Here is a 72,089-nt window from a genome sequence, read left to right as displayed (position 1 = left end):
ACATGCTCACTTCACTCCTTGGGGGGTGGGCTACATATAGATCTCCACTTCCCTTAAGCTTTCACTTTAAAGGAAGCTATGGAGCCTCACTCTCCTATATATGTATATCAAAAGATCAAGGTCGGGGTCGAGGTCGATTGGGGGTTTTTTCTTTTCAAAAATTTTCTCCAAATAAAAAATATCTTCTCCACACGTTTGTTTTTTCTAAAAAAAATTATTTATTTTTTCCAAATTTAATTTCGTCTTTCTTTCTTTCTTTTTTTTCCGGGATAAGTTTTCTAGGGTTTCTTTCTAGGGTTCGGACTTTTTGGCCGTGACGTTGCTCGCACACAGGCGCCGCCCCGCAGGCCCAGGGATTCAGAAATCGCCCTGGTCTGTGTCGCAACGCAAAAAACCAAAAAACAGAGCAGGGAGCAAGAAAATAACCAGAAAAACCAGAATTACAGTAACAAATTACAGAACACGCAACAACGTTAACAACATACACACAATCGCCTTCTCTACAGTATAAATTTCACTTCACGCAGCAGACCGAGCTACAAACTGGAGCTTGGTGCAGGGCATTTCCCCGACGCAGCGGCGCCAAAAATGTGCGCTTTTACCACACGAGTCGGAGCTGGGGACTTGCCGAACACCATATGTGAGCCACAAATGGCTCTGCAAAGCATACAACCAGAAACCTAGAAAGCTCAAACAGGTGTGTCACTCACCGCTCAAACCGCCGCGTGGGAGAAACCTCATAGTGGAGGTTTACAGGTTTACGAAGGCAAAGAACTTGCAATGACTAATGGAGGTTGATTTGGACTCATGGAGGGCCATACCAATGGCTTATGAAACCTCATAATAGGGGTTTTTGAAGAGGAAAATGTAGACAAAGAATCGGGAAAGGAGGTAGCGCAGTCAACATGTGGAAGAAGTGAGCAGCGCGAATTGGTGGCAAAAAGGAAGAGTCCTAAAGAGGACAAGCAGTTATGGCGAGCTCAAAGGAGATGAGCTCAAAGAAGATGACCTACACGGTGGGCCCTATAGCTGCATATTTTGGCAGCGCAGACGTTTGGTCAAGGCCACCAAGGAATCCGTAGAGAAAGAAAAGCATCAGTCATGGCATAGGAACTCCAAGCATCAAAGCTCCTCAAGCATTTGGCTATGGCGGACTACTGTGTGCAATAGAGTAATAAGCAAAAGAGCAAAGAGAAGATCGATCAAACATACGGTGCAGAGAAGCAAACTAGAGTAAGAAAGAGGACGACGCTGAAGATGGAAGCACAAGCTGAGAGTACAGCCGAGAGTGGAGGCTCCATTGGCTGAGGGTGTTGTGAGAGATGCAATTGAGGTAGCCAGCCGCCGCCGGCAACAAGCAGTAGGGTAACCATCAATGAAGATAAGAAGGACTGGCGGTGCAGTTGAGGTGGCATAAACGCTGCATAAGAGGAGGCAGGTCCCAGCGCTGAAAAAAAAGTCCGCAAAGATTCGCCAAAGGTATAGCAGCAGACTCACAGAGATTCGCCAACAAAATGCAAAACAAAGAATTTTTTTTTTTAAAAAAAAAGAGAAGTTCATTCACCACACATTTTGGTGATAAAATTAAAATGATCATAGGGTCCAAAATCTAAAAGGGTCACTTCACATAGGTTATGTGATTTTGATGCTCTCACACATTTATTCTTGGGAATTTTGGTGGTTATTGCATTGTATTTTTTCACCCAAATATGATGATGGACAATCATCCACGAGCATGCGTGCTCAAAATGAAACAAAAAATTTGTATTCACCCATGGTATGAGGGTAACCATGCCCGAGCTCACCGAGAAGCTCAAAATTGTTGTTGTGATGTGTGCAAGAGCGATGCACGTGTGAGGTGCATGCGCATGGGTTGGATCCCTCTCGAACTTCCATGTTCAAATCGGACTCAGTGGTTCCACTGTGAGCGATGAGTCGACTCAAAATGGACACGCGCACACAGTGTTGGATGATGGACACTCCAATGTATCATTGAGGGGGAGTGTTGAGAGGTAGCGATTGCGGTTGTGCAATGCTACATTGATATGGGATGGATGATGGGTGAGTTGTGGAACACCTCGATTAAGAGGGGGTGTTGAGAGATATAATCGCGGTGTATGTGTGTATGTGGGAAAGCACACTAGAGGTGCAAGATATTGTGGTGAGATAGGAATGCCACATGTAATATTGCATGGTGTGTGAGAGTTGACCAAAAGAAGTGGAAAAGGAGTTGCCACATGGATGATGATGTGTAAAGTGGGATAAGGCTAGAGAGCCTATATCATTGTATGGTTCATTGTGATATGCAATACAAGGGAATAGTGTTGAGTGTGCAATCTCTCTCTCTAGTCATGGAGTTTTTAGTGTGGTTTAATCCACCTTAATTCTTATGCTTAATCTATGTCCTTCATCATGATCAATCCCATTTCTAGAATCTTAACAACATTGAAGAATAGCCCAAGGATAGGATCGAGTCGGCCAACCCCATCTTTACCCAAAGAGGGAGTTAGTAACCATACTAGCACGGAGTGTCCACATTTGAGACCCCGTCCCACTCTCTATTATGCTTATTGCAAAATATGGGGCAATCATGAAACCACAAATTGTTACATTCAAAGAGCTTCTCAAGCTTGAGCCCTATCCTTGCTAGCAAACCCTACCACTAGCCTTGCCAGCAACAGCACTGCATAATGCACCTCAACTAGGCCATGAAGTGGCTCAGAGAGGAATTCTTATGGTACCCGAAGTGACCTTACCACCCACCACGGCCCCCACTACCTTAAATCACCCATGTTCATCCATTAACCTTGACTGAAATATTTGAAGAGGGTGATGAGGGGTGAAGCCGCAGCAGCAGGTAGAAGGGATAACTTTCGAGCCCTTTAAATCAAACAGTCCACCCTCCTAGATCCTAAGTCACTATGTGATAAAGGGAGACCATATGTACCCCATGTACTAGCAACCCCGACTCCGCGCGGGCATGGGACTTGAATAACATGGCCAAATGACCACCCATGCAATGCTATCACTATGCAAGACCTCACCAAGTAGCTGAGTGTCCGATCAAAAAAGGGATGGCTAGTACTCTTGTGAGTACCTCCACCTTAACTCCCTTATGCACAAGGTGTGGAATAGATCATATTTACAAGGATTGTCCACCACTAAGAAATAGCACAATGGGTAAAACACATGAAGCTAATCCCAGCACAAGCATTAATTTGCTAAGTGTATGAGATGGCTTTATCCATACGGTACCTCTTAATGCAGTTACCAGACTGCAAAGTAGAAGAAGGGTTGTAGCTCATGCTGCTACTATAGCTGAGGTGTCAACCTCACAAAATCAGGTGGCCTTCTTCTTTTGCATGCCTTGTCACACGTGCATATTCTGGGACAAGCTTATGGGATAGAAATTTTACGTGTTCGGGGTATCCTAAAGATAGGCAAGGGGGATAGCCATGTGGTCATAAAGAGTGGGTCCAAAGATGAAACAACCACTAATGAGCTGACCTCCTCGTCTAAAGGGGAGAAAAAGTACTACCTTCAACACCTTTGGTTAGAGAATAGATAGACCCCAAAAATCTGCCCCGAAAGTTAGCCAAATATCCTAACCCCATTGAAGAAAAGGAAAGGCTAAAGGTGGCTCAAGAGTTGGTCAGGGATTGTCAAGTTCAATTGGAGGATGAGCCTTAAACGACATACCTTATAGCATGTCCCTTGATCTCTACAACTAAGGAAGCTCAAGAACATAACAGGGGTTTCCATGACCAAGTACCCTCTGAGAGACCTCCTCGAGTGGTAGCAACAATAGTTGTAGATACCCCCACCACTAGGGAACGGTTGGAATATCTCAAAAACCTAGGAGATTTTTAAGTGTTGTCGAAGACTTCTATGGCACCGTGGCGGTCGGCCACCACATATTTTTCACATTCATTGGCCTAGGCACTACAGAATTCATATTTCTATTGTAATTGATTATTTTACATGTGCGATCGTTTTGTATATGAAAGGCATGGGTAAAATTTTAACTTTAAATCTGGATTCTTATATGCACTCTTGTATGCTCTCAAGTGAAGATAGTGCTCTATTCTTTTCTCAAACCTTGCCTATCTCTTTATATGCACTCTTGTATGCTCTCAAGTGAAGATAGTGCTCTATTCTTTTCTCAAACCTTGCCTATCTCTTTACTTCAATGCTTGCGTGAGTGTGTTTGTGAGAGAGAGGGAGTGAGAGAGGGAGTGAGAGAGAGTAGCGGCAGCTACACTTGAGGTGTGGTGGTGGCGGCTTTGTTGAGCTACTTTGGCATACTTCCATATTAACGTAGCTACCACGAGAAGTCCCTTATTTAAGCAAACGAGATAGAGGTAAGTGAGAGTTGCCTCACTAATGCATTTCATGTTTCCCATGGTATATTGGGTTTGGGTTGGAGTTTAGGCTTCCCGAGGCATGAGAGAAGAGTCCCATTGAGTGGCCAAATGGCCCGACAGAGATGACCGCCCAAAAAGAACTGACACATGGAAGTCTAGGTTCTGATACCCTACACCTGCCAACAAGAACTTAAACATAAACAAGGGTGATCCAGCTTAGGAAACTACATACGTTCCTAGAGACATTGCAGATCTCTTCTCCTTCCTATCTTCTCAAATCCAAATCTCCATTGGCACCTTACTCCAAGAAATGATTTTAAGGATTGGATGGAAGGACACCTAGGAGCAAGAATGCATAGAGCCCTATGGAATCATGGAATCACTGGTGCCACCACTGTTTGAGTCAATAAACTAGGGAAATACTTTGAAGGAGATGAATTCAACGCATCACTACCCATAACCTTTGATGGCCTTCAAGTCACCGCCATCCTAGATGGATGAGCGGGAGTGAGTAGCATTGTTACTAAACAATCCTGGGAGAAATGGAGAGCACTTGGCCCCATGGATGACACGGATTTATTTGTGGAACTTGATGATGGAGCCACCACAAGGCCCATAGGCCTCCTCATGGATTTAAAGATCAAGATCCTTGGGACCAACTTCCAACACACCTTTGTGGTGATGAACTTCGGCCCAGCAGCCTGTTTTGTATGATTGCATCCTAGGATGTCCCTTCATGAGAAAAACCAAAATGGTCCATGACTAGGACACGGATCATATCTATATTTGGAAGAAAGACCAAATGATAAAGGTCAACCTGTGCACTTGGAAAGTTCATCCCATGAGTGGCTGACTCTTTGCAGAGGATTCAGTAACAGCAACCCGATCCACTTCGTAGTCCATTTATGCCAAAAATGCCATAAGACGATCAATGAGAGAGGGATAGCGTGGAATTTGCACCTCTCCTAGAGCCAGAAGACTCTGAGAATTGGATACATATCCTTAATACCTTGGACATACTTTCAAGATGTACAGGAACCTAGTTCACTCTACAGCTGATGGTCGGGCGGCAAGAAATCATGCCCCTCTACATGTTAAGTGCTACATGTATGTCCAAAGTCACAAGTCATGAGCCTGGGAAACGACAATAGGGAGGAACCACTATGGGGGAACCATCCACACAAAACTTGCAAATCCAATGGTTTTTCTGGAAAAGAGACATATGTCTTCCCTACTGACTCGAAAACACATTGGCTAAAATATGTAGGGGCTCTCGATGCACACACATACTTCAGCTAAGTTTGGCAAAAGGAGCTCGCCAATGTCTCCATTCCAGTCAATACGGTCACCTCTAAACTAAAGGAACCCATGGATTCCCAACATGAACCCTAAAAGCTCTGTCACTTTGCATGCAAAAAACGCAACAAAAATTTAGCACTCATAGAAAAGGAAGCCAAAAATTTGATAGAAGAAGAAAGCACTAAAGCTGAGGAGAGAAAAAAAGTCCCCAAGCACTTGAGGACCTTTGAGATAGCTGATCATTTTGTACAATATGACTCGGCCCAAAGAACCCATGATGGAGAGCCAAGGACCTCTTATATGATGGTCCAACCAAAGTTAAAGAAGTTTGGCAGGCCTAGGTGAGGATCCAATACCCACCTACATAGGGGAAGACCTATTAGCTGAAGAAGAAAAAGACCCAGTCGCTCTTCTCATAGAATTTTAGGATTGCTTCTCATGGAAGTACATGGACATGAAGGGTGTACCTCCACCATAAGTGGTCAAACATACCATCCCCATGGTAGAGGGAGTGAGACCATTAAAGCAAAGGGCGTACCCTATGAACCCCAAATACTCCAAGATGCCAGGTTCATCTACAAGATAGAGCACAAAGAATGGGTTTCACCCCCATAGTGATAGTGCCCAAAAAGAACAAAAAAGTGGAAGTGTGCATAGACCTTAAAAAGGTCAATGCTGCTACAATGCGGGATCACTATCCATTACCCTTCATGGAGAATGTGCTCAAGAGAGTTGTACTAAAGGAAGTCTATAGTTTCCTTGATGGATTCTCTTGATACAATCAAGTGTCAACTGATCGACCCAAAGGATTAACATAAAATAGCCTTTGCGGACTGAATGGGGCACATATGTATACCGTGTTATGCCATTTGGGCTAACCAACGCCTCAGGCACCTTCTAGCACCTAATGTGCATAGCCTATAAAGAATATCTTCAGAAATTCCTTGAAGTCTTCATGGATGACCTCTATGTCAACTCTACTTGGAAAGCACACTTAGAGTGTTTATGAAAAGTGCTAGAGAGATGCCGACTCTATTGTATCTCTCTCAATCCTCTTAAATGCCAATTTTGGGTTCGACACGGAGTAATCTTGGGACACTTATCTCAAAATAAGGAATCTCCACAGACAACAGTAAGGTGCAACTCATTCTTGAGCTGCCACTGTCGACCAATTTCAAAGGAGTCTAACGCTTCATGGGACATGTCGGGTATTATCAACGTTTCATCTTCATGTGTACAGTAACATTAGTCATTCCTTGTATGGACTTCTAATCATTTTTTAATGGATAGAGAACAGGCATATAATACCCTGAAGAAAGCCTTGGTGAGCCCTCCCATCTTGAGTTCCCCCAATTGGGACATCATATTTCATGTTCACATCGATGCCTTCGCCTTTACAGTTGGGTGTGTACTGGCTTAACCCGGTGAAAACAATAGGGATTTCCCTATTAGCTTTTCCAGTCTTGCCAATTAAATAAGACATAATAAAACTACACCACTACTACAGAGAGGGAGGGGTTGGTCTACACGATTAAAAATTTTTGACATTATCTTTTGGCAACTAAGTTAATTTTCTTTGTGGACCATCAAGCTCTCCTTTGTTAATTTTCTTTGTGGACCATCAAGCTCTCCTTTACCTTGTAAATAAACCTTGTACCACTGGTAGAATCACTAGATGGTTGCTAATTTTGCTCGAGTTTGACTTCACTGTCATAGTGCAGAAGCCTTACAACATGTTTTGGCTAACCATATGTCGTGCATCCCCAATGGTGAACCATCTCAGTGGGGGTTGATGATGACTTGCTAGATGCCTTGTTCCAGCTATGCTTAATTCTTGAATGGGGAGACAAATTCCTTGCCAACGGCCTACCCCACTGATCCACTCCTCAACAAAGACCAAGCAAGGTGCCTCATTAAAAAGGTTGCCTCTTACTAGTTGACTGCAAGGCAATCTACAGGCAAGGGAAAGATAGAATCATAAGACGTTGTGTCCATGAAGACGAATATATCTTCCCTCTAGAGCAGGCCCACTCTGCTACTAGTGCTGAGGATATTTAGAAAAGGCCACCTTCCATCCTACTCATTAATGAACTTTTAAACAATGTGGTTGAGGATACAAGGATCCATAAATTTTGAGTCTTGTTCTATATGCAAAGAGTGTATGATTGGCATGCTCACATTAAAAAGTTCCCAAGTTATCCACCTTGTTGAGATTAATGCTCTCTTTGCTTGATCCCTTCGAGAGAGCTACGTCACATAATCCACCAAATTAAGATCGATGGAGTCAATATCATGGCCCTATAGTACTAGATTGATCAAGAATTACTCTCCCTAGATGTGGGATTACTACTCCTAGAGCCATTAAAATCAAAATGATTATGCTTATTTGTACTATCCTTGCTCATTCAACACAAGTTGACTAATGGCTCTTTTTTATTGTGGTCAAATTTTATCTTGTAGTAATCCTAGAGACATTAAAATCAAGGTGATTATGCTTATTTGCACTATCCTTGCTCATTAAACACAAGTTGATTGATGGCTCTTTTTTGGTGCGGCCACTTGGATCCTAGCACTAGATACATGTAATTTCCTTTTTCTTATTTTACATTTGACCTCTCTCTCTCTCTCTCTCTCTCTCTCTCTCTCTCTCTCTCTCTCTCTCTCTCTCTCTCTCTCACACACACACACACACACACACACACACACACGTAGACCCTTTGGGCCTTTCATAAACTTTAAAATTACTCTCTCTCATTAAGCTAAATTTCTAGCAATCTTTTTTTCTCCAAAAAAGAGACTTCTATTAAGCATGAAAAAAATTTACAAGAAGGGATATTTTAGATCAAGCAGGGTCAACCAATCTGGTGCCTTGTGCTACTAGCTAGGTCCCATATGAGAGGTAGTGAAAAAGGTGACATGATCCCACTCTCTCACGTTTTCTCTCTATAGCCCTTAAAGGTCCCTGAATCCTGGCCCAAGTGCCCATGAGCATGTGGATAATATCACACCATATCTTGAAAATGCACTGTGCATCATAAACCAAAGTGCCCTCCATGGCCTCAGTGTATCTGTAACACCCTTTTTTTGGAAAGCGGTGTGATTCAAGAAATCTAATGAGGTGAAGGCCAAAAAAAGAAAAGTTCATTGGCAAGTTTACTCCGTTCCTCCCCTCATTTATTCCCTTGAGAGCTTGCAATCAAGCTCTGGGCTTTAGTCTCTTTTCTCATGCGTGGCTCCCCTACTAATCGAGGACAAGCGATCTAGCTCTTGCACACATGTCAAAGCCCTCAGACTCACTTTGCTCTCCATAGAATCCGCCGAGCATGAATGAGGGTTCCTAGCGACTTGTCGTAACCCTACATCCTTCTTTGGCTTCTAACCTCATGTGTTGGCCCAGTCATGCTCGATCGTCTCGGATGCAATGTTCACTAACCTCCCATATCTAGCTTATCACCTTTCACCTTGGTACAATTACCCTTGTGCTTGCATGAAGTTTTACTGTGAATGTATCACATTCTCCCCCCTTTCTAGAAATCATCATCCTCAATGATAAAGGTAGGAAAGTGCTGACGTAAGGGACTAGCTAGCTCTCAACATAGCATCTATCAATGGGAGGCCCTGCCAAGCGACTAGATACTCTTGGCGAATGCACTTTCTAATCCTTTTCTCCCTACAACCTGGATACGATTTGGTCCATGGTTTGTAGTCTCCTACTCCTACAAAGAAATAATACCATCAATTAAATTGTTGATGTTGTGTAAATATTACTAACATGAAAAACTGGGTAGGCACAACAGTTGGTGGGTAAGTCCAATCTGTAAACTATGTCACCGATCTTTTTTAAGCTTTTCCATGGTCCACAGTATCTTGGTGAGAGCTTTAGACACTTACCTATTCTCAAGAAAGTAGATTTAGGTGGGATGAGTAAAAACACCTCATCTCCCTCCTTAGAAGATGAAAATATCTCTTCTTATTTGCATAGTGTTTGGCTCTATCTGGTGCTCCTCCAAAATTTTTCCTTGAGCTTGTTGTTGTAGCATGTGTTGCATTCTCTCTAAAAATTTCAGCTACACTTGGGCATTTTGTGGGAATACCAATCGTACCTAAACTAATTGGTGTAAACCCATAATTCATCTCAAAAGGAGAGAAACCTATGACCTTATGAGGTCGATGTTGTTGTAGGCAAATTCAAGGAGTGGCAAGAAATTCTCCCAATCCGTTTGCCTCTTTGAAACATAGGGCCTAAGCATATCTGATTAACCCTTTTGGTTTGTTGACCATGAGTCTCTCAATGATCCCCATTACTCATACAAAGAGTAACTCCGAGCTTGTTAAAGACATGTCAAAATGTCTCGGTAAATTTTGAATCTACATCAGATATAATGGACTCTGGTAGTCCATGCAGCCCAAAAGATTATTTTATCCACATTAGCATACAAAGAGTGGCCCTTAAAGCTTGAAAAACTATACAAAGATGATATTCATGTTCCAAAACAGACTTACTATGTACACTAGAATATCATGTATAAATCTACTACAAACCGCCCATGAATGGCCTAAGAATGCCATTCATGAGCATCATAAAAGTAGCAAGAGCATTGGTTAGCCCAAACGTCATCACCAAATACTCATAATGACCAAATCTAGTCCTAAAAGTTGTCTTATATACATCATCATCTCTTACCCTTATTTGATGGACCACTTTTGAAATCTATCTATCTAAATATTATGGCACCATGCAAGGCATCTAAGAGATCATCAATTCTTGGCATTGGGTATTGTAAGCTTGTTCAATGCCCTATAATTGTCGACACACATATGAAAAGTACCATCTTTTTTCTTAACAAGTAAAATCGGGGATGTGAATGGTGAGAAGCTAGGGTGTATCAAGCCCTTCTAAAGATATTCATTAGTATCACCTTCTTTATCTCATTCTCTTCCTTCAAACTCTTGTGTGATAGGGAGGTCTAGTCACAGAGTTTGCTCCCGGAATCAACTCGATTTTGTGCTCCACATTCCCATGTGAAGGAAAAATAGGAGGACGTTTAGATTTAATATCATCGTGAAATTTTGAACGAACTCATTCAACTAAATTGTGAACAACAAAATTGGATTCCCTTATGGCTATCTTGTCCACCTCGGGTTCTACTTCTTCTAAATTAAGTAAATAGCAAAAAGAAATGGACTTACATTCTAGTTTAAGTAGCTTTGTCACATTGACCAATGATTGATCAAGAAGATTTTGGTTCACTCAGACACACATATTATTGAAGTCAGTTATTGGCTTCTTCATTGCATGCCATTGTTTACCTAGTATGATATATGTGTGCTAGTTGAGTAATCTCAAAATCTAACTTGTCAGCATAGCCTTGGATCTCTAGGTTGTTGAGACTGACCACTTGCCTATCCCGTACCTTGGACTTGTACGTTGAGACCGACCACTTGCCTATCCCATACCTTAGTGCCCTTGCCATTTGCTAGCTCCACTGTATATTAATAATCTGATGAGCTAGTGGAGAGCTTAGGCTTCTTGATAAGTTAAGAATTTATGACATTATGGAATTAAAGCTAGTGTCAAACAAGACCCTTACTTGTTTTCCACCATGCCCTTCATGACAATCAAATCTATGTCGGCAAATTGATACCTTGTTTGAGCTTCATGAGATAAAACTTCATCAAGTACACTAGGAACCTTCTTTCTTATTACCGACATAGCAAGAATCCGAGTGGTGCATTTGGAAATTCATTTAAAGACTCCATATTAATAAGTAAATCAATGGATTCATCATCTACATCCCCTGCATCTAATGGATTCACCACAATCTGGGAGGTAGCTTTTTCCTAGGACAATCCTTATATCGGTGGCATCCAAGACAACCATAACATAAGCCTTCTCGCATGGAATTCTCTATTTGTTGTGGTGTTAACACCGATTTAGTGTAGGCGCATCGATGACACCTCGTGCTTTATCCCCGCATAGGCCCTTGCATTTGTACCAATGTTAAGGACTCCTTGCCCTTAGATTGTTTTTTTTTGGGAAGATACACGTGAGTCTGTTGCCTAGGAAATTGACTTCAAGTGGCCTTGCCTTAGATCCATTCTCGCTAGGAAACCTCATACCATCTTATAAGACAAAAGCGAGTTCAATCGCTTCTTGAAAACTAGAACGTTTTTCTTTCCTCAATCATCACTAATGGCCTTAGTGATTCTTTAAGACCACGTGCAAACTTATGCACTTGTAAAAAGTCAAGAAAATGCTTAGGTACTTTCAAATTTGTTTCCCGATACTTGTCTGCATACTCCTAAACTGACATGTGCTTCAAGAAAAACCATGCATCGAGCGCACGACTGCATTCATCGTCAGGAGGTACAAAACTGTTTGTAAAAATAACTTTAAACTCTTCTTGGGTTGCGAGTTCAACTTTGTCGATATTGTGGGATCCCTCTGCCCCCTCCGCGCACCGCGCGGACTCCCGGTAGCTGACAGAAAGCGGAGGCGCGGGGCAGGGTTTCTCACTCCGGGCATGAGACTAGGCTGGTGGTCACTCCGAAAACCGAAACCGGGAAAATTTTCCATGCCCGAAAAGCAGGGACAATTCCACCTTTTTGAATTTTTCTTAACGAGTTTTCTAACGAGATCAAAATCTAAACTATCCTCCACCTGAATAAACCAGATAGAAGGAATCTATTACTGATATAATTTGATCATCTGAGAAATTCAACGCTTTTTTCCTAATCAAGATTAGGCACAGCCCTTGATCCACTCAATCGAGAAATTTATCAGGGCATTAACTATCTACTCGAAGCCTAGCGTAATCCTAAGATTTTTCAGTTTGATTATTAAAACTCCAGGATTCGAGCCTAACCCCATCCGGCCCATGGGTTAGCCACCACCCTACCACTAGAATCGGTGGAACCACACAAGTACTCACCCACCCATAATTAAAATGCCTTTCTTAACTTTAGCTTTAGAAAACAGATACGCACATACTCCTCTTTAAAACTTTAATAAAAACAATCCATTGACAAACAATTTACTTGTTACACATGTCATACTTCAAAATTTCCATTGAGTCTTTGTTTCTCACAAAACAGTATCACGACTCTCCGTTGAGACCAGCAAGTCAACAACGAGATCCAGTGATAGATTACAATAACATTGTTCTGTCATACAATATCTTCCTCGACATACGAATGGGTGTCCTCGGCACCACGAGCTCGTGCATCGCCTGGTCAGAACCCTCCAGGATCCTCCTTAGGTGTCTTGGCACTTCACTCAGGGGCTGCTTCGTCGGCCCTCGTCCATCGTACCGGAAGCGCACCATTTTAACCATACCGACACTGGTCAGACTTTGCCGTGTGAGCTGTCCCTCAAACACTCCTCGCCAGCTGTTGCAACCGAACTTCCCTTAGATAAACATATATGCCAAATGCTCCCTCCAGCATTCTGGCGTAAGACAGTCTTTTAAGAAAATAGGGTTTCTATGCAAGTTTATAGTTTTGATTTTGTTTGAATACCATGAATAAATCCGTAACCCAATACTTCTAGATCCAGGTCTGAATTCCAAACAGAATTTCTTGAATTCTGTTAACTTGATCCTCAGATCAAAATCAAAAGTCTTAACTTAGTTTCAGATTCGTGGGGGATTTGGGTACATTTTTCCTGAACTAGGCACATTGTCATTGGTTGAATTTGATGAAGGAATTAGGTCTTGGTCAATAGTCTAAATCTGAGTTTGGGTCTGGAAAGGTTCTTCTTAAACTATCTCTCTCGAAGGTATTATATCAATTTCTCTTTTTCTAAATTTCGTTCGACGAATATTTGCTTACAGGTTTCTAAAACATGAATTTCTTATGAGGAATAAGATAGTCATTTATTTCGATCTCTGACTTCGATAGTTTTATTGAATTTTTTTCATTACGGTAGTATTTCTTCTCACAGATTATCTACTTTCGCACGCCTCTGGCCTTCTAAAAATTTTTGTGATTTTTTTCCTAAAACTTAAAGGTTTTTATGATTATTAAAACTCAAATCCCTTAAAATCGGTCGTAGATCAAAATTTCAATTAGGATGGAAATATCATGGAATCAAGATGCTTTTATAGGCAACCCAATACATCATGAAGTTGGTCTCCTTAAATGTTATTTTCCCAAAGTGAAGAATGCAAGGGAAGAAAGATGATGTAAATACAGGACATAATTGATTTTGGTCCACATGGGTTTTAACTGTAACATGGTTTTTAATTGTAATCTGTATCATCTCGCAAAGGGCATGGGGTGGGAAAATGCTCTGTGTACAGGGGCCTCGTATATAGGCCATTTTTGTGAGGCTAGAGGGGTGCGAAAGTGCTATGTACGAGGGGGCTCGTACATGCCATTTTCGCACCCCTCTGGCCCTCCTAAAATTTTTTTGTAAATTGTTTAATAAAAGAATATCTTTTATGCATACAAATGAAATATGATAAAAGTAACACTTTTATAATTAAAAAAATATCTTTTATGCATACAAATCAAATATGATAAAAGTAACACTTTTATAATAAAAAAATATCCTTTATGCATACTTTTATGCATGAAATTCAAATATGATAAAAGTAACACTTTTATAATAAAAAAATATCTTCTATGCATACTTTTATGCATACAAATCAAATATGATAAAAGTAACACTTTTATAATAAAAAATATCTTTTATGCATACTTTTATGCATGAAATTAAAATATGATAAAAGTAACACTTTTATAATTAAAAAATAATCTTTTATACATAAAAACCCATTTTGATGAAAGTAACACTTTCATAATAAAAGAAAATTATTCCTTTATGCATAAAATCTATTTTGATGAAAGTAATACTTTCATAATAAAAAGAAAATTATTCCTTTATGCATAAAAATCTATTTTGATGAAAGTAACACTTTCATAATAAAAAGAAAATTATTCCTTTATGCATAAAATCTATTTTGATGAAAGTAATACTTTCATAATAAAAGAAAATTATTCCTTTATGCATAAAAATCTATTTTGATGAAAGTAACACTTTCATAATAAAAGAAAATTATTCCTTTATGCATAAAATAATAATAATCAATATGCATTTTCTATGCATGAAAATGACACTCTTAGAGTATAGAATTGATAGGAATTACTCTTTTAGCATAATAAAAGATAATTCTTATTTCCAAAAATTTTGCCATAACCTCCTTTGTATGGCTGACCATTTTTCAATTTTTCTTACTTGATTTTGTCATAAAAGTTAACTCTAATTGATTTAAAGTAATCTATACTAATCAAAATTCACTTATACAAGAGAAAACATTATAAAAAGTTTAATTCCATCAATTATCACTTAGCTAGGATAAAGAAGGGTTGATTTACTAGAGAAGATAGGGGAATGCCTTTTACAATGAGGCATAACATCATTTGCAAGATAGGGAAGACAAAAATCATAAAAAAAAATCATAAAAAACCATGAATTGAATGAGAAAGAGAAGAATCTCCAACTTACTAATGAATCTGAGAGCTTTCCTTTGGCTTGATGGTTTGAGGGTTCAACTCTTGTTTGAGACAAGAGTGGCCACCAATCTTTTGGAAGAGGGAGGGTCAAAAACTAATGAATTATGAATTAAATTCACTGTTTCTGGCACTTGGGAGAGGCAGGGTAACAATGCATAACACTATTAAGTTTCAACAAAGGGGAGGGCTTCTATTTATAGGAAAAAGTGAGCTTCTAACCAAGCCAACTGATTCTAGAATTTTTCAGGTCATTTTTGGGTCAGTTTTGGTCACTTTTTGGATCTTACTGAAACAAGAGAGAGGAGAGATAAAAATATCCCATTATTTGGGAGTTTAAAACTCATTCAAGCATGTGAAATAGGCGCCTCCTTCATGAGGGGAATTCCCCCATGCAGAGGTGTCAAAAATGCATCATTTCACCTAAATATCTCTCTTTTTTAACTATTAAGCTTGTCCTTAGTCAACTCTTCATCTTATGTGAGTATTTACTCATTTTTGGGGGATTTTTCTTTTATTCTTCTATTTATCTTCTCCCTACATTTGGATGAATCTTATTGGTCCATAGGAACCTTAATTTAAAATTTTGAAAAAATCTTCACCCCCAGGATAATGCCTCTTAAACAAATTATACTTAATTTCTAATGCACCTTCTGAAAATCTTTTTGAACTTCTATTTTAGGGAAACTTATTTTAATAAGATGAGAATTTTTTCTTTCCAAAAATATTTAATATCTGAATATTATCTCTCTAGAATATTTTCTCTCTCTAGGCCAAAACTAGTAGAAACAAAATCTTTTATATTTTTGAAGAGGGATTTGATTACAGGGGAAGATGCTGGACATCTTGAGAGCCTGGGAGGAATCTTACATTCTCTCCCACTTGAAAAACGCGAGATGCCCTCATCTCACAAACTGGGGGTAATCTCGCAATAGATCGGCTTCATTCTCCCAGGTGGCATCTTCAAAAGGATAGAACTTCCATTTTACCAATAATTCTCTGAGAATTCTGTTCCTGAGAATCTTTTCTCGAACATCAAGAATTTCTTCAGGTTGGAGTTCCATCTGCCCTTGGGTTGAAGAGGTTAGGATTTCATCATCAAGCACATGATTTGGGCTTGGCACATATTTCTTTAGAAGGTTTATCACTTAGCTAGGATAAAGAAGGGTTGATTTACTAGAGAAGAGAGGGGAATGCCTTTTATAATAAGGCATAACATCATTTGCAAGATAGGGAAGACAAAAATCTAAAAAAAATCATAAAAAACCATGAATTGAATGAGAAAGAGAAGAATCTCCAACTTACTAATGAATCTGAGAGCTTTCCTTTGGCTTGATGGTTTGAGGGTTCAACTCTTGTTTGAGACAAGAGTGACCACCAATCTTTTGGAAGAGGGAGGGTCAAAAACTAATGAATTATGAATTAAATTCACTGTTTTTGGCACTTGGGAGAGGCAGGGTAACAGTGCATAACACTATTAAGTTTCAACAAAGGGAAGGGCTTCTATTTATAGGAAAAAGTGAGCTTCTAACCAAGCCAACTGATTCTAGAATTTTCCAGATCAGTTTGGTCAATTTTTGACCATTTTTTGTCAGTTTTGGTCACTTTTTGGATCTAACTGAAACAGGAGAGAGGAGAGATAAAAATATCCCATTATTTGGGAGTTTAAAACTCATTCAAGCATGTGAAATAGGCACCTCCTTCATGAGGGGAATTCCCCCATGCAGAAGTGTCAAAATGCATCATTTCACCTAAATATCTCTCTTTTTTAACTATTAACCTTGTCCTTAGTCAACTCTTCATCTTATGTGAGTATTTACTCATTTTGGGGGATTTTTCTTTTATTCTTCTATTTATCTCCTCCCTACATTTGGATGAATCTTATTGGTCCATAGGAACCTTAATTTAAAATTTTGAAAAAATCTTCACCCCCAGGATAATGACTCTTAAACAGATTATACTTAATTTCTAATGCACCTTCTGAAAATGTTTTTGAACTTCTGTTTTAGGGGAACTTATTTTAATAAGATGAGAATTTTTTCTATCCAAAAATATTTAATATCTAAATATTATCTCTCTAGAATATTTTCTCTCTCTAGGCCAAAACTGGTAGAAACAAAATCTTTTATATTTCTGAAGAGGGATTTGATTACATGGAAAGATGCTGGACATCTTGAGAGCCTGGGGAGGAATCTTACAGATATGATTTTTCTCCACCATCGATGTGCCACATTGAGGAGGCTATATAAATCTTGGTAGCATCATCTACAATCCCATAGATTTTAAAGCATTTCTCCCATTTGGTCAACCACTGCTCAATGGCATCAGCTATACGAGTCGTTAATGTTAAAATTAGAGCAATGTGATGAGCTATGGTGGATCAAATACTAGAATCAACATCATTAATAAAGTGATTAGTAAATAATTAAGATATAATTAGTAAATAGCTTAATGTAGGCATGGATAATCAAAAACCAGCAAATTCTCATTAGGTCAATGCCTCAATTTATAGAGTTTACATCCAAGCATCTGATCCCACTGATTTGTCCTTGATTCACTCCACCTCTCCCAGAATATCTCCACCTCTTTTGCTTGATTCTCTCCACCTCTTCACTTTTCCCATAGTATCTCCCAGAATATCTCCACACTTCCTAAATCTTCTCATGCTACCCTTTATTCTCTCCCAGTAGATTCTTCTCACCTTTTCACAGGTTCTTTCACATTTACACATTCTCTTTTATAGCCTCTAACCAAGGGCTTGTTCCCACACACACCCTATTCATTTGTATATTTTAACACCTCTCCTCAAGTGAATACTCTCTAGCACACCTAGACCCTATACCAAGTTTCCCTTTTACTTGATAGTCCGCTACGAGTGTCTAGCACACCTCCCCTCAAGTTAACTTAGCACACCTAGACCCTATACCAAGTTTCTCTCTTACTTGATAGCTCGCGACCAGTGCCTCAAGTCCCTAAACTCATAGTCCTTGACACTCTCTCTCTCTATGTGTCCAAGGCTTACTATAGTTGCCCGCCACGACCTTGACTAAAGTGCTTCACACATACATCTATCTACCACATGGCCTACATCATCGATGGCTCAGAGGTGGTTTTACTTTGTTGGGGCAGGTTACATTGGGTTGTGGGGTCTCTCTCTCTCTCTCTCTCTCTCTCTCTCTCTCTCTCTCTCTCTCTCTCTCTCTCTCTCTCTCTTAGAAAAGATGATCCGACTCCACTTCCTTTGGAGCCTCCATGAAGTTCTGCCGATGTCGTTCCTTCTCCACTGGGTTTGCTATAGCAGTCTCTTGCCATGTGTTCTGGCTTTCCACAGTTGTGGCAAGTGAAGGTCCTTCCTCCTACTTTGCCTCTTCCTCGTCCTCGTCCTCGAGAGAATCCTCCTCGGGTGAAGAATGCTTTTTCTTCTCCTACTGTTGAGTCGAGCCATTTCTTCTCTTTGCCTCTGCTTTCTTGCTCTAGTAGAGCTGCTTCTATCTCGTGTAGCTTCAATTCAGGTACATTCTTTAGTGTTGCTACAATATTTTCATATTCACCTTTGTCCAAATTAGTGAGTAATTAGAAAATAGCTTAATGTAGGCATGGATAATCAAAAACCAGCAAATTCTCATTAGGCCAATGCCTCAATTTATAGAGTTTACATCCAAGCATCTAATCCCACTGATTTCTCCTTGATTCACTCCACCTCTCCCAGAATATCTCCACCTCTTTTGCTTGATTCTCTCCACCTCTTCACTTTTCCCAGAATATCTCCACACTTCCTAAATCTTCTCATGCTACCCTTTATTCTCTCCCAGTAGATTCTTCTCACCCTCCCGCACACACCCTATTCACTTGTATATTTCAACAGTTAACACACTTGAGTATTCAGGAGGCTTAAGGTCTTTAAGTTACTATTTCGTTTGGTTAGTGAATGGTCCATCTAGCATAATCTCGGTTTCACTTGGCCTTGGTCGGTTTACATTAGATGAAATAATCTCTAGACTAGCCTTAGTTGCTAGTAAAGTATGCATCTCTCGCATCAAGTGAGCTAAAGTATATTCTAGCATATTCATGCGATCAATTACAGTCTCCAAAGATGCATTGGCCTCTTGCCTTGATTTTGGTTTTGATTTTCCTCGTTATATCCATAACTCTTTTTTTGGATTTTCTATTTTGTTTGTTTTTTTTTCTTTCTTTTTTTTAAAGGCACTAGTACAAAAGCTTTACATCACACACACTAAGGAAACAAAGCACTAGGGAAACCCTGGCATACATCAAATATACATCAAGCATAAGGTTCCAGTGCATCACATAAGGTGTATTTCCATGCATAGCCTCAAATTTCTTCCAAATTTTTTAGTAACCAGGCATAAAACATGTGTATTTACATCCCATACATCATATATGCATACTCCCAAACATTATTTGCACCAATTCGAGCTTTCCAATCATAGAAACTACAGAAAAAGTAAGAAGTTGCATATTTTGCACCAAAGGAGGGACTATGGAGTCTAGAGATTTATCCCACATGTGCATTCTTGAGGCTATAGGCTAGAGTATAAAGGGAAAATTGTGCCCACCACATTCTAACATGGAGTGGTGAGTAATCTCCTCTCCCCACTATGAGGTGCCTGGGCAGGCTAGCGCGCGTGCACAACCATGCGTGCCTGACTTGCTACATGGGCCTTGCGTTGCCAGGATGTTGGCACAGTTGGTGGGCCTACTGTGTATCTACGCCATGTGTGCATTGCCGAGATATTGGCAACCAGGCCTACTTATGTATCTACGTTGTGCGCACAGTTGGACGTTGACGGCATGCTTTTTGTCATGTGTGCTATCGTGGTTGCTGAGGCGGTGTGACTCCAAAAATCTAGCGAGATGAAGACCAAAAAAGAAAAGTTCACTCGCAAGTTTAATCCATTCCTCCCCTCCTTTATTCCCGTGAGACCTTCCAATTCCAATTAGAGACTAGGCTTTAGCCCCTTTTTGCATGCATGGCTCCCCTACTAATCGAGATAAGTGATTTGGCTCTTGCGCATGCATCAAACCCCTCAAACTCGCTCTCCACAGAATACCCCGAGCACGAATGCGGATTCCTAGCGAATTACCATAATCCTGCATTATCCTTAGGATGTTGGCGGTTGGGCCTACTGCGTATCTACGCCATGTGTGCGTTGCCGAGACAATGGCAACCAGGCCTACTATATATCTATGTTGTGCACGCTGTCAAATCTTGACGCGACGTACTTTTTGTCATGTGTGCTATCGTGGTCGCCATACAATCTAGCGTGGATACCAAATGTAACACCCCTTTTTGGATGGCAGTGTGACTCCAAAAATCTAGCGAGCTAAAGACCAAAAAAGAAAAGTTCATGGCAAGTTTACTCCATTCCTCCCCTCCTTTATTCACGTGAGACCTTCCAATTAGGGACTGGGCGTTAGCATTTTTGCATGGGCGTTAGCCTTTTTGCATGCGTGGCTCCCCTACTAATCGAGAAAGTGATCTGGCTCTTGCGTACGTGTTAAACCCCTCAAACTCGCTCTCCACAAAATACCCCGAGCACAAATGCAGATTCCTGGCTAGTCATGCACTCGGTTGCCTCAGATGTAACATTTGCTAACTTGTCGTATCTATTTTATCACCTTTCACCTGGGTACAATTACCCTTGTGATTGCATGAAGTTTTATCACCTTGTCGTATCTATTTTATCACCTTTCACCTGGGTACAATTACCCTTGTGATTGCATGAAGTTTTAATGTCAGTATCATAGTATCTAGCCTTCCAAATGTGCCAAGCTCTAATGCTAGCAATGATCTGCCATGCAGTGTCCAATGTCTGTGATGGTGATACCTACCATGTCTTAAAGATGCCACCACCAACCCACTCATAATCCTCATGACCGTATCTCTGTCATTCCCTTCAAACTTGAGTTGTGGGCCAAATTGTGTCAACCAAGCATTAGCACCAAAACAAATGCAGGCATCCCTCCTCATCCTTCCAAAAAGGTGTGCTCAAATCCAATGTGCCTCCCTTCACTCCCAAAAGCAATGGTTGACTATCTCTGACGCCCCTACACATCTCAAACAAGCTGGGCTAGCACCAACCAATGATGGAATAAGCTGATGCTCCTACACATCTCGAACAAGCTGGGCTAGCACCAACCAATGACCGATCTCTATTAATGTCAAAACCACCATGTAGAGAAAGCCAAATAAAAGAGAAAAACTTTGTTTCCTTGCATGAGTTCCACAACCTCCACTAAAAAGCTCTCTGAATGTCAAGGGTGCTCCCATAAGCCTCCCAATGAGGCCTAAAAGTAGGGATTCTCTGGATTTGTCCCAAAACAAATTGTCTAGGGTTCAGCATAGTGTAACTAAAGAAGGATATGCTTTCCATGGAGTTAAAAGAATCCTTCCACTCCTAGTCTCACCGAGGTCCGAGTGCAAGTATCCTGCTGATAGGACACCCATCATATAATCAGAGGCTCCAAGTGTCATCCCTTGAGAAGGTTCAATATACAAGTGCTTCCTTGCCCACCACTCTTACCGACCGGACCATTGGACCCTCAATGATATCTTGCCCAAGACTTCTCTCCAAGAACCATCTATCCTGAATGGAGTAAAAAACCAATACATCATCCTCACCCAAAGTGAGAATGCACATGACCTGAAGAGGTATCTCTATCCTTGAAAACATCCTAAACAATAAGTGACGAGACCCTTCAAGGAAGTTCCATGTGATCTAGTGGTTGGGCATGGCTACAATCATCTGCATAATCCTCTAACTAGTTCCTCTCTCAAGTGCTATGTGTGAACCATTCTCATCCTCCATAAGGCTCATGAGCCTCTTCCAATCCAAACTGAAAGGAGAAGAGTCGCCCAAGCAACCCATTGGATATGCATGGCTGTCCCAAGAGGTATACTATATTCATCCAAAATCAAGTCACTCCACACAATGGGATGCATGTTAGCCTCTTCAACTAACCACGGAGGAATATGGCAAGAAGCTCCTCATGCAATCCCAGGCTAGCAGAAGAGATCTCACCAAGGGGGGCAAAGAGGGTGGTCGGTGCCCTGCATCTAAAAAGATATAGCATGGGATGTAGATCCAACCACCTCCTTCATAATCTACTATAGAAGAAAGTCCTTCCAAGGCTTAGTGCCAAGAAGAGACCCTCTCACAACCAGCTTACAAAGTAAGGCCTTGCACTGCACCTCAGGCTCAATAATATTAAATCCTCCCTCTTGCTTAGGCATAATAATGGTATCCCAAGCTACTCTTGCCATGGTGTGTACAGTGCCATCTAATCCTAACCAAAGGAAGTTTCCAATAAGCCGATGAATCTAACCAATGCATCCTTTATGAAAGACCCACCACGACGTGACAAACCCTCTTGCTTAGGCATAATAATGGTATCCCAAGCTACTCTTGCCATGGTGTGTACAGTGCCATCTAATCCTAACCAAAGGAAGTTTCCAATAAGCCGATGAAGCTAACCAATGCATCCTTTATGAAAGACCCACCACGACGTGACAAACCAAGCAGTCGCCACATCACTTGGGTAGCTACCAAGGCTCTAGATGCCAAATCAAGCTTCCTGCTAGGCCAATGCTAAAGTTTCCTTTTAATGCTCATGAGCACAAGAGAAAACTGTTGTGTAGGTGAGATGTCAATGCCAACCTGACAACCAAGGTATTTGGTAGCACATTCTCTCTCAATCTAAGTAAATCCCACATCCACCAAACCCGAATCTGTCTATGGAGAGTCACTAATCCAAAATCCCGATGATTTGTGCCAATTGATGGTGGCATCTGCAACCAAACAAAACATCTCCAAGGTAGTGCGAAAAGCATAGAGGCATGCATGTGAGGCCTCCAAAAACATAGCAGTATCATTTGCTAACTCTGAGTCCAGTAGCTCTTCCTCTATACGTAGAGACAGCCTGACCAAAACCCCTACGGCGGTAACCCTAAGAAACCTGCTCATAGCCTCCACTACTATAAGGTAAAGTAGTGGAGCTAGGAGCATCCTTGCCTCATGGAACGAGAGATTTGAAAGCACTCAACATGTCCCTTGCAAGCCAAAACTATGTTATGGACCTCTATACATGCAAGATACCTCTCTGATCCACTTGTGGGAGAAACCCATTCATGCCATCGTGCCTTCCAAGTATTCCCAGTCCACTCTATCATAAGATTTTTTGAAGTCCACAAGAGAATGGTAGGGGTCGCTGGCTAGATTTAGCCCACTCCATAGCTTCCCATAATGAGAAGATATTATCGAAAATACTCCTTCCTTGAGGAAACCATTCTATGTATCATGAATAACGCTCTAAAGAACAAGCCGAAGCCTCATACTTGTTACCATATTATAGTAGTGATGTGTGTGAACACACTTAGGACCGCCGGGGCACTTTTTCCCTCACTAGGAGGTTTTTTCCCCCGTGCATTGTATATACGCCCATTATCTTCTAGGGCTTGTAATCTTTCATTTTTGGCACTCATAATACACTACTGTGTTGTGCTCAAGCTTCCTCATCTTCTTGAAGTTGTGTGTGCATTCCTGCAACCCTAATTCCAACAATTGGTATCAGAGCAGGCTTCCTCCTCCCGGGCAGCATCACCGGCACCTGCCGCTTCATCTCCTCCGATTGCGACGAGGTTTCACGAGCGTCTGCAGGTTAGTATATGCCGTGGGAGACTCCGTAGGGCTCGGTCGTTTCAGAATTTTGATCTGAAGTCATTTCGCCCTCCGTTTTTGCATTCCAAGTACTGCGCAGGCAAAATCGTCCTACTGTGCAGATTTTCTGTCAAGATTAAAATCTGCAGGACAGGTGCCCATTCGTCTGTTTTGGGCTGTGCTACATAGCACAGGTCGATTTTATACAGGTTTTCCTCTTACAGACAGCATTTACATCTAGTAGTACAGTCATTGGCCATGGCTGACAACAATGATGTATTCCGCATGTTGGCTGCTGAGGATAAGTTGGATGGCACCAACTATCCATTGTGGGCATATATGATGCGACATGTATTGGTAGCAAAGGGGTTATGGAACATTGTGCAGGTATTGATGCACGTCCTATTGTGGCTGGGAATGCTGCAAACACATCAGAAACAGGTACTGTTGATGATGGTGCAGGCACAAGTGCTGTAGCAGCTGTTCGAGAACCACCACTTTCAGCAGAGCAGATTCGTTGGGATGGTAGAGATGCGCAGGCTCATGCCTTGATTGCGCTGTCTGTCAAACGTACCATTATCCCACATATTCGCTCCTGCAGGACTTCTAAGGATGCTTGGGATGTACTTGCCACATTGTATCAGGCAAGAAATGAGGCTCGTGTTGCTTATCTCCGAAAACAGTTGGAGAGTGAGCATATGAACGAAGGTGATTCTATGGATAGCTTTTTGACAAAGATCAAGGATTTCAAAGAGTAGCTCATTTCTGCAGATGAAATCCTGTCAGACAGTTCACTTGTGCAGACTGTTTTGAATGGTCTACCAGATTCTTATCAGGGTTTTGCTTCCACTCTTCGCTTGATGATGAAAGGCAATCCCAATGCCTTATCATTTGAGGAGTTAGTTTCTGTTTTGCTGCAAGAAGACCAGTCAAGGCAAAACAGGAATATTATGCGTGTCGCAGATCAAGCTTTCGTTGCTAGTCAGAGAAGCGGGAAAGGTAAAGCTGGCTTTTCTTCTAGTAAGCAGAAATCTGCAAATGCTGCGCAACCAAAGAAGGAAGACAAAGATGAGAAGAAGGGTGACAAACAGAAGACATTTTGCAAGTACTGTAAGGGAAATGATCATGTCATCAAAGCGTGTCCTAAGCTGGCTGCGAAAGAGGCTAAGAAGAAAGAGGCTGGTATGGCTGTTGCAGATGCCTCTCCTTCTAACAATGAATCTGCTAATGTTGTGCAAGATACAGAATGGGCGTTTAGCGTGTATTGCCAGTATGACCCATCTGTACATGATGCATGTTTGGCAGTTTCTGTTGACTCTCATGTATGGTATTTTGACAGTGGTGCTACAAAGCACATTACCTCGCATCGTGATATGTTCACTTCTCTTGAGGCTGTCCCTAATGGGAATACTGTCACATGTGCCAATAATGCTTCTTACCCAGTGAAGGGCGTTGGTAAAATCATGCTTACTGCTGCAAATGGCAGCGCTTTCACACTTTCAGATGCTTTGTATGTGCCAGGGATAAAGAAGAATCTATTGTCTGTCTCTGCGCTTGCTAGACTTGGATTTGTAATCAAATTTGTGGATGACAGATGTACTGTTCATGATTTGACTTCTGGTGATACGATTATTGCATCTGGCACCTTGTTTCGTGGGCTGTATAGGCTCAATTCTTATGACAAGTGTGTGGAAGATTCAGCAAATGCAGTTTCTGATGAAAAGGCAGTTTCAGATGCAAAACTATGGCATGCTCGTTTTGGTCATCTGAACTTTGCTAGTTTGCTGCGTTTGCAGAAATTTGATATGGTTGCTTCATTGCCCCCTCTTGAGGCACCATTGAAACATATTTGTGAAGGCTGTATTTTGGGCAAAATGCAGCGTTCTGCGTTTCCAAAGGATGGTTCTGTGCGGGCCACTCGCAAATTGCAGCTTGTACATAGTGATGTATGTGGGCCTATGCAAACTCCGTCATTTGGTAAACACTTGTACTTCGTGACTTTCATTGATGATTACTCAAGGCATGCATGGGTATATCCACTGAAGGCAAAGTCCGAAGTGTTATTGTGCTTCAAACAGTTTTTTCTTATGGTTGAAAATGTGTCCAATTGTACTGTGGGCACCCTCCGTACTGATCGAGGGGGGGAGTACATGTCTAAAGAGTTTGATGCATTTCTGGCTAGTCGTGGGATAAAACACCAATGTACAGTGCCGTATACCCCTCAGCAAAATGGTGTTGCTGAGAGGAAGAACAGGTCACTTATGGAGATGGCACGATGTATGGTCAAGAGCCAAGCTTTGCCACATGCGTTTTGGCTTGAGGCTGTCATGTGTGCTGCATATGTACTCAACAGGTGTCCCACTAAGGCCTTGCAGTCTATTACTCCATATGAAGCTTGGCATGGCAGGAAGCCTTCTATTGGTCACTTGCGTGTCTTTGGTTGCTTGGCCTATGCTTTAGTGCCTGTGCAACAACGCAGAAAATTGGATGATAAGGCTGTCAAATGCATTTTTGTTGGTTACAGTGCTGAAAGCAAGGGTTACAGATTGTATCATCCACAGTCAAAGCGTATCTTGATTAGTCGAGATGTTGTTTTTGTAGAAGATGCTGTGCAGCCTTTGTTATCATGTACCAAAGAGACAGGTGTGAGCTCACGGGATGTATTTGATACATTGTTGCCTCTGTTTACAGGTGGGAATTCAAATGTAAGTCCTAATGAGGCAAATATTCAGCCTATGCAGATTTCAAACGACATCATAGATCAGCCTATTTCTGATGCAGATTTACAGGATGTAATTCATGAGGATAGGGCTGAAAATGAGCAGGCTAGAGGTATGCCTAAATGGCTGGTGCAAACCTTGCGTGATAGTAGTAAGATTGATGCACCTATGCCTAGTCGTACTCGTTCAGGTTTTCAGCATGCCTCTTATGCATCAGATTGTTATGCTTTGGCTGTTTCTAGTATGTGCGATGAAAGTGAGCCTGTTTCATTTGATGAGGCACAAAGTTCAGAAAATTGGATGGCTGCTATGCAAGCAGAATACGATGCTATTATGAAGAATGGTACATGGTCTTTATGTGACTTGCCCCCTGGCAAGAAGGCCATTGGCACTAAGTGGGTATACAAATTGAAGCGTAAGCCTGATGGCACAGTGGATCGCCATAAGGCTAGGCTTGTTGCAAAAGGTTATGCTCAAGAGAAGGGCATTGATTTTGATGAGACTTTTGCTCCCACTTGTCGTATGACTACCATTCGTAGCATTTGTGCATTGGCAGCTCATAATGGTTGGAATGTACATCAGTTGGACATAAAGACTGCGTTCTTAAATGGAGATTTGCATGAGGAGGTGTATGTATCGCAGCCTCGTGGTTTTGTTCAAAGAGGGCAGGAAAACAAAGTGTGCAGGTTAAAAAAGGCTTTATATGGTTTAAAGCAAGCTCCACGAGCTTGGTATGAAAAGATACATGCATATTTGACTGCACATGGGTTTCAGAATAGTCCAACAGAAAGCACTTTGTATGTTAAACGTGTGGATGGTGTACATCTAATCATTGCTCTCTATGTCGATGACATGCTGCTCACAGGACCAAATGAGAGTCATATTGCTGATTTTAAAGCTGATTTGAATGCCTCTTTTGAGATGTCAGATTTGGGACATTTGCATCATTATTTGGGGATACAATTTAAGCAGTGTGATGGAGGTATTGCTTTGTGTCAGACAAAGTATATTGAAACATTGTTGCGGAGATTTGGCCTTGAAGACTGCAAGCCTATTGCTACTCCAATGGAGACAGGTTTGAAGTTGAGTCTTCATGATGCTGGAGATCACTTTGATGTCACACTCTATCAGACAGCTGTTGGTTGCCTCATTTATGTATGCATTACGAGGCCAGACATTCAGTTTGCAGTCTCACAGGTGAGCAGGTTTATGCATAGCCCAGGGTCTCAGCATTGGAAGGCAGTTAAACGCATCTTTCGCTACTTGAGTGGCACCATACATCTTGGGTTGTTTTATCCCAAGGGGGGATCGTTGCCGCCAGATTTACATGCTTTTTTGGACTCAGATTGGGCTGGTTGTTATGACACACGCGTGTCCACGAGTGGTTTTTGCTTCATGCTTGGAAGCTCATGCATATCATGGTTGAGCAAGAAGCAGCCTACTGTGGCCACTTCTAGTTGTGAAGCTGAGTACAGGGCAGCTTTCACAGCTACGGTTGAGTGTGTGTGGCTCAGACGCCTTATGGCTGATTTGGGTGTTGGGCAGCCATCTGCCACCACCATCTTCACTGACAGTCAGAGCGCATTGGCAGTTGCGCGGAACCCAGTGTTCCATGCTCGTACGAAGCACATTGAGGTGCACTACCATTATGTCAGGGAGAGACTCTCTGCAGGAGAGATCAGTTTGGCTTATGTGCCAACACAGGATAACCTTGCAGACCTTTTCACAAAGGCTCTGCCTCGTGAGAAGTTCGAAGCTTTTCGCAAAGCTTTGGGCTTACTCCCTTTTGTGGATTCGTCCACATAGCTAGACACTTCCCTATACATGAGTGCTAGCTCTTGTTCACCGCATCACTCCAGGGGGGATTTGTTACCATATTATAGTAGTGATGTGTGTGAACACACTTAGGACCGCCGGGGCACTTTTTCCCTCACTAGGAGGTTTTTTCCCCCGTGCATTGTATATACGCCCATTATCTTCTAGGGCTTGTAATCTTTCATTTTTGGCACTCATAATACACTACTGTGTTGTGCTCAAGCTTCCTCATCTTCTTGAAGTTGTGTGTGCATTCCTGCAACCCTAATTCCAACAATACTCACTGCCTTGATTACGATTTTGTAAGCATATCCAAGCAAAGTTATGGGCCTCCACTGTCTAATATTGGTCTTGTCCCCACCTTTCGTCGGGACAATGTGGATAAAGACCCTCCATGAGAAAAGGAGGCATCATACCAGTACACTAAATCTCATGCAGAGCAATAGTAACATCATCACCAATGTAATCCCAAAATTGTAAAAAGAAGGATGGAGAGATATTGTCATCCCCTCGCATTAAATGCCTTTCCAGAGGGATTCCGCACATCCTTCGAAAAGGAGCCATCCAAAGAGGCGCTCATATCATTTGTAATAATAAGCTTGTCCATGCGCTCCCAAACTTTCTGTTGTGCAACATCTCTATCCAAAGAGTGGGCCTCTACAAGCAGAGAGCAAGATCTAATAAAAATCTAAGGCAATACTCCTCACCTTATCTAGATCAGCTCGTGAAATTCTCCTTGAGAATCTTGCAAGCATCTAAAACGTCCCTACTACTGTGCAAAGGTCTATATGCTGAGAAAAAACGGTTTGCTACATCTACCACCCATCTGTGTCCAAAATGCCTGATTAGCACAAAATGCAAACTTAGCCCACCATCCATGGCTACCCTAACAGTGGACAAGAGATTATCCAACAGGACTCACGATGCTTCTCGTGTTCCCTCCGACCTATGTCCGATAGCTCACTCCTTGTCCAAAGCCTCTTTTTTCCTGGCCAAAGCAACAAAGTAGTGCGTGCTAGTCTTCTCCAAGGTCGAGGCAATTCCCTCTCGAGGGTCAAGATCATCACAAAGCCCACAAATCTCTCTAACCTCCAATGAGGTCTTTGCATCCTGATAGAGAGAGTCTGGGATGCGAACACGAGGTACACTCTATCTCCCAAGTTCCCTAAAGCACAAGACAACTGGGAAATGATCTGATTTGGTAGTACCAAGCAATATGGCAATAGAACCTCCTCTATCCAGTCATCCACATAATATCTATCCGAACATGCAAAGATGTATCCACCCCGCTTCTACAGTTATGCCATGAATAAAATAGAGAGTTAGGCCTCCTTTGGAAATCATCCTTTGTCCAACAATCCCTATCATAGAAGGAGAGTATAAATCTCTCCTAGGAGGCTCTCTCCAAAGGGTGTGTTCTACCCTCGTGGCCACCCTTTTTGATAAGAGGGCTGCTCAACCATGTTGAAGTCTCCTCCAACAATCCAACAATCAACCTAGCACAACAATTCAATGATGGTGCCCCAGAGGGCCACCCTCTCTCCCCGCATAGATATTCAAGATACCCAACTTTTGTACCTCCTACATAACCAAAATCCAATGTACTCTAGCCAGTTTGATAACACTGTGGCCAAAAACACGAGGCAAAAGTGATGTTGACACTGAGATGCAAACCCTTACCTTTGGTCCCACGTGCACAGGACCAGGAAGGGTGTCTAGAAAGGATCTTTTACTAGTTTTACCACAATGAAGCATATCCAATTTGTGCTCCCACAAGAGCAACACATCCATAGGTCCACCTGTAATGGTAGGGTGGAGTTGATCCTTAACAAGGCGCTTCCCACTACAGGTGGAAAGCCTCCATAGACCCTACACATTCCATGAGATAATCCTCATGGTAAAGAAGTGGTTTTGATTTCGGACCTGAGAGCAATCACTTGGCCAGAGTCTAAACTCGCCTCCCATAATGTTGGAGGAGCCTTGGAGCAAAGTCCAATGTCAACATGTTCACTCTGTCCTGGACTCTACATAGTCTTTGCATGTGTGTAATGCATGGGTACCTTGCAAGGCATCATGGCATACATGTTGTACATCGTGCAAGGCCTCATAAGACGGCAACATATCCTATGCATCCATTCCAAGTGCATCCTGCATATTGTCCATCCCAAGCAAGGAGGACTCAACATAGTCATCATGCCCTTATGCAACATCCTTTTGCCAGGATGACTCTACAAACTCATCACTGTGTACATTGTCTTTGAGAGAGGCATCATCATGTTCCCCAACATTCCCACTTGGAGGGCGGCCATGAGAGACGACCCACCACTCTTAAGTGAAAGGTTGGCCAAGGCGGAACATTAGGCTATGTTGCTTGAGGAGCATGTTTGCGCTGCCTCCTACGACCCCGCAATTCCTCACAAAGTGGCCCATCTAGACATTGGTCAGGTCTACCTGATGTCTCCATATGTTGCTTTATTCAAGGGACCATTAGGTCCTAGAAGGAACACAAAATCCTCAAAGGACTCACTGTCACAAGCCAACACGATAACCCTGGGAACAGCATCAACCGAGTTAGTGACTACCTAGGCAACATAAGTGGGAAAAGCATGGATGGTGGGCACCTGCAAGACCAGCCCAAAGGCTGTCCCAATGGCCTTCAAAAATGGCTAATAAGCATGAGGAAGACCTGGGAACTTGAGAGTAATAGGGTAACAGTTCCGATCTTCTTCGACACGGTCAAAATACCTGCTGTAGAAAATCTTCTTTGGGCCCAAAGTGAATGGATTGGCCTTGAGAACTTCGAAGGCTACCTCCTCTATGTCAAAGTCTACTTGGAAGAATCCTCTCCCAAGTAGCCTAACATCTTTAAAATGGAGTGCGAAGACGGAAGGCAACATCGATAGTACCCAATCACAGATCTGGATACAGGAGGGGTGAGCCAAAGATTTTCCCAATGAGTGTTGTCTTGGAGTCTTTCTCAATTTGTAGCATGCACGTCTTCTGAAAACTAGATGGTTCGCCCGGCCGGAGGGGATTGATTAGCCATGATGCTGATCAAAGAAAAAAACGCGGACTTGAACCTTCATTAAGAGTAATCTGTTTCCTGAGCAAGGTGGAGGAAAGGACAGCAAAGAGGAGGGAGGCAGAGGTGAAAGCAGGAAGCGAAAGAAAGGCAGCGAAGAGGACTGGGGCAGCACGAGCAACAGTGGAAAAGGTAATGCGGGCAGCAGTGAAGGAAATGTGGGAGAGGGGAGGGACAGCAGAGAATGGCACAGGGACATGCAGCGCTCAGGTGCGGGGAGCTCAGCGATCATTTTCAGAGACACTGCTTTATCAGGCAAGTTTCATGTGTCCTGCCTTCTAGCAATCTTTTAGTTTCACCTTCTTTTGGGGGTAATAGATGCTAGTCTCCATAGCCTTACAGATTCTCAATGTTCTTGTCCTACCTCTCAGTAGAGCCAAATTGCAAGGAGCTCCTCATCATTACGTCAGTAAGTCCTAGGGTGTGTGTTGGAAGAGAAAGACTCAAACACAAGAGCTTGCAGCCAAGGAAGTGCAGAGGAGATAGAGAAGAGTGAGAGAGAGAGAGAGAACTCACACAATGCTCAAGAATATCTTGATGTCTTGATGAGGCTCAAGGGAGACCTCGTATTTATAGTGATACAAGGGTAAAGTTAGGGTTAGGTCTAATATGGGCGGGCGCCCAACTTATGGGGCGCCCGGCGGACCAAATACAAAGAATGCCGTTACAAGGCCCAAAAGGCATTTCTTCTATGTCCCCTTCAAGTACCTCAATATAGACTTTATAGCATCCCAATGTGCTTTGCCTGGGTTGGACATAAAACGACTGACTACTCCCACTGAATGAGCAATGTCCGGCCGTGTAGCAACCATAGCATACATAAGAGATCCACAAGCAGAAGCATAAGGGATCCCACGCATAGTACTGGCTGCATCATCATCTTTTGGGCAATCATCCTTGGATAGTTTAACATAGGGCTGCAATGGAGCACCCAAAGGCTTAGAATCAGCCATGTTAAATCTATCAAGGACTTTCTGGATATACTTCTCCTGCGTGAGGAAAAGCAACTTCTGTGCTCTGTCCCGTCTAATCCGAAGACCCAAAATATGTTCAGCTGAACCCAAGTCCTTCATAGCAAAAGCTGACTTCAGCTGGTCCTTAAGAGCTTCCAAAATGCTCTTATTCTTCCCGACAAGAAGCATGTCATCAACATACAGCACAAGTATCACTGGGCTGCCATCTGCATCAGTTTTAGTATACAAGCAATGATCTGCATGGCTACGATTAAACTTCTGGTTAAGCATGAAAGCATCAAACTTTTTGTACCACTGCCTCGGGGCTTGTTTCAGCCCATAGAGACTACGCTTCAGCTTACAAACCAGATTTTCTTTGCCAGGAATGACAAAGCCTTCAGGCTGCTTCATATACAGCTCTTCATCTAAATCACCATGTAAGAAAGCTGTCTTTACATCCATCTGATACAGTTCTAAATCCAAAACAGCAGTGAGAGCAAACAAAACACGAAGGGTGGTCATTTTGACCCCACAGGAGAGAAGACCTCCTGAAAATCAATCCCTTCCTTCTGAGCATAGCCCTTAGCAACAAGGCAGGCTTTATACTTAGGCTGGCTGTCAACTGTCTTGACTTTGTACACCCACTTGTTCGGAATAGCCTTCCTTCCTTTGGGCAACTCAACCAAATCCCAAGTGTCATTTGCATGTAGAGACTTAATCTCCTCCTGCATAGCATGCTCCCACTTGTTTCGGAGTTCACAAGACTTAGCCTCTTTGAAAGTAAGAGGCTCACCCTCATCTGTAAGCAAAACATGTTGCAAAGAGGGATCAAAACGCTGAGGTTCCCTCCGAAAACGAGTAGACCTCCGTACCCAATGATCATTGGCTGGTTGGGGGTCAATATCGGGAGGAATCATAATTTCAGCATCAAAAGGCTGCGGGTTTTCACGAACAGCCTGATTTTCAGCATATAGGGGTTGCTGCCCTACACCTCCAGGAGCATGAAGCGGCTGTCCAACCTCTTCTGGCTCAAATATCACGGACTCATTATGTTCAGCCCTTTGTGAAGCATCCTGGGGCTCATTTTCAGCATCAATGGGTGGCTGCCCTTGCTGAAATTTGACCTTTTTCTGATCACCATGAGAGGCACAAACATTACGGAGCAGCTTTGCCTCATAAAATACAACATCCCGGCTGCGAACCACTTTGTTGGTTGATGGCAACCACACACGGTAGCCCATCTCACCTTCATCACCGTAGCCAACGAAGGTGCCCTTCTCGGACTTAGCATCAAGCTTGTTCCGGTCTTCCTTGCGGATATGCACATATGCATCACAACCAAAGATGCGTAAGTGGTCATATGAGGACGGTTTGCCAGACCAAACCTCCTCAGGGATTCCACCTTTCAAAGCTGTGTGTGGAGATCGATTGCAAACATGAACTGCAGTTTTCAAGGCTTCTCCCCAAAAATCCTGAGAGAGATTAGCTGTGGACAGCATGCATCGAACTCTTTCACACAGTGTACGATTATACCTTTCAGCCACACCATTTGAAGAGGGGCTATAGGGGGGTGTAAGTTCCCTCTTAATGCCATTATCATCACAAAATTTCTGAAATTTAGTACTAACAAACTCACCCCCATTGTCAGTGCGTAAGCATTTAATCTTCACTCCAGTTTGAGTATGAACCAATGCATAAAACTTTTGAAATGCAGCAAAAGCATCATCCTTAGATTTCAACAAAGTGATCCATACTTTTCGTGAGTGATCATCCACAAAAGACACAAAGTACTTTGAACCACCTTTAGATTTAATGGGCATGCTGCATATGTCAGAGTGGACCAAGTCCAACTTTTCAGCCTTGCGAGAGGCACGAGAGGAGTAAGAATTCCTATTCTGTTTTCCATACAAGCAATCATTACAAAAATCAAGCTTGCTTCCTTTTGCATCAAACTTGTTCAAGGAGGACAAAATGGAGAGACCCTTATGGCTCATGTGGCCAAGTCTCTTATGCCAAAGCTCCATGTGGGAGCGTACCTCTGCAAAAGCAATAAACTTACCAGACAAAGCCTGACCATGAAGGCTATATAATGTCTGGAGATAGGCAACGGCCTTTCTGTTCAGGATTCCCCATTCATCATCTGTCATAGCAGCGGGTTTGAACTGCTCAAGTGCAGTATCACATTCCCGCAGATAGAGGATATTCTGAATCCTCACCTTCCAAAGATCAAACCCAGTGCTTGCAAACTTCTTAATCTCTAGTAGACCCTTAAGATCACTTGTAGACGCCATGACTTATCAAACTGACACTTCAGAAAGTAAGCAATAGCAAGATGTTATGTACCAGATATGGGTTGAATGTAGGATGCTCGTAGATTGATGAAACAACTTCAAGTGAAGGAGACGGCGGAAGAGTATCACCGGATGTCGATGTAAACCCGAGGGGCAGTATGTTGCTGTCTTTTGGGGGTTGCTCGTAGATCCTGGCTGCTGGAGGCAGCGTCGGCTGCTGCTAGTGGCCGTGGGGCTGCTGGCTGCAGCCCAGACTGTTTGCTGGTGGCCGTGGGACTGCTGGCTGCAGCCCTAGCTGCTGCTGGTGGCCGTGGGGCTGCTGGCAGCAGCGTTAGCTGCTGCTGATGGCAGCCGTACAGGAGGCAGCCGTACAGCAGGGAGAGAACAAGAGAGCAAACGCTGCTGATTGCAGCAGCACAGCAGCAGAAACGCAGCAAAGGGGGCAGCAGGGGAGAAGAAAACGCAGCAAAAGGGCAGCATGGAGTGGAGCAGAAAACGCAGGAGAGGGGAAGAGCAAGAAAAACCGCAAAAGAGGCTCCTGCGTTAGAAAAAAAAACAGCACTCAAAAAAAAACGCACCAGATTGATGATAGAAGGGAGGTGTTTGACGCGAAAAACGCAGACGATCCCGTAGTCAAGTGGTGGAAGACACCTCTAACTCCATAGCTTCTGCATACAGCTTCCCTCCATGGCTCTGATACCAGTTGTTGGAAGAGAAAGACTCAAACACAAGAGCTTGCAGCCAAGGAAGTGCAGAGGAGATAGAGAAGAGTGAGAGAGAGAGAGAGAACTCACACAATGCTCAAGAATATCTTGATGTCTTGATGAGGCTCAAGGGAGACCTCGTATTTATAGTGATACAAGGGTAAAGTTAGGGTTAGGTCTAATATGGGCGGGCGCCCAACTTATGGGGCGCCCGGCGGACCAAATACAAAGAATGCCGTTACAAGGCCCAAATGGGGGCCAAATGTACAAGTAAATATATGGCCGCGAAGCTCTCGAAAAGAGCTACGTGATGATCAAGGTCCGGAGGCGAAACTGGGACTTTATACCCAACAGTGTGGACAGCCAAATCCCTCCCCTCTACCAACTCTATGGATGGCTATCTTTTCCGCGTGAGCTAACATACTCCTTGTGTTGGCCCTCTTCAGCTACACATTTACCATGGATCCAGAGAGTAGACTGTTTGACCACTTGGCTATTCACTCTCAAAGAAAACACCTTTGGCTAGACTATAGTGAAATCCAAAAGAGTAGTGTTGGCAAGACATCTCCAACTACTACTCTTTTTTGCACGGCTGAGATCAATTTTAACAATGCTAACATCCCTGCCAAGCAGTCTCAAAACGGCACCTTAATTGGGCTTCAAAATCACCTTTGAAATAGCTGCTGCCCCCTCAAGGGCGCTGCAGGTACGGCATAAGAATGATACTTAAAATTCAAAGTTTTCCACTGCTTCACATAGACCCCTCAGATGTAGAAAGAAGAAAAGAGAAGGGAGGGGGGATATACAAGGACATGTTAAAACTTGTCGAAAAAGGTTCAAATGAAAGAACTGGTAATAACACTCCGAAAGCTCCTACCATCAAGATCAGATGATTCGTTTGCTATCTCCTCACCAACCATTCCTAACATTAATAATGTTTTGAATATATGAAGGGTTTTAAGTATGTATAAACCTACTATGTGCAATATCGCAACCCCTTGCTTAATAGCAGTTCAAACAAAAATTGCCAACTGCAGCATGGGATAACAAGCATCAAGTTGAATTTCAGCCAGCCATGCTTTAGAAGGCCATGGTAACAATCAGACTCCAAAAAACACAGAAAACATTTGACAAATTTGAGAACTAAAAAACAAAGCAATTGGCCATTACTCAACCACTACTCCCTCACGATGCCTGTGTAAAAATGAAGAAAGAAAACAATCTGTCCAAAAGAATTTCAAGCCAATGGGGAGGAGGAGCACAGCTCTTCAAGTGTATTCAGTGACACCTGATAGATGTACCGAGTCCTTTTACTAATCTAAATCAATGCATCGATTTTAATTATTCTCCTTGCAGGTTCAAGCAAGGGAGGTTAAAAAATTTCCCTCCAAAATAAGTTCGTTTTGTAACTCCATGGCTACACAGTGGTTTTTGTGTAGTAGCGGACCGCAATGGCCAAACCCAAGATTGCAAGAGGCACTGCAAACTGCAGGATTTTGATAATGAACTCAGTGCTCTTGTCGGGATTGTATGCAGGCTGTTTGCTGGGTGTGTAGGTTGCGGTGTTGGGGATAGATGAGGCATCAATATCCCCAATATAATAATTGGTCAACATATCTCTTGCAGTTTTGCTATGCCCAACATCCTCAAAGTCATCAGTAGCATCTTTCCCTACAAAGACAATCAAATTCCCTTAATAAATAAAAGTGTAGTTCAATGGGTGCTTACACGATCAGACACGAGATCAAATACAGGAATGGATGCATTGGACTGGTACCTGTTGCTGAGAGAAGTACATCATCTCCTCCTGGATGTTCTTCTAAGAACCTTGTGACATCATATACCTGGCAAAGATATATAAAGTCATAGCCATATATTATCAATATGCTTGGGCATGAGTTTCAAATCAAATCTATCATGGATGGTATGAACTTCATACTATGACCAAAGGTGCATTTAATCTGTATGCACGATGACCTATCAATGAGACTTCAGAGCAACAGTCACAAAAAGGATAGACCATCATACCCACAGATTCCTTGACCCCAATTTATGCCATCAAAAGACCAGACAGAATCAGCCCATGTTATGGAAGGAACAAAAGAGGCTATTGATGTGAGCAGGCGGCTCAAAACAGTAAACAGTAGGCTGCCAACTAAAATATAAATGCAAATACTGCAAGCGCAAATTAACCCACCTTTAGTCAACTTAGTTGGCCTAAGCTTTGTTCTCTCCTCGTTCTACACAAGCAGTTAAGGGAGTCATAAAGGATCTCTACTCTTTGTAGTAATAGGATTTCTCTCTCCTCGTTCTACACAGGCAGCTAACGGAGTCATAAAGAGTAGCAGATTCAGCTTGAAAGCCAGCAATTTGCACAGATCAGTCCAAGATTTCCTGCTACACTAGATTTCAACTGATGGAAGAGCATTCTTAGGGTTCTTATGTGCTGAAGGAGCCCCGCTAGCCATAAGCCCCCCTCCCCCGCCCCCCCCCTTCCATTTCCCCCCTCCTCTGCTTCCTGCGCACTGCCCTCTTCCCTTCGTCTCCAACTCGTGCTGTTCGGGCCCCAGCGTGTTTCTCCCTTCCCTCCTGATTTTTCATCACATCACCCCCCCCCCTCTTTTTTTTTGGTGTCACGCCCCCCCTTCCCTCATCTCTCACCCCCTACTTTTGCATCCCCTTCTCTTACTTCTGTTTTAGGATCCCCCACCCCCCCCCCCACCCCCCCCCCAAAAAAAACCCCCTTTTTTTTGCCTCACCCTTCTCCTTTGCTTTCTGCCCTGGCCCCCGCTTCATGCAGCCCCCCAATTAGTGCCTGCTATTCACATGGTAGATGTGAGCACCACTCTGGTCTTCCCCCCTCTCGGAGGGCTCCATGGCAGCCGCTCCGTCTTCCCCAACAGAGGCCACCCTCAACTGCCTTTTTTCTGATGTGGATCTCCACTGGCCACCACCTTGGTTTGCAAGTTTGTTGGCAACAGACCTGCCCCTGGCCAGATCCAAGACCATCTAAGGCCACCCTTGTCGGCAAGCAGGGTGCATTATCCACATCCAGTTCCTTGATGATGGATACATTCTGAAGGAGTTTGACTCGGCCTCCCTAACGGTGAAGACCAAGTCATTGAGCCCTGTTACAAGTCGAGGTGCCCATGTGTACTATGTTGGGTGGAAACACGGCTTCTCTAGCATCCTTCTCTCTCAACTCAGACCCACTGGCTGGTGCAAATGGCATCCTGATCACGGTCTGCCTCAAAGGCCTTTCCAAGGAATATTCTGATCTTCTAGTGGTTGAGCACTCCATCAGCCAGGGGTGCTTGAGTCCCCTTAGATCCAGCAGCAGCCGACCCACGACCCCAGCTGCCGCTTGAGACAGTGGATGGAGGCGGCACCACTCACCAAGTGCAGAACCAGAGGTAACAGCTCCCACTCATAAAACCACTTCTAGAGAATTTTAAGGGCCACTACTCCCACTGCGTCAGAAGGGTCCCATATGAGGGCCCACCACACCTGCTCCGTCCGGCACAACCAGGTCCACTAGACAAAGGGGCACCCCTTGATTGGATCCTTGCGAACGGAGGTCATTCATGACCCCCCACCCCCCCTGCTCTCACAGATTCCTCGGCAGTATTTGACCCCACACTCCTCAAATGTCGGCGGCTTCTGATCCCGCAAACACTACCAGGCAATCCAGCGTTTCTTTTCTGATTAACACCTCTTCCTATGAATCAACTCTCTCCTCAGAGACCCCAAGTGGACCCCTTTGATTATGGGGCACCAAGTGGACCATGCGTTCTTCAAATGCCTCCCAATCGAGACAAGCTTCTCCATGGAGGTGGTAGCTGAAAGAATGTGCACAAGCAGAAGCAAATAAACATGAGAGAGAAAGATTGCAGGCAAGAACAAGAGCTTTATTAGCTTGAGGTTACAAAGTACAAGAGCCAGCAAATAGGGCAACGAAAGATGATTGAATGAATAAAAGAGAGCAACTCTTATATACTTGTGCATGAAGCAGTCGGCTGTAGAAAACAGGCTGACAGGACCTCCACGACAGCATTAAGAGAGATGCAATATTTTAACACCCCCTCTGCATCTTGAAGTGTGCAAAAAGGTCAGAAGAAAACTGATGACAAAGGTGCGACCATGGACACCTCAGCATGGCTAGTACTGAGTACACCTCGGAAAATGAACATGTCAGCTTGTTGTCTTCAAAAAACATAATGCCACTATAAAGAGCAAAAGAAAATTTGCTTGGCTCCAAACTCAAAGTAGAACTGTGAACACATCACATCCAATAACCTTGAACAAATGAACATGGAACACATCCTGTTCATAGTCTCTGCTGACCAATAGTTCTGGAACTCATCCAAACCATGAAGGAAACTTGGTTGATCTTGGAACTCATCCGGACCATCAAGTGAACTTGCCTGTCTTTATACTTGGAACTCCGACACACGGGTCCCATGCTCCAAATTTAATAGAAGAGAGTTTTTGAAAGCCCCCTCTCCCGCCCACAAGCCGTTTCTGGAAGACAGCACGCGGGGGGATGCCCTTAGGATCAGAGCAAGACACCAGTCATGTTCTCTCCAATCTGTAAGGCCTTGGGAGAGCTGGGGTTATCACTAGACAAGTCTGTGTCAGTGTGACTTGTCTTTGCCCTTCTTTGAAGACTTGCCCTTGTCCTTGGCTTTTCCTTTGACTGACAATCAAACTTTCAACTTCCGCTGTGAAACTAGGATGGATTCCTCTTCCAAGAGGAGAGTACACAGATCATCAAACTCGAGGGAACGTGTTGTGATCTAAACCCGCAAAGCTCGGGAAACCATGTCATAATCTGCAGGAAGTCTGATGAGAAGGAGGGCAGCTAACTGAGAAGAGGTCAGGGCAGTACCCATTGCCACTAACTGGTCATGAATTACCTTAACCTTCATCACAAATGACTACATGGAAGTCCCTGCTGTAAACTCCAAGGAAAAGAGCTGACCCAATAGGTTGACAGACCGCATTGTAGAGTCCCGTGCATATAGATCTGTCAGCTTTCTCCAAACAGAAGCAGCACAATCCAATATTTTCACGACGGGGAAGACCTCTGGTGAGATGGCACGTACAAGTGTAGAGTGAGCTTTTGAGTCTTGATTCTCCCAAGCTGAAAGTTATGCGAGAAATGCATCCTCCTGGTCTTGAGTCCACTTCCTAGAGCTGGTAGGGCGTTCGGGCTTTCGTTCGTGGCCCTGAACAATCTCCCAGAGTCCCTTGTGTGTGAACCAGACCTTCATCTGTAGCTTCTAGTGAGCATAGTTTGAACCACTGAGCTTGTCCTCCTTGTTCGTGCAAAAGGGGGGGGGGGGGACCCATGTCTGCCTCAAAGAAGCTATGTCGCAAACAACCGCTGTAGCTAAGCAATTCACGTGCTCTCTCAAGCACCTTTCCACGGGATCCAAGCCCCCTCTGAAGATGGGGCTGGACAGCAGCAAAAGAAACCCAAAACACACCACTGGGAACCTCCTACCGGAAGGGGGAGGGGATCTTGGAGGGAGAAGAGCTGATGTGCCACTTGTCAGGCAAAAAATATCCTTCAAGAACCTACCACAAAATTGATGCCCTTACTGAATTTGCAGCGAGACCTCCTCCACTTGCCTCCGTAGAAGAAGAGAACGCAGTCAGGGGGCTGGCCGACAGCAGTAGGAGGGCTTGTAGATCAGAAAACGCAGCTAAAGAAGAAAACGCGGCCACTATTGAAGTATCTACAGCCTGGAGAATCTAGGGAAGCAAAAAACGGAAGGCATAGTTGAAGGAGGAGAGAGACAGAGAGCTGATTTTTTGTGCAACACCCGGAGCCTAAGCGTATGATACCATGAAAGAATGTGCACAAGCAGAAGCAAATAACATGAGAGAGAGAAAGATTGCAGGCAAGAACAAGAGCTTTATAAGCTTGAGGTTATACAGTACAAGAGCCAGCAAATAGGGCAATGAAAGATGATTGAATGAATCAAAGCGAGCAACTCGTATATACTTGTGCATGAAGCAGTCGGCTCTAGAAAACAGGCCGACAGGACCTCCACGACAGCATTAAGAGTGATGCAATATTTTAACAGTAGCCTCTTCATATCTGCATGGTCGTGCATCACTCTTGTCCCACCGAGCATGATGTCCCGGCCGCCGTCTTCTCCTCTCTCGCTAAGTGTGGCCTTGATAGCGAGTGGGATAGTGTGTCAGTGGCTACCACCATCCACACCAAGGTCGTTGGATTTTCCATTGTGGCAAACTACGCCTCATGGAGGCCATTAGCCAGGCTTGGCCAGCAGCAAAGATGAACCTCGATCGCTCTAATCACACAAAGCCAGATGCCTTTTAGAATGTAGAGGTACCAGGTTGCCCACCTCTTCATCTTCTTCAACATCAACTTTGCTGCAGACCAGGGGTACCTACATTGCAAGGACAATCAACTTGTTGTTGCCCGGAGTGGGAAGCGGTCTTACTTGAAGACAAGTATGTGCTCTAGTTACACAGACAATCATCTTGTCCCATCGCTGGAGTCGGGAGCAGTTTTACTTGGAGGCACAGCTCACAGACGCCATCTGCAAGGCCTGAGCCAGCAGCAAGGATGAAGCTTTATTGCTCCAGTTACATAGAGTCAGATGGATTGCACAATGCAGAGGTATGGATTACCCACCTCTTCATCTTCTTCTGCATCAACTTTTCTGCAAAGCAGGGGACTTTCGGCTACCTACATTGTGAGGACAATCATCTTGTTGTCACCCGGAGTCGGGAGCTGTCTTACTTAGAGACAGACATCCACTCCCACCTAGTGCACCTCCCCAACATGCCGCCACTACTCCCTGTCACGAGCCACAGGGGACTTGAGTACAGCCCGCTAACTTTCTCCCCTATGCATGCGGATTCACTTGCAGACACTTTCCTACATAGTTGATGCTTACAGCTACAGCCGCTTCCTTGAGCCTCTTTCAGAAGCGTGTTTTGTTTCTGTCCCCCAGAAAGGCTTCCCCCCCCCCCTCCCCCCACACACACACACACACCAAAAACAAAAAAAAACCCTCTTTTACCACAGCGTAGCCTCCTTTATGACTGCAAAGGCGGGAGAGCTGAACCTGTAAAATCTTAGAGATGAAAAACAAAAACCTAAAAGATGATCCACGGTAATGTATTTGTAAAGACAAAGGGTTAGGCTATGCGCTCCAAGGCCTTGCTCTAAGGGTTTTGGCAGCGATGCATACATGAGGAATCCTCTGGTTCAGATCTGCGTTTTTATTAGGGTTTTCGAGCAGGGAAATCGCAGAGAATAGTCACGCAAACAATGGGAAAAAATTGTGGTGATGACAAAAAAAGATCTAACCTTGCCTCCGATGATGAGCCAGCAGTCCTGGGAGCTGCTGTGCTCTGAGACTTGCTCCAGCGTGTAGACCTTCGACATGATGGCTGAATCGCGCAGAAACCCTAACTCTCGAAGCTGCAGCAACAAATGATGATGTGCTGCGTTATAGAGTGTCCACATACTCAAATACTGGAGGTGGAACCTTAGAAGAAAACCTTTAGAAAGTGTCCACCTCTTGGTGGAAACCCCTTTGGTGTATCTTTCTCTCTCTCTCTCTTTCTTGAAACCCCATTGCTCATCATCAGGCAGTAGCTCAGTTGTTAAGGTGATTGGTTGATACGCCCGAGGCTATGGGTTCAAACCTTGTTGGCTACCCCAAATGATGCTATCTTGTAATGTTGCCCGCGGGTGTGTGTGGGGTGTGGTGTTTGTAAAAGGGCATGCAAGGCCCGAGATAGGAATTAGTTGTGTAAATTTTTCCAAAAGAAAAAAAGAAATCCCAATGCTCTCTCTCTACATAAGTAGAATAGAGGCATTGTGGTTGCGCCATGTGGCTCCTCCAAAAAAGCATTAGGAACTTTGATCTTATTTTTGGTTGCTTTATGTATTGAAAAGCATATAAAGTAATGAATCTTCTCCCATAGGTATGCACAAGTGTATACTTGACTTTGTAAATGGTGGACAAAGTTGTTCTTGGTATGTGTATCCTTTTGCAATCATATGTGAGTAAAATATAAACTTGGAAAAGGGGTGATGTATCATGCCAGCTTAAAATGGTGTAGAACCCTCATTCTCAGGTTCATGTGTTTGTCTATTGGGGCACGGTCTAGGAGAGATACATGTCATTGTATTGATAAAGAGACAATTAGATATTTCACTTTGTGGTCGTCTATGGTTGATCAAGGATGCCTGGTACCATGTTGGTAGTTGATATTGTGGGTGATAATAATGACGGGCTAGTGTTATTGGTATATGCATTTGGGGCCATGCTAGTGTTATTGGTATTGTGGGTGATCTTTCGTGTTAAATGTTGAGCTAGTGTTATTGGTGTTATGTGTTTGTGCCTACTGAATGTAATCATATTGGGATTAACTGTGAGGAATACAATAAATTGAATGTAATCATATTGGGATTAACTGTGAGGAATTCAATCAATTTTTCCAACTAATGTGATTTACTATTGTGAGTAATACGTGATAAGCAGTGTTATAGGTGTTATATGTTTTGTGCCTATTAAACATAATCATATTGGGATTAATTGTGCAAAGTCCAAAGAATTGTTCTGATTAAGGTAACTTGTGTTTATGAGTAATAGGTGAGAGCAATGTGATGGTGCCAATTGAGGTGTTATACACAGATGGTGATTTTATACACAGCACCTTTGTGTGATGTCATATGCAATATTATTTACATTGGTCATGTGCCAAGATTTTTATTATTTATTATTTTCACCCATTTTGTATAGTTAAGGTGTTGATACATATGGGCACATGCAATTTAACATTCCCCCTTACTCTTAACATTCACCCAACATCACCTGCTATTTTAACATCCCCCTCAAGTGATAAACTCCTACCACTATACATATACTGGATCTATACTCTTAGTCATTTGCTAGAGTGGACTATTACAAGGTGCCTTTTTAGGCTACAATGTTGCCCTCTTCCATCATTTAGAAGAGATATTCCAATGATTAGTGGCCTCCTTCCTCCATTGCCACAAAAGTTGCACTTTGATCCTTTAGTAAAAATGTTTTCTCCTCATAATGTGAAGGTCCACACCTGCTTTAACTTTGATACTTTTCTCCTCTTGAATCAAGGTTGCTTTAATGCTTGTGAGGAGGGTCGAGTTTATATTTCAAGGTAGAAACCATGGGCTCAATTCTTCTAGGATCATGCTCTTGATGAGAAGGATTTTTATGGCATTTCCTCCTCCACGAACACATGCAAGTTATCACATAACACTTTTCATTTTATTTAAGTGAGCTTGAATTGACTTACTTTCTTTGATGTCCAAGCCAAAAAAAATTATTTTGAAGCTATTTTTATGGTTTTTTTTTGGCACTAAACAAATTTTCTAGTTCATCCCATGCTCCTTTTCAATTTTCTTCCAATGCAATATGATGGATTAAACTATCTCCGAGCCCTAATGCAATGATGGCTAGGGCTCTCTCATCTCTTTCAAGCTAAAAAGTTTTCTCTTCTCCTTCTAATCCGGTTCTCTTCCACACACAATCCATTCTTCATGAGAAAAAATTTAAGCTTTAATTGCCATGTATAGAAACCATCACCATTAAATTTTTCAACCATGAGTGGAGTTGTCATGATTTGTCTATGAGGATGGGAAGGTCTTAGTAATGGAGTGGCCCAATACCATTGTGTAGTCACTTAAAATTTTCAATTATGGGTGGAGTTGTCATGATTTCTCTATGAGGATGGTAAGGTCTTAGCCATGAAGTGACCCAATGCTAGTCTCTAGTCCCTTACAAAGAGACAGATGCAATTATTAACTCTTTCCAATTTCAAAGAACTATTAAACCAAAGAATACCCTATTTTGGGAGAGAAAACCAGAGCACAAAATCAAGGGGGAAAATGGGTTTGATGATGTATAAGGCTTTAGCAACATCCCAATGATAGAGTTAAACCCTTAATGGCTCATATAACCAATTGTGATTAGCACTATTCACACTATTAATAGAGGTAATTTTATATTAACAAACTAGAGAATGGTTTGAAGATTAAACCCCAAGAACTTGTTGTTTGTGCTCAATAGACTGACATAAATATCCTCCACATGATAGATGATGAAGTAATGGCTTAATATCTTGCAAGATTTGATGAAAAAGTAAAAAATTTGCCCTCTTATGCTTGGAAGTTTTTTTGCCTCCCCTACATGATGACTTTTGAATGATTATATTGATCACTTATCTCTTCGTTTGATGTCTTGAAGCCTCTTGAGTTGGTGTTGATGCTCTGAGAGCTTGGAAAAAGAGGGAAAAAATAAGTTAAATGGTTAATTAAGATGCTAATGATTTTTCTAACTATAGTTATCCTGAGATGCATAGATGACCAAGGGATGATAGTTGACTTTGATACCAAGTTGAATTTCATGCCTAGAGAGGATTAGGGTGTGTATATTTGGATTAACATCAATATTTTGACATAATCAAAATGCAAGAAGAATATTAGGACTAATGACAAAACTATGGCATAATGACGAGATAAGAGATTTAGCAAAAATCTCATATATCATTCCATTAGATAGGAGCTTTTATAAAGGACCCTATCCAATAAATACCTTTATAAAGGCTTGAGTGTATCTCTATTAGACACTAATTATGACTTATAAACTTGGTTAATCCATCCCCTAATCTTATTTCTAAGATTTTAGGGCCACCTCCCTTAACGTGAGCACACCCACTTGGGGCCTCTTCTTACCTAATTCTGTGCCTTCTTTTAGGCATCCTTTGAACATTCCACATTCTCCTTTACATTTAAGCCTCCTTTGGGCCCTTGAACCTTAGTCCAAAGCCCAAAGTTACTACTCATAACACTCCCATGTCTTGCTCCTAATACTAACCCAACATCACTTGCTATTTTTAACACTAATAATAAGCTATGTCATGGTTCATGTGACGTTTGCAAAATGAGCACAAAGCTAGTGTTATCTAGGCCTCAACATTGGACACTCTATACTTGTATGATTTTAGTTGAAATTATACACACCAAACCATATGTCTACATGGAAATAGATGTGGGTGTCCTGGTTGAGGAATTGGTTGGGGCTGTGGTCTTGGGGGGATGGCCCTGCCCATTTGCTAGCCCAAATGGTTGAGTAGATTTTCAACCAACTCATCTGATGTCCTTGATTAAGACTCTAGCTAGTGCTAGTTGGGCACCCTTAGCTGGTTGAGGCTTTGGATGATGCGTCCCTTATATCTTGGTTTAGGTGGACAACTTCTATATCCTTATCTCAAAGATTATCCACTAGGTCTATTGCCTTGTGGTGGTGGGTAACACTCATCAAAGATGTAGTGTCTAGACTTGTAAAGATGGTCATGAAGGCTCTTACTCTTCAGACTAATCATAAATCAATTGATGAGCGATAAGTCATCTAGTCTTTTCCGAGAAATGTACATCTCATGTGGAGATAGTTGGTTCTAGCAATATAGGCCCCCATTGTCTCTCCCTCCTCTTGCTTGAGATGATGGATCTATGTAATGGGGCACCATCTGAATCCACTAGAAGTGAGAATTCCACAATGAATGTCATAGCTAGCCCTTTCAAGTGGGTTCAAGAGATTTTCCAAGCATAGTCCCCTTTATGATGAGACGAATGAAACTGGATCATAGTGGCTTCGTTGAGGACACGTTGCCTTTACACCACTATCTGTAGCTTTAGCTCATAACAATGTGTGCAAGAAACATGCTTAATTAGCATACTCTTCAAGGCATGTGAACAACCTCTTAGATGGCTTTTGGGAGATTTAATTAATTTTTCCTAAGATATAAGGTCAATATTAATTAATACAAAATTAAGCTTTTCTTATAAAAAAATATCATTCTTTGCACATCGCCACTTTCTATTTGAAGCTAGAAGATGGCATTTTCCTACTTTTTGCAACTCTATGAAATCACGAAGGCATGGAGATAACATGGCTCTCTTTAGTTTTGCAATCCATGCAAGTTGGATGTCACTAAAAAATTTGATATCGATTATTTCTCTTGTTGTTTTCTTTCTTCTTATTTGTCAAGTTTCTTTACTAAGGCTAGTGATTTGCTGGCCTTTATAGCTTCCTTTTCCAAAATGTGTTTTTAAATTTTCAGAACAATCACTATCATTACGTGCTCCAACCACCATCGTCGAAAAACAGCTTTGGCAAATATCCATTGTTTTGCTTGCTTGAAGCTCCTTGTGGTGGTAATGGCATGCAAGAAAAGCAACAAACATACTAGTCATAGGACTAAGGTTCAAAGGCCCAAATGTGAAGGAGAATGTGGAATGTCCAACCCAAAGTGTGCCCAAAATTAGGCACCTAGAATTAGGTGAGAAGAGGTCCCAAGTGGGTGCTCAATTCAAGGGGAGTGGTCCTCAAATCTAGGTAGGAGATGACTTAATCAAGTTTATGAAGTCGCAATTATTAGTGGCTATACTTAAGTCTATATAAAGGCCCCTATCTAATGGAATGATACTCACAATTAGTGGATGTACTCAATTCTATTTAAAGGCCCCTATCTAATGGAATGATATATGAGATTTTTGCTAAATCTCTTATTTTGTCTCTGTTAGACTTCTGCCCCCGGAAAGCTTAGGTGCGAACAACATTGATCATCCTATGCTAGGAGAGGTTTTTTCCTGTGAGAACACACCCTTAGTGTGTCACCCACATTAGCCCAAGTGCTAGGGCTACTAGTAAGTTGTACTCCACTCTCTCATTATCTAATTAAGTACTTCCAACTTTCGCATTGTCTCTGTTGCTCTCTAAGCTCGTGTGCGTGTTTTGTCTGTGAGTTTGTGTAGGGCATCTCCTTTCACATCCAACATTGGTATCAGAGCCTTGTTGTCTTGAAGACAATGCCTAGGGTTTAGATTTTGGCTTCACACCCAATAGCTCTTCGCCCGCCAATCACTGTCGTCGCGGCTCATTAAGCTGCACCATTGTACATTACGGCTCATTAAGCTGCACCATTGTACATCTCAGGTAAGGACTTGTCTTTTCTTGAGTTCTAGGGTTTTTGTCCCTTTTTTGTAATTTTTAGTGTATCTACTTTGTGCCACTGTTCGTCAATTTTGTTTTGAGCATTTGACCTTTGCATTAGTTAATTTTTCTTAGTCAGCTCATTTAGCTGCATTAGTCAATTTTGCCCAGTTCGTAGCTCAGCCCTTCGCTTTTCGCATTCAGTTTTTAGCTTTCAGTATTCAACATTCAGTTTTTAGCTTTCAGTATTCAACATTCAGCACTTAGCTCTCCGTCTTCATCATGTGGCTTTCGATTTTTAGCACATCGCTCTACGCCTTCAACATTTGGCTCTCTACCTTCAGAAGTCCATTTTATGTCTTCAGCTTCCTACTTTAAGCCAGTGCTTGGCATTTTGGATTCAGCAGCTTCCTACTTCCTTGGCCAGGTTTACTTTCTTGGCTAAGTTTACTTTCTTGGCTGGGTTTACTTTCAGTGGGGTTTACTTTCAGTGGGGTTTACTTTCTTGGCTGGGTTTACTTTTAGTGGAGTTAGTATTTCTTATCTTCTTCTAGCCGAATCCACATTAACTACTTCCGCTTACCGTCTCCGACCTATAGACTCCAACTTGCAGATTTTGCAGTTCTGATTCTGCATCAGCCTCAGCCTCTGACACTGTAGATTTTGTGTCAGCCTTAGCCTTTGAAATTGCATATTCTAACGTGCTCATCAGATTTCGTCCTGTTGATTCCACATCAAATTCCAACATGTTGATGCCCCATTAGCTTTTGACTTGCTGATTCCATGTCAGCTTTTGACTTGTTGATTCTATGTCAGCTTCCATCTTGCTGATTCTATGTCAGCTTTTGACTTACTCATTCCATCAGCTTTTCGACCAATTGATTCCTCATCAGGCAGTAAATTTTGACCTCTTGATTCCCCATCTGATTCCACACTTAGCGATTTTGCAACACTCGATTCTGACTGTGCAGCTTCCAACTGTAGATTGCTGATCTGGAAAGTTTGCACAACCCTCTACAGACATCTAAAGTACTTTGACTCCCTTGTAGGGATACTCCCTTTGTCGACATCCTTTAATCTATATACTCCTTTGCTCTGCAAAATGTCTAGGAACACCAATGAGTTGTTTGGCAGCATGATGTTGAGGAGACAAGTTGGATGGAACCAACTATCCCATGTGGGTATATATGATGCATCATGTTTCGGTGGCAAAGAACCTGTGTGGGTATATGAACCTGTGTGGGTATATGAATCTTATGTTGACCTCTGGCTTGCTAAGTCCACATCTGTTGTCTACATGTCCAGTGGATCCATTGGTGGGACTAGTGACTTGGGTTCTAGTGGCAGTGTATAGCCTGCACTTGTTCCTTCTACACCATAACAACTCAGATGGGATGCCAAAGATGCATAGGCACATGCACTTATTGCTATGTCTGCACGTCTAGTGGACCATTGTTGGAACCAGTGACTTTGGGTTCTAGTGGCAGTGTGTATAGCCCGCTCATGTTCCTTCTACACCAGAACAACTCAGATGGGATGCCAAAGATGCACAAGTGCATGCACTTATTGCTCTGTCCTACAAACGGCAAGTTATTCCTCACATCTATTCATGTACATTCACTAAGAGTGCATGTGATGTCCTTGCCTCTCTATATCAGATCCGCAATGAAGCCCAAGTTGCCTATCTTCGGAAAAAGCTTGACTTGGAGCATCTGACATAGGGTGAATCTATGGATGCATTTCTAACCCACATCAAGGATCTGCGGGAACAATTGATCAATATTGATGAGGTTATTCTGGACATACAATGGCCTTTATAGGCTTGACATGTATGATAGGAGTCCTGATCCTCATGCAGATGCTTTGATTGTTTCCACACCACAGATCCAGTGTGACACTGAGCTCTAGCATGCTCAATTTGGTCATTTGAATTTTCCATCTCTTCTGCGATTTACAACATCAAGCTATGGTTCACGAGCTACTGCCTATGTAGCTCCCCCACAAGCATGTATGCAAGGGATATATACTCGAAAAGATGCATCGTCAGTTGTTTCAAAAAGATGGTGTTGAAATATATGATGTACAAGTGATAAAGGGTGAGACAAAGAGGTCATGTAGGTGTGAACACACCCCAAATAAAGTGGGCATGTGGGTGGAAAAGGGATCTAGGGTTAGCCCACCAACCCTAGCCCTTGTGGTGGACCCTATATAAAGGGCAGGAGGCCTCACTTTTTATAACACAACACTTGAAGGTGAAGGTTAAGCCAACCTTGGAGTGGCTAAAATAGAAGGTAACATAGAAGCTTTCTATACATCTTGTGTTCTTGCTCTCTCTCTCATATATGTTGCTCTATCTTGCCATTAACTATTGCTTTCATTGTGCATACTCTCCATAATTTTGACAGATGGCACTGTGCGTGCTACTCACCCATTGGAGCTAATGCATAGTGATCTCTATGGTCTTATACGAGCTCTCTCTTTTGGCAGACATCTGTACTTCATGACTTTCATTGATGATTACACACAATTCTGTTGGGTGTATGGTCTGAAGGTCAAGTGGGATGCCTTTTCATCTTTTCGTCAGTTTCTTCCTCTTGCTAAGAATTCTTATAACCATAAGTTACTTACATTGCGAGGGGGGAATATATGTCAAATGAATTTGTTGCTTTTATGCTATCATGTGGCATTTGTCATCAGTGTACTACTCCTTATATACCACAACAAAATTGTGTGACTGAAAGTAGGGATCGGACACTCATGGAAACGGCCAGACGTATGCTCAAAACCAAGGATATGCCTTCTAGATTTTGGCTTGAAGTGGTCATATATGTGCTAATTATGTACTAAACCACTGTCCGATTAAGGCCTTGAAATCTATGGACAGCTAATGAAGCTTGAAATGGCAAAATTCCAGTCATTACTCCTATGCACTTTTTTGATTGTCTGCTTATGTGTATGTACCAGCACATCACAAACATAAGCTTGAAGCAAAGGCTTTGAAATGTATCTTTGTGGGATATAGTAGTGAGAGAAAAGGATATCGGTTGGATGTTTGTTCAGAAGCTGATTGTATCTAGCAATGTCGTCTTTGATGAATATGCATCTCAACCTATGCTCTCATGTCAGCTATACAGCCATCCATGATACTCTAGTTATATTTGATACATTGTTTCCTTGTTTGGTACTAGTGCTGACTCATCAAAGCCTTCCTTGGCTTTGAGTCAACTTACTGCCTTCAATAGATTCAGAAATTTAACAATATCCCTAGTGCTTTGAATCAACAACCCTTTAATCTGGACGCCTTGGGTGATGCACTAATTGAAGAGGATGTAGCTATTCATGATTCTCAGAGGCTCCAGGCTACCTTGCATAATAGCAAGCTACTTGCACCTTTGCTAGGAAGAACATGAGCTACCTCTAGACATGCATCTCATTTTGTAGACACAACCCTTGTTATTGCTACTGTAGTGAATGAGAAATCGCTTTCTCACTTTGATGCATTGGAGGATGACAATTGGGTTTCAGCCATGTGTTTGGAGTTAGACTCCATTGCCATAAATGATACATGGGAGTTGTGTGATCTACCTACTGCTAGCAAGTGTGCTTAAGGCACCAAGTGGGTGCTAAAGCTTAAAGCAAAAGCCTGACGGCTCCATTGATCGAGTATAAGGCTTGATTAGTTGCCAAGGGCTATGCCCAATGGAGAAGGCATTGGCTATGATTTGTACCTACATCACGTATGATGACCATCCGGACTTTGGTTGCATTGGTTGTGCATAAACGTTGAAATGTGCATTAATTGGATTTCAAAACTGCATTTTTTTAATGGTGCTTTGTAGGAAGAGGTTTATGTCACACAACCTCCTGGATTTGATCAGCACAGGGTAGAGCATCGAGCATGCAGATTGTGGAAAGCACTATATGGCCTTAAACAAGATCCTCGTGCTTGGTATCGGAAGATACATGCAGACTTGCTCTCTTGCCTGATTTAGAATAGCCCCATTGAGAAAACTCTTTATGTCTGCAAATAACGGGATCATATCCTTATCGTGAACCTTTATGTAGACGATCTGCTCATGACAGGCCCTGATGAGAGGCACATGACCTGCAGAATGCATTTGATGTTTCTGACATGGGTCTTCTACATTATTATTTGGGTATGTATTTTGTTCCGACGACTGATGGGGGCATCATGTCATCATAGAGAAGATACATTGAGCAGCTCTTGGAAAGATTCCAAATGGCAGATAGTAAACCTGTTTCTACTCCTGTGGAACCCGGTGTCCACCTGTCAATTGAGAACTCTTATGAGCCCTTTGATGTTGCTACCTATCAGCAAGCTATCGAATGCCTTATATACCTGTGCACTACCCATCTAAAATTCAGCATGTAGTGTCACAATTGAGCAGGTTTTAGCATGTAGTGTCATAATTGAGCAGGTTTATGCATGTAGTGTCATAATTGAGCAGGTTTACGCATTGTCTCGGCACTCGACATTGGCAAGCAGTGGAGCATGTCTTCCACTACCTTCAAGGCACTCCAACACTATCCATTGTTTTACAGCAGTGCGGATTCTTTATGCTTGTCCACCTACATAGACAATGAATGGGCATGATGTTCTGACACAAGAGACTCAACCAGTGGATATTGTCTCCTTCTTGGAAGCTCATGCATCTCATGGCTGAGAAAGAAGAAGCTGACCTCGTCTAGCTGCAAAGCTAAATACAAGGCATTCTTCACAGCTACTGTGTGTCTGGCTCTGCCCTCTTTTGGGCTAATCTTGGTATATCAGATAGCAGTCTGCTACCACCCTTTACACTGGCAGTCAAAGCGCATTTGCAGTTATATGGAATCCAATTTTCCATGCGCAGATGAAGCACATTGAGGTGCATTATCACTATGTCATAGAATGGCTCCATGCTCGAGAAATAGCCTCGAAAAATAGCCTTAACCTATGTGTCAACACATGCCAATGTGGCAGATCGATTTACCAAGCCTCTTTTCAGGGAAAAGTTTGAAGTTTTCTGACAAGCTTTGAACTTATTACCTCTACCAGGGTAGTCTGTTGCACCCTGTATTCATTCATGCCATTCACCTTTAGGGGGTTTATTAGCCTTCTGCCTCCAAGAAGCTCAGGTGTGAACATCGCTAATCACGAGCACTCTTTACCCTGTGCTGGCAGGGGTTTTTTCCTCGTGAGAACATATTGTATATACTTCCAGCATTTGCATCGTCTCTGTCACTCTCTACGCTTATGTGCATGTGTGTGTTTTATTTGTGAGTTTGTGCAGGGTATCTCCTTTCATATCCAACAATCTCATTATGCCATAGTTTTGTCATTAGCCTTGATCATTTTCTTGCATTCTTATTATATCAAAATGTTGATGTTAATCCATTTCTACACACCCTCACTAAGCATGAAATTCAACTGTTGGTAGTACTAAGGAAAACCTATAGGGTGGACTTTGGTGTGCCATGATGTATTCTCCCCGCACACCAAGGTAACACCACACCAAGGAAACCATTAGCCTTACCCACCCTCAACCGACATAGGCTCCAGTACTACCCCAGTGCTCCTCAACCGACATAGGCTCCAGTACAACCTACCTTACCAAAACCCCTTTTCGAGAGGTATTTATAGACCCCCATAAATGACATATCCACCTGCAGTACTGCCATCTCATTTAGTTCGTGCAAGAACTGCACACCAGTCCATGCACACTAGTATACAATACTCAATGACTCTGCCTGTAGTGATAGAAACCCAAGAATAAGAGAGCTATGAGTCTTATGAACAACATGACCCTTATGATTGAGCAATAGTGGTATGATCCCTATAAGTATCTTGTAGCAGCACATTTTGCCATAGACTATGCCTCTCCGTTTGAAGACATAGTGCAATAAAGAGTGAGAGACCTCAACAATACAGTACCTAGACCCATCAATGTAAAAATTTTGATGTAAAGGCCCACACCATATTACAAAATGTCCTCACACAAAGACCTTGTTTCAAATTGTTGAAATTAGGGCATGTGATGAGCTATGGTGGATCAAATACTAGAATCAACATCATTAACAAAGTGATTAGCAAATAATTAGTGCATAATTAGTGAGCAAATAATTAGTGCATAATTAGGCAAATCGCTTAATGTAGGCATGGGTAATCAAAAGCCAGCAAATTCTCATTAGGGCAATGCCTCAATTTATAGAGTTTACATCCAAGCATCAAATCCCACTGACTTCTCCTTGATTCAGTCCACCTCTCCCAGAATATCTCCACCTCTTTTGCTTGATTCTCTCCACCTCTTCACTTTTCCCAGAATATCTCCACACTTCCTAAATCTTCTCATGTGCTACCCTTTATTCTCTCCCAGTAGATTCTTCTCACCTTTTCACAGGTTCTTTCACATTTACACATTCTCTTTTACAGCCTCACACATCTATCTACCACGTGGCCTACATCATCGGTGGCTTAGAGGTGGTTTTACTTTGTTGGGGCAGGTTACATTGGGTTGTGGGGTCTCTCTCTCTCTCTCTCTCTTTCTCTCTCTCAGAAAAGATGATCCGACTCCTCTTCCTTATAGGAGCCTCCATGAAGTTTGCCGATGTCGTTCCTTTTCCACTGGGTTTGCTGTAGCAGTCTCTTGCCATGTGTCCTGGCTTTCCATAGTTGTGGCAAGTGAAGGTCCTTCCTCCTACTCTACCTCTTCCTCGTCCTCGTCCTCGTCCTCGTCCTCGAGAGAGAATCCTCCTCGGGTGAAGAATGCTTTTTCTTCTCCTGCTGTTGAGTCGAGCCATTTCTTCTCTTTGCCTTTGCTCTCTTGCTCTAGTAGACCTGCTTCTATCTCGTGTAGCTTCAATTCAGGTACATTCTTTAGTGTTGCTACAATGTTTTCATATTCTCCTTTGTCCACACTCTTCAGAAGTACAGCTCTAGTGCCTCATCATCTTCTACCTTTTTGCCAATAGCTGTTAATGCTTTTATATCTGTTCAAGTGTGTGATTAAAGGTTCACTTTCCTTCATGTCCAATTTGTAGAATTGCATTAATAGATTTACCTTTGAATTTTTTGCTTGTGTCCCAAATAATTTATTGAGTTCATCCCATGCATCTTTTGCCCATTGTATCCCTGTGATGTGATGAATGATTTCATCATTTAAACTGAGTGCAATAAGTCCCAATGCTTTTTCATTCCCGCTCTTCCACTCATTTTCCCCTCTCTGGACATTCATCTCTTCCCTCAACTAGCCCCACAGATTTTTCCTCATGAGCAAATGCACGGTTTTTGTCTGCCATGTGTAAAATTGCTCCCCATTAAATTTGGCTATTTCATGTGTTGTACTCATGATGATGTGGGGGGTCTTACCTCTTGATCCAATTTCAAGATTTAAGGGCAGTGTCTACCCTTTTACAACTCAATTTGGTGTTTAAGAGGAAACAAATTTATCAGCATAAAATCACCAGAAATTACATTAAATCAACAAGGGTAACCAATTTGTACGGAATGGTTGGAGTATCAAACCAACTCTGAATTGCAATCTGAAGTTATAGGGATCTGTATCAGATACTAATGGTTAATTTTAACCCTCAACTACACCAAAATATAGTGATTAGCATTGATTAATCACTGATTAGCAAATTAATCCACTGTTTTGTGTGCAAAAAACAAAGTATGCGGGGAGTCCAGATCTGGTGCCTTAGACTTCAAATGAGCTCAAATGCTTTCAAAGCCATAAATAGCAATGAGTCTAGTAGAGGATTAAGCCAAGAAATAAAAGATTTGACCAAATATTGAAAGCTTAATCTCTGTTTTACCAGAGTCACTTGTAGATTTGATGAAGAGCTTGGATCTCACTATAGACTTGATCAAATTGAATTTTGTCTTCACCAGCTTGTAGAGCATGCTTGAAAACCCCTGAGGCTAAGAGGAATTAGGCTGATTTGATTTGATGAAGTAGAGATCTCAATTTTCCTTCTGAAAAACGATGCCTGTAAAACGTGCTGCTGCTGCTGGTGTTCTGCGCTGATTTGCTTCAATTCCTTTGAGATGACTGTAGCCCCTTGAGTCTAGTTTAAGTACCTAAAAGGACTTGGCCTAATTTGATGTGTGCAAGGAGAGGGAGTTCCTCCACTGGCTGGGGGTACACAGGTGAGTTAAAAAATAGCTAAAATTTTAATTAATTTCTAATTATCTACTAATCCTAATTAATTAGATGATGGGCTCATAAACCTGCTGGATTCTAGGCATGGCTCTAATACCATGTTGAAATTAGGGCAATGTGATGAGCTATGGTGGATCAAATACTAGAATCAACATCATTAACGAAGTGATTAGCAAATAATTAAGATGTAATTGGTAAATAATTAAGATGTAATTAGTGTGTAATTAGTACATAATTAAGATGTAATTAGTAAGTAATTAGCAAATAGCTTAATGTAGGCATGGATAATAAAAAACCTACAAATTCTCATTAGGGCAATGCCTCAATTTATAGAGTTTACATCCAAGCATCAAATCCCACTGATTTCTCCTTGATTCACTCCACCTCTCCTAGAATATCTCCACCTCTTTTGCTTGATTCTCTCCACCTCTTCACTTTTCCCAGAATATCTCCACACTTCCTAAATCTTCTCATGTTACCCTTTATTCTCTCCCAGTAGATTCTTCTCACCTTTTCACAGGTTCTTTCACATTTACACATTCTCTTTTACAACCTCTAACCAAGGGCTTGTTCCCGCTTGCACACACCCTATTCACTTGTATTTCAACACAAATCCCCCGAGTGCTCCAAGAACTCCGAATACCATACATAATTCCTTATGGAGGCACATGTTCTAAGTGCAAATTTGATCATGCTTATAAGGATTATCCCAAAATAGTGATAATTGCCCTAGTGGTAGAAGCATCACTTATTACGACGTCAATGAGACACCTTAACTTATTAAGTGTACAAGGAGGACTTATTCATATAGTCTCCCTTAATGCCATCATAAGGCTCTAAGCCAAGATAAGGGCAGTACTCAAGGGAACATCCAAGTGTGCCAATAAGCACCTAGCTCAAGCTTCAACTTTGAAGCAAGCAACAAAAGAGCCGGAGGTGTAAGCCCCAAAGGCTACAAGGTAGGCCCTTAAAAGGCAAATGAACCTAAGCCTAGAGGCCCAAAAAACTAGCTCCCTTGTAGATAAAACAAGTTCTATCATGCTTAACCTTGCTCTTCCTTAAAAAAAGAAAAACATCAACTACGCAAACAAGGAGTATCCCAACCCTATGAAAGAGAAAATGAAACAAGCCCAAAAGCTTGTGAGGAGGGTGTAGGTTGAACTAGAGATAGTACTTGAGCAAGTGGTCAAGTACAAACCACTAACCCTACCCAAGCATATCCCATACCCTATTCTAGAGTCAACATAAAACCAATGAGCAAGTGGTCAAGTACAAACCACTAACCCCACCCAAGCATATCCCATACCCTATTCCAGAGTCAACATAAAACCAATGAGGAATCTCAGAGCATTGCCAAAGGCCTTGATCGAACCCATAACCATTCTCAAGGAGCTATAAAAAGACCGAAGACTCTACCTTTAGAACGCATAGGGCCTTACACATTGGTAGGTCTCAAAGTGAGTATGAAATAAGCGAGTGTAAATATCCACTATAGGACATACTATGCCTCTCAAAGTGAGTACAAAATAAGCGAGTGTAAATATCCACTGCATGACATACTATGCCTCACATTCTTCTTATCCTAGGAAGTCCACGTTTTGATAAGTTCTCTTTTTGGAGAGCCTTATTTGATTGGATGAATGGGAACCTAAGAGTCCAAAAAGCTGAACATGTGGATAAGTGATGCCATATTGAACACCCTCCCTCCATAATCACAACTAAAGGATAACCAAAAATGCCATGAAAAAACTAGGGTGGTATTTTCAAAGCGAGAAAACACCATTTTACTAAGGCGTATAAGGCAATGTGCATTGATGTTTTATGCCTCTTTTAGCCATATGTACATGAAACTCCTTGGACATATACTCCCACACTCGATCTATACAAAGGGTACCAACTTTACATATAGAGACATAAAGTGTATGAAGCATGTAAAAACTTATAACTTTGCTTTTATAGGATAGACCTAGCTGTTCTAGGTGTGCCTAAGTAGCCTGCAATTGATGGTGTCTTCATAGGACCACATACATTGCTATATATAAGCTATAATTTCTAGACAAACCTTATTGATCCATCTTTCCGGAGTGATGCCCATTGCATTTTGCCTAAAATACACCCCTCACATATACATATTTGAGAAGGGCCTCAAGCTTTCGCATTTTGGACCATCTTAAGGCACAACTGACTATGCAAAAATTCAAGTGACCAAAGTGGGCATGCTATAGCTCTGCATCACTCAACACAAGTGGCACAAAACTAAAGAAGCATTATGTGCCAATCTCTCATACCTATCCAACTTATAAAGCCATGGCTTAGAGTACCGGATACCATGGTGATGTCTCCATCACTCCAGTCATGAACTGTACATGCGTCATCAATAAATCTTACCACTAGGTCTACCCTAGCAATGGAAAAGACTGACTTCAAGTTCTTTTTAATCCTTCGCATATAGCCAAGACTTTTGAGAGAGTGATTGTCCCACCATTTTCAATAGTGTGAGAACAACCTTTTCAATAGTGTGAGAACAACCTTACAAACTCCTTTCACTGAGGAAAATAAATCATACTAAGAAGTAATGTGCTTACTAGAACTTTTATCAAAATACCAAACATGCTGATCTATCACTGACATGCATATATCATGGATAGAAGGGTCATAGCTATAGTGCACAATGAATGCCTAATCATCATGTGCATAGTTCGTTGACTCCTCCTTTGAGAGCACTTGGTACTAATGCATCAATCACAACCATGCTTGACTCTTTCTTCTTCTCCTTCTCCTTCTCCAACCTTTTTCTATATTCATTGATATAATGGCATGGCTTTCCATAGTAGTTGCATTTTCCTTTCTTCTTAGGCCCCTTCTTAACATTCTTGCCACAAAAGACTGAGTTGATTAGTAGGCTAATTCTACCTTTAGCTTATAGTCGTCCTAAGAAAAGGCTTTACCTTTGCCTTTTTAACTTGCAATGAATGCATGATCTCCCATATGCATACTAGTTTAGTTTTGCTGAGATTGCTCTTCTTGTAAGAGCACTACAACTAACTCATTCTTGCCACAAAAGACTGAGTTGATTAGTAGGCTAATTCTACCTTTAGCTTATAGTCGTCCTAAGAAAAGGCTTTACCTTTGCCTTTTTAACTTGCAATGAATGCATGATCTCCCATATGCATACTAGTTTAGTTTTGCTGAGATTGCTCTTCTTGTAAGAGCACTACAACTAACTCATCAAACATAAGGGCATTGGGGTCATCCTTCATGAGCCAAAGTGTGGATATACCAAACCCTAGTATGAATCTTGTCAAGCTGAGAGAATATTACACACACCAATGAACCACATAGGCCTCATTAATACATCCTTGTGAGGAAATCATCCATTAAATCTCCCTCATTTATATGCTCAAACTCTAACTGCCTACGCAAGTAGGCCACTCGTGCCTCCTTGCACACCTGGCAGTGCATGTGGTAAAGCACAGCTTGCTTGGTATTTTTACATTAGCAAATATGAGAAATAATGCTCTTCTTCACATAAAGTGTCACCAATGCATGGGAGGTGTGGAGAACAGATCCCACAGTTACATTTGAACTAGTGTCACCATCCAAATTACCTATACTATCCTATGCTAGGAATATTGGGAGTGCCTTAATAAATGTGAGTTTTCTTTAAGAAAAAGTTAAAACTTGATGCAATCACAAAAAAGTTGAAAGTTCTTTAGGAGAGGGAATAATTATTGCAATAATTGTGCAAGCACATGTTGAAGAAAATGTCATGTAGAAGTATTTACTAAATAAAGGTGGAAAATTGCTTGCTCATCCATGATGAAACCTTGGATGTTACCATTGTTGACTTTGCTGGTGCACTTTTGGTTGGTAAGTTGGTGTAAGCATGGCATACATGGGTGTATGAGACCCTGGTGTTTATTTTGAGCCTTCAAAGCGCTTGGTGGTACTATGACTTTGTTGGTGCACTTCTGGTTTGGTAAGTTGGTGTTAGCATATTTTATAGGGGTGTATGGGACCCTGGTGTTTATTTTGAGCCTTCAAAGTGCTTGGTGGTGCTATGAGAGTTAACGCGTAGCTCGTTTGGGGGTTTAGCACCATGGGTGGCTCTTCTTTGATGGGAGTGGTGCTAGCATGGTACACATGGGTGTTAAGGGACCTTAGTGATTCTTTTGAGCCTTCATAGTGCTTGGCCATGCTATGAGAGTTAATCCATAGCTCTCTTAGGGGTTTGGCACCATCTCGGTGGCTCTTCTTTGATATAGGTAGAAATGGGTAGGGTCATTCATAAAGTAATACATCTTGATGCTGCATGGAGTTAATGCATAGCTCGCTTAGTGGTTTAGCACCATGGGTGGCTCTTCTTTGATGGGAGTGGGAATGGGTAGGGTCATTCATAAAGTAATACCTCTTGATGCATGGAGTTTGGAGGACCTTCATACTTCTCTAGGTTAGGTGATGGCTCTTGATGCTCTATAGAAGTGGTAGCCATTACTCTCCATTCTAGCTTAGGCTTTAGGTGTAGGCAAGACTTTAGTTCTCCACTCTATTTGTGTGGTTTGGCATTTGATGGAGCCTTTAGCATGTTTGTAGAGGCTTCTATGAATGGGACCCCTACAATCTGGTCACGAGGTTAAAGGAACCCGTACCTCAATCCCTTAGCATGTTTGTAGAGGCTTACGAGGATGGTTCCTTTCACCTTGTGACCTAAATATAGGAGTTCCCTTTGTAGAAGCCTTGAGCTTCTAACAGCTTTATCAAGATCCAATGGGGTGTTACTAGGGTGAGCTTCTATGGAATTGTTAGGGTAGCTAGATTATGAGATTATGGAACATGGCTTAGTATTTAGACCCAAATGGAAGGGTTCCCTTCATAAAATCCTTACGCTTCTAACATCATGATTGTGAGTACAACTATGTTTCTTGGGCTTCCACTTAGCATATATTTTTTCTCAAGGATAGCTTTCTCATTATAAATGGTGGCTACTGGTTTTTGCTTGGGCATTATAAGCTAGCCATCTATTCCCTTGCAAATAGAATACTTGTGAGCACTCTCTCTTCCCTACCTACTTTAATAGGTTTGATTATAGGCTTCTCCATCTCATTAGCTTCTTCTTCATTCACTGATTGTGAGAGAACCACCACGAAGGCTATCTCCTTCTTATCTCCAGAGCTAGGCAAAGGAAGCACTAATTTTGCCTCCTTATTAAAGGAAGCATTCCACTATGCCAATGGAGTGAGGATGTGACGGATGAGCTAGTACATGGTTGCATTTTGCGGCTCTGTGGAAAAGTACCACATGACAGCATGAGGAGGTAAGGGTGCTTGTAAATTATGGACTACTTTAGTTGTGGTTGTTCAACTAGCTTGGTAACTTGATCAATGAGATCCACCTTGATATACACGTGTTCCTTGTGTAAGGGTTATGCCCTTAGGTTAAGGGGAGAGCACATTTACTCAGTTGACACAAGCATAAACAAATGTTTAATGTGGAGTGCTGTGCTCATCTAACTCAAGCATATAAAAAAATGTTTAATCGACTTAAGCATGAACAATGACTCCACGAATGGATAGGAGGAAAAATAAAGTGACAAGAAGAAAGCCTTAGAAGCTTTTTGGATTTTATTGATCCCACTTGAAGAGCTTGAGAGGAGGGTGTGGTGTCATAACCAAAACACCAAGTTATGATGATGAGGGTAAGAATAAAGCATGAGATTCATCACCTATTTTGATCTTACTAGCACAATCAAGAAAAACATTTGGATCTATTCAAGCTTGTGATGAAGGAAGCAACATAAAGAAGAGACTGAGGGACTTGTGTGATGATGTGCTTTGAAGCTTCACCTTCGGGGTTCTTCTTCCTTCCTTTCTTTTCCTCTAGAGGTGCCAACATGAAGAAGAGTCCGACGGACTTGTATGATGATCCACTTTGAAGATTCACTTTTGGGGTTCTTCTTTCTTCCTTTTTTTTCCTCTCGCTTTATTACTTTTTTTGTCTAGCCTTTTTGTTGTGGTAGCATTTTCATCTATTTTATCAACATTGGCATCGGTGTGTTCTTTTTCTTCTTCTTCTTCCTCCCTTCTCTTCTTCTTTCTTTTCTTTATTTTCATTTTCATTTTCTTAAGCTTTCTCTTTCTTCCTCTCTTCTCTTCTTCTTCTTCTTCCTCTCTCTTGCTATTATATATGTGTATATATGTACGTGTGTGTGTGTGTGTGTGTGTGTGTGTGTGTGTGTATTCTTTACATGTGAATGGTCAATGTGTATGAACATCATATGGGCATAAGTGGTCATTTTTTTTTCTAGAATTTTTTTGGGATGCGAGCAATCTCTATGGGGACGTGAGCAAGCAGTCGGCATATTGACACATGAGTTATTTTGTGTGATTGCATAGGTGTAAGTGTGAGTGTATGTGAAGGCATGGGTGATAAAGGGCATGGGCATGGGCATGGGCGATGATGAGCAAGCATGGGTGATGAAGGACAAGGGTTGAGCATGGGTGATAAAGGGCATGGGCAAGGGTGATGATGAGCAAGCATGGGTGATGAAGTAAAGGCATAGGTGATGAAGGGGGTGGGCACAAGTGATGGGATGCATGGGCATGAGTGGCCGATTTTTTATTTTTGGGTGATGGCATCATGGGTGTGAGAGGGAGTAGTTAGTGTGGACACATGAGTGGTTTTTAGGTGTAAATGCATGGGTGTGAGTGTGAGTGAAGTGAAAGTGTGGACGATGAAAGACATGAAGGCATAGGCATAGGTGATGAAGGGTGTGTATGGGTAGGCAAGCATGGGTGCGGCTAATAAAGTGTGAAGGCTTGGGTAATGAAGGACATGAGCATGGGTGATGAAGGACATGGGCATGGGTGATGAAGGGTGAGCATGGATGATGAAGTGAAGGCATGGGTAATGCAGGGCATGGGCATGGGTGATGAAGGGTGAGCATGGATGATGAAGTGAAGGCATGGGTAATGATAGGCATGGGCATGGGTTATATGAAGGCTGAGCATGGATGATGAAGGAGGGAATAAGCATGGGTGATGAAGTGAAGTCATTGGCATCATTGCAGTGAAGGTGTGAGTGATGAAGGGGGTGCGCATGGGTGATGTAGAGTATGAGTGATGAAGGGGGTGCACATTGGTGATGAAGGGTGCGCATGGGTGATGAAGGGTGAGCATGGGTGATGAAGGGTGAGTAGGGGGTGATTAAAGGTGTGTATGGGATGATGGAGAGCGTGAGCATGGGTGATGAAGTTGATTCGTGGGTGTTGAATTGAAGATGTGAGTGATGAAGGGTGCACATGGGCAATGAAGGATAACGGGGGTTATGAAGGGCGTGAGCATGGGTGTGGGTGATAAAGTGAAGGGTGAGTGCGAGTGATGAAGGGCGTGGACATGGGATGAATGTGATGTGGGTGTGTGTGTGTGTGAATGTGAGTGTGTGGGTGTGTGTGTGTGAGTGTGAGTGTGAGTTGAGTGTGTGTGTGAATGTGAGTGTGTGGGTGTGTGTGAGTGTGAGTTGAGTGTGTGTGTGAATGTAAGTATGTAGGATTTAGTAAAGATGTGAATGTGAATGTGAGTGTGAGTGGGTGTGTGAATGTGAGTGTGTGGGTGCATGAGTGTGTGGGTCCATGAATCTGAGTTGAGTATGAATGTGGGTGATGAAGGCATGCATGATAAAGTGAGTATGAATGTGGGTGATGAAGGCATGCATGATAAAGTGAGTGTGTGGATGTGCGAATGTAAGTGATAAAGGGTGAGCATCGTGCATGATGAAGTAAAGGCATAGGTGATGAAGGGCATGGGCATGGGGGGGTGAATGTGATGTGGGTGTGTGAGAGTGTGCTAGTGTGTGTGAAATGTGGGGCAAGCGGCTAGTATATGGGTATGTGAGGGCAAGCCCGCCGAGGGGAGGGAGAGGGGGGAATTTATTTAAATATTTTGGTGTATTTTCTCTCTCTAGGCCAAAACAGGGTAAAACAAGATCTTTCTTCTATTTCAGAGAGGGGAATAATTACTAGAACAGAAGGGGAGGTTCTTACACCTTTACACCTCAAAATCTAGAGGGAGGAATCTTACACTTGGGGTGGCCCTCGTTATCGAGTACTTGCCTTGTAGCTTGGTTCACATCATAAGTTTTGGTGAAGTACATGCAATTTAGGAGGTCTAGGCCCCAGGGTTGCAGAGTGGGAAAATCAACAAGCCCTTCCTTCTCCAGGCAAGCCACTATGGTAGGATTAGTGATTGCCCTGTAGTAGCAAGGTTGAGTGTAATATAGCAGCTTATGCTTGACCTTGTCGTTGTTCTTCATGAGGCTATGTACTGTGTGGTTACTGACTTGGCACCTATGTACTGTGTGGTTACTGACTTGGCACATGAGGTTCTCGCCCCTAGGTGGGATAGCTGGGTGTGGGGTTCTTTCTGTTCTCCTCAAAATGGCCACCAAAGGTTGCTTCTTCTTCTGGGGTGTATGAGGGAGAACCTCGTAGAAGGATTTAGAGTGCACAGGGGTAGCCATGCTACTGAGGGTAGAAAGCTAGTAGGAAAGTGTGAAAGCTCGGGAGAAAAAACTATAATAGTTTGGCTAGGGGAGAGAGAGAGAAAAGTGAGTGAAATGAAGGTGGTGGGCCCTTTTATAGATTTCTAGGACAGGAATTGCCATGGCTTCATGTAGGTTTGTGCATGGCTAAGGAGTGTATGACCATGACAAAGGAGCATACTCTTGTGGCTAAGGAGAGTACGATCGTGTCTTCATGAGTGAACTTTCGTGGCTAAAGCAAATGACGAGGATACAACCGTGGCTTAGTTGATAAGGGAATGACCATGGCTTGGTGAGTGAATAGTCATGGCTTAGTAGACAAGGAAGGAACATCTATGACTTGACGAGGGAACATCCATGGCTTAGCCTTTGATAAGAGAACGGTTGTGTCTTAGGAGGTAAGGAAGGAATGGCCATGTCTTCCTAAGGGTACGGCCATAGCTTCATGAGTGAATGGACGTGGCTTCATATATATATATATATATATATATATAGTTGGGGCACCCTATAAATAGGTTTTGTACCCTAAGGCTATGTAGCCAGCACCCATTGTGGGTTTTGTATTGACTCCTTGCCCAGTTTGCTAGAGTGAGAAGGTGACTCCAATTAGGTTTTGGCAAGGTTGGTAGCTTTGTTAGGAGCTTGGAGGCTTCATGGGAGGGAACAGCTGGGGTTGGAGAAGCAAGGGGTTGATGAGTGGGGGTGCACCGATGAGGGAGTCAGATGATAAGGGGTGGTGGAGTAGTCGAAGTCGAAGGTACATCACTATCGGTGACATCGGACTGGGGTTGTATAGGCATGGTGTCCTCCTAAAGTTTTGTTTTCCCCTTGTCCCACACGCAGTAGTGGTGGGTAAGCAATGGAGGCTATCTTGGGCTTCCATTGGAACTTTTACGATTGCGGAATCACGAGAGTAGGAAAGGTTTATCTCGGTTGTCGCAAGACCCAAATTTTTTGATTGCTTGCATAGAAGTGTTGAGCTTTTGTAGGAGAGGCTAAGGGATCCACTTGTGAGTAGTTGCGGGGCAAGGCCGAGGTTGTTGGCGATGATGGTTTGTTGACCTCGTGAAGGTTTGCACCTGAGGTTCTTCTATATCTTGTGAGCTTATGGCTATTGAATTGGAGGTCGACGAGAGGTACGAGGAGTTGGCTATGCCGAGCATGAGTTTGGGAAGTGGATCTTTGGGCAATCCATAGTTGTAACACCTACATAATAGCCTTGGGCTACTAGGGGCTTCTTGAGCACCCAGGTGTGAGGGTTCTTGAATTGTGTACGCCAAGGCCAAAGTTGTACTTGGGGTAGGTTAGTCTTATTAGTGGGGTTAGTAGTGGTAGTGGCTTCTTTGATGTGGGCTTGGGTAGCTGCTACAAAGCTTGGTGTCAATGAGGTTTGGTGAGGCAATTGGGTATTCACCATGGGGAGAGGCCTTTTTTTAGGTGACATGGTTTTTGTGCGAGTCAAAGAGTAGAGTGATGTTGGTTAGTGAAAGGGAATGATTGACTTGGATGATTGGATGAAGTTTTGTGCAAGTCAAAGAGTAGAGTGATGTTGGTTAGTGAAAGGGAATGATTGACTTGGATGATTGGATGATAAGGTTCTTCATCTGTCTCATCACAGGACTGCAACTTGGCCAGAGGCCAGTTGTTGCAGGGTTGCCTTCCTTGCATCCTAATCAATTTGACACTAGTTGTGTCCCATCCATCCATGCCCTAGAAGGATCTCTTCATTCATTATTCCTACATGCATCACAGAAAACTTCTCTTCCAAGGGGTTATTGCCAATGTGAAACAAAGTTGTGAGTGTGCCTAAACATTGGACCGATTATGAGGCAACAGTAGTGACTGTGGCCAGGGTGCTCATTAATGGTGGCCTTCTCAGAGGGAGTGCCATGTGTCATAGCACATTAGATTTTGATTAGCTCCTGTATTAAACGATCTCCGTTCTATCAATGCAAGGTATTTTTGATAGTTTTGAAAGTTCTGGTTGAGACAAGACCTGTCTGGTCGATTTCTGGTTATTATAGTGTAGCAGTGCATTTTGGAAGTGCAGACAGTGTTTGCACATGTACTGTTGAAATTGGGTGTATGTACATGTATTTTGGTCAGATTTGGTGACCTACAGCTTGTACTGAAATGCCGCTGGAGTAGTCACAGAAGATACTCCTGTGTTATATGTTGCATACAGAAATTGTCTGTTGCGGTTTTTTTATTGTTATAGGAAAACATGTTTGGTGACGGAATCAATTAGATTGTTAGTGAGAATCTGGACAACAAGAACAACTTCTATGTTCTAAAGTTTAGAATGACCAATTTCCTTATGGTGGGTAAAGGATTTTGGGACTAGGTCAAAGGAGACAATGAGGAGCCTCCTAAGTTGTCTAAAGAGAATGCCATTCCAAAAGACATAAAGGCATTCAAGGATTGGAACCAGGGTGCAAGGAAAGTCATGTATTGGCTTTCCATTAGTGTCACATACATGATGATAGGACACATACAAGATGCCAACACTCCAACAGTTGCGTGGTAGAATCTGGTGTGCAGATGTTCCAAACCAATATAAATGCTAGGAAATTACAGCTAAATGCAAGGAAATTACAGCTAAAGCATGATGATAGGACACATACAAGATGCCAACACTCCAACAGTTGCGTGGTAGAATCTGGTGCAGATGTTCCAAACCAATATAAATGCAAGGAAATTACAGCTAAAGCAAGAGTTACATACTATGGAAAAGAAAATAATGTCATCACAATAAGTATGCTTTAAATATCAAGGGCATTGTTAAATTTCTTGGGTCTATCAATGGATTGGTGGAAGATGATGACTTGGTAAATGTCTGTTTGAATGGGCTTGGCAAAGAGTACAAGCCATTCAAGACCTCCATTGCAGCCAGGGAGAATATTTCCAACTTTTGGGACTTGGTGTTTATGCTGTGATGATCATAGAAGAAAAGTCTTTAGGTGAGGACTATTCTTCACAAAGCAAGAACACATTAGAATAGGCCTTCTACTCCAATTCAGGTAGAGACAGAGGTAGAGGTTGTGGTCAAGGTTGAGGCCAAGATAGTGGGGGTCGACAAGGAAATCAAAATTCTAGACGACAACAGTCCAATGATTCACAACAGCAATCATACACAAGTGGAAGAGGCCAGTCTAGAGGTAGGGGGAGCCAAAGAAGCTGAGGTGGTTGGAAAAGAAATCATAATGCAAATAGCATAGAGTGCTATTATTGTGGCAAACCAAGGCACATGGCAAAGGACTATTATAAAAAGCAAAATGACATTAAAAGTGGAAAGTTGCAGCAAGGCAACTATGCATCATCTAGTAAACAGGGAGGTGATGACAAAAGTGAGCAGTTGTTTGTGATGCAGAACATACTCAATTCCATAATAGGAGATGTGTCAAGATCTCAAGATTTTTGGTGCCTCTAATCACATGACCAATCATGTTGAGTGGTTTAGAGACATGCAAAAAATGGAAAAACCAAGTTATGTGGAAATAGGTGATAATATTGTGTATCTCATTGTGCATGTTGGTAAAGTGCCATTGTCTATGCAGGATGGCAAAATAAAGTATTTGGCAAATGTACTTCATGTTCCAAATATTACAAAGAGCATGGTTTCTATTGGACAAATGGTTGACCAGGGTCCGCAACAAGTGAGCTTTAAACCTCAAGGATGTTTTGTGGAAGACTTCAAAAATCAGTGTCGCTTGGTTGTAAAGCGTAATAGAAATGGAAGGATGTTTACTCTGGATGTGAACATGCCTGAAGTAAAGGTAGCCATGTTTGCGCATGGAACATGTGTCATTGTAGATATTGACATATGGCATAAGTGCATTGGTCATGTGAATGTACAACGATTGAAGTCTAGGCAGGCCCAAAATATTGTTGTAGGTTTGCCAAAGTTTAAGGTTGATGGTATGCAAAAAGTATGTGAAGGCCAAACATGCTTTCCCACATGAAAAGCATGTCAGTGCAAGGCCATTAGATGTCATACATTCAGATGTATGGGGACCGAGCAAGACTGCAACAGTTGTAAGTTGCAGGCACTATGGTACATTCATTGATGATCGCACTAGGAAAGTGTGGGTTTACTTCATGAAGGAGAAATGTGAGGTGTTTTCTCACTTTCAAAGATTTAATAAAGCCTTGGTCAAGAAGGAAAAAGGCATGCAAATCAAATGCCTAAGATTTGATGGTGGGGGAGAATATTTCTCCAATGAGTTTAGTGACTTCCTGAGGAAGTAGAGAATTAAGAGATAGTTTACATACAGGTACACTCCGCAAACAAAATGGTGTTGCAGAAAGAAAAAATAGGCACATTGCAAAAGTGGCACATGCCTTCACGGGGCTGAAAAGAATATGCCACATTATTTTTGGGCAGAAGTAGTAGCAATTGTTGTGTACATTATGAACAGGACACCCACTATAACTGTTCATGGTATGACGCTCGAATAGAAGTTTACAGGCATAAGACCCGGATGTATCTCACTTAAAAGTGTTTGGGTGTATTAGATATGTGTGTGTTCTTGATGAAGTGAGAAGAAAGTTAAATCCAAAAGAAATGCATCTTTATTGGTTATGCTATGGAGTAGAAAGGTTATAGATGTTATAACCCTACCACTTGTGAGATGCGAGTAAGCAGAGATGTTGTTTTTGATGAGATGAGTAGCTAGTATGCACCAGCAGCAGTGATGAAGGCATCAAAAGATGCAGATGTAAGAAGTGATGATGCTGTACCATATGTAGAGTAGTAATTACAGGTGCTTAGTGGACCTGGAGAGTCCTCTAGCAATGGATCCAATGTTAGCCTATGGTCAGGCAAGTTGAGGACAGATGTAGGTACACATGTATCATGCAAAGGGAAGGAAAAGGCAAGTTGAGGACAGATGTAGGTACACATGTATCATGCAAAGGGAAGGAAAAGGTAGATCAACCCTTTGTGCCTGATCTGTCACCAGGTCACTCATATGTGGATGGTCACTCTAGCAGCTCTGAGCCTTGATGAGAAGCTTGGCATTCCATCTATGCATACTCCTGGTGTAAGGAGAACGAGGGTTGTTTTGAGAACACCTAGCAGTGATCCAGGTATACGTAAGTCTACAAGGGTTAGGTACTCTATTGACAGGTTGAGATATGATGGATATACAACCCATCATTATGCTTAAATGGTTAAAGAAATACAAGAATTGGAGCCCACTTGTGAGCAGGCACTTGGAAATAAGAAATGGGAAGATGCCATGAATGAGGAGATGGCAGCATTGGATTTAAATGCAACATAGGAGTTAGTGCCTTTACCTAAGGAAAATAACGCAATTGGATATAAGTGGGTGTATAAAGTCAAACATAACCCTAATGGTTCAGTGATTGAGCAGGTATAAGGCAAGATTGGTGGCTAAAGGTTATACGCAAACTTATGGCATTGACTATGAAGAGACATTCAGCCCAGTTACAAGAATGGCAGCCATGAGAGAGCTGTCATTGCTATGGCTACAGCAAAGGGTTGGTCTTTACATTAGATGGATGTAAAGAATGCCTTCTTGCATGGTGATTTGCAAGAAAAATTTTACATGATGCAGCCACCAGGTTATGAGAGTGATGCATGCCTAGATTTTGTGTGCAAGTTATGCAAAGCCTTGTATGGCTTAAAGTAGACACCCAGAGCATGGTCAAACAAGATCAGGGAGTATCTTGTTACCATTGGATTTCAGATATCCAATGTAGATTTTTCACTTTATGTGAAAAGGATAGATAGAGGGATCATGCTATTAGTCATCTATGTGGATGACTTGATTATCACTGGTGATAGTGATGTTGACATACATGATGTCATGAGGCTTTTGAAGAAAATGTTTGAGATGAAGGATTTGGGTGAGCTGTAATATTTCTTGGGCATAGAGGTGGTGAGATCACCTCATGGTATTTTGTTGATGCAGAGGCAATATGGCTTGGACATGTCCAAGTATGGTATGACAAGCTGTAAGCCTATTTCAGTGCCATTGGAGCAAAACACAAAGCTTTTCGCAGATACAAGTGAGCTTTTGGAGGACCCCACTACATACATTGGTTGGGTGCATAATGGGTAGTTTGATCTACATGACCAGTTTATATAGACCCCTAGGAAGCCACAATTGGATGTGGCAGACGGATTCTTAGGTACATAAAGTCCATAACTGATTATGGACTTTTCTATAAGGCTAGTATGGAGATACAGCTACATGGGTACACAAATGCTCATTGGGTTGGTAGTGTTGCAGAGACAAGAGATGTACCAGTGGTTTTATGTTCTCATTTGGGAGTGTTTCCATGAGTCGGAGAAGTAAGAAGTAGCCAACAATCGCCTTGTCGAGTATAGAGTATAGGGGTGTTGTAACTTGGTTTCAGAAGCTACTTGGTAATATGGGTGAGCCCGTGGGGATAGGGAAGTTGTCATTTATTGTGACAACATGAGTACAGTTGGCCAATAACCCAGTATACCATGATAGAACAAAGCACATTAAGGTGCACTATCACTTTGTGTGAGGAAGAAGGTTCTAGTAGGTGATGTAGATCTGACCTATATGTTAGCACACAGAGGATCAGGTGATTGACATCTTCACAAAGACATTGGGCACAGAGAAGCTCCACAGGTTTAGGAGCTTACTTAGAGTGCAGTGTTGTTGGAATTAGGGTTGCAGGAATGCACACACAACTTCAAGAAGATGAGGAAGCTTGAGCACAACACAGTAGTGTATTATGAGTGCCAAAAATGAAAGATAACAAGCCCTAGAAGATAATGGGCGTATATACAATGCACGGGGGAAAAAACCTCCTAGTGAGGGAAAAAGTGCCCCGGCGGTCCTAAGTGTGTTCACACACATCACTACTATAATATGGTAACAAATCCCCCTTGGAGTGATGCGGTGAACAAGAGCTAGCACTCATGTATAGGGAAGTGTCTAGCTA

General features: G+C 42.3%; 1 protein-coding gene across 1 annotated transcript; it reads right to left on the bottom strand.

Moving 5' to 3' along the window:
* Positions 1-36,525: 36,525 nt before the first annotated feature.
* On the bottom strand, positions 36,526-43,037 carry LOC147609812 (cytochrome b5-like). Its single transcript, XM_086787144.1, has 3 exons — positions 42,771-43,037; positions 37,197-37,263; positions 36,526-37,090 (listed from the first exon to the last, which is right to left on the bottom strand). Exons 1-3 carry the CDS (start codon positions 42,927-42,929, stop codon positions 36,837-36,839), a joined length of 480 nt encoding a protein of 159 aa, XP_086643270.1. The 5' UTR covers positions 42,930-43,037; the 3' UTR covers positions 36,526-36,836.
* Between the last annotated feature and the right edge of the window lie 29,052 nt (positions 43,038-72,089).

Source organism: Cibotium barometz, chromosome 50, assembly GCF_041138505.1.
Source record: "Cibotium barometz isolate CiBa-2024 chromosome 50, ASM4113850v1, whole genome shotgun sequence".
NCBI lineage: Eukaryota > Viridiplantae > Streptophyta > Polypodiopsida > Cyatheales > Cibotiaceae > Cibotium > Cibotium barometz.
Note: the sequence above shows the minus strand (reverse complement) of the source record. Positions and strands in the feature narration are given on the sequence as shown.

Coding starts and splice junctions, on each gene's coding strand:
- LOC147609812 (XM_086787144.1), bottom strand. CDS start 42,929: ATGTGGACACTCTATAACGCAGCACATCATCATTTGTTGCTGCAGCTT. Junction 37,264..42,770: donor GGCTCATCATCGGAGGCAAG/GTTAGATCTTTT, acceptor TATCTTTGCCAG/GTATATGATGTCACAAGGTT. Junction 37,091..37,196: donor TGTACTTCTCTCAGCAACAG/GTACCAGTCCAA, acceptor TTGTCTTTGTAG/GGAAAGATGCTACTGATGAC.